The following is a 68998-nucleotide window of genomic DNA, read 5'->3' as shown; positions in this document are numbered from 1 at the left end:
TGTGAAGTGTCTGCCCATTTCCCGTGCCCATTTCTTGAGTGGGTTGTTTGTTTTGACATTTTGGTTGTTTTGTAGCTCTTTGTATATTCTGGATATTAGCCCTCTATCACCTATGTCGTGTGCGAAGATCTTCTCCCATTCTGTGGGTTGCCTTTTTACTTTGTTGATTGTTTCTCTAGCTGTACAGAAGCTTCTTAGTTTGATGAGGTCCCAATTGTTTATTTTGGTCTTGATTTCTACTGCATCTGGAGTCTTTTTTAGGAAGTGAGGGCGTACCCCTAAGTGTTCCAGTGTGTTTCCAACATTTTCTTCCAAAAGTTTGAAGGTTTCTGGATGTAGGTTTAGATCTGTTATCCATTTAGATCTGATCTTAGTGTATGTTGAGAGATGTGGATCTATTTTTTTGTTTCTGCAGGCTATCAACCAGTTGTCCCAGCAGCATTTATTGAACAGACCTTCCCATTTGCCTGGGTTGTTGTTTGTCTTTTTGTCAAAGATTATTTGGCTGTATCTGTGTGGGTTTCCTTCTGGCGTTTCTATTCTGCTCCATTGATCTTCCTCTCTATCTTTGTGCCAGTACCACGCTGTTTTGATAACCACTGCCCTATAGTATGTCCAGAGGTCCGGAACTGTGATTCCCCCTGCTAACTTCCTGTTCTTCAGGATAGTTCTAGCTATCCGTGGTTTTTTGTGCTTCCAGATGAACCTTTGGATCATTGTTTCCAGTTCCATGAAGAATATTTTGGGCAATTTGATTGGGATTGCGTTGAATGTATATATTGCTTTTGGCAGTATAGACATTTTAATGATATTGATTTTACCTATCCAGGAGCATGGGATATTACTCCATCTTTTGAGGTCTTGTTCAATTTCTTTTTTAAGCAGATTGTAGTTTTCTTCAAATAAGTCTTCTACATTTTTGGTTAGATTTATTCCCAGATATTTCATACTTTTCTCTGTTATTTTGAATGGTATCTTGCTGGTTAAGTCTTTTTCCATCTTGGGGCTGTTCGCATACACTATGGCTGTTGATTTTTGTTCATTAATTTTGTACCCTGCCACTCTACCAAACTCTCGTACAAGTTCTAGCAGTCTCTGTATTGAGTCTCTTGGCTCTTCTACATAAAGAATCATATCATCTGCGTATAGTGAGAGCTTGACTTCTTCGTTTCCCATTTGGATTCCTCTGATTTCTTTTTCTTGTCTTATGGCCTCAGCGAGTACCTCTAGGACTATGTTGAATAGTAGTGGAGAAAGTGGACATCCCTGTCTTGTTCCAGATCTCAGTGGGAAGGGTTCCAGCTTTTCTCCATTCAGTATGATGCTGGCGTTGGGTTTTTCATATATTGCTTTAATTATGTTGTGGATTTTTCCATCTATGCCTACCTTGGTTAGGGTTTTTAGTAGGAAGTGATGTTGGATTTTGTCGAAAGCTTTTTCCGCATCTATTGATACTATCATGTGATTCTTGTTTTTCAGTTTTTGGATGTGGTGTATCACATTTATAGATTTTCGAATGTTGAACCATCCCTGCATTCCAGGGATGAATCCTACTTGATCTGGATGAATGATCTGTCTGATGTGTTTTTGAATTCTGTTGGCTAGGATTTTGTTGAGAATCTTAGCATCAATGTTCATCAAAGAGATAGGTCTGTAGTTTTCCTTCTCTGTTAGTTCTCTGTCTGGTTTTGGGATTAAGGTAATGTTGGCTTCATAGAATGAGTTTGGAAGGGTTGCCTCTTTTTCTATTGTTTTGAAGAGTTTGTAGAGGATTGGGGTCAGCTCTGTTCGGAATGTTTTGTAGAATTCTGGAGTGAAGCCGTCTGGGCCTGGGCTTTTCCTTGTTGGGAGGTCTTTAATCACTGATTCAATCTCTACTTCAGTTATGGGTTTGTTCAGGTCGTTTGTTGCCTCTGGGCTAAGTTTTGGCAAGTGGTAGAAGTCTAAGAACTTTTCCATTTCTTGGTGATCTTCTGATTTGTTGGAGTACAGTGCTTTGTAGTAATTTCTGATTATGGCCTTAATGGATGCGGTGTCTGTTGTTATGTTGCCTTTTTCATCTTTGATGCTGTTAATTCTTGCCTTCTCTTGTTTTTTCTTTGTCAGTCGGGCCAGTGGAGTGTCTATCTTGTTTATCTTCTCAAAAAACCAGCTTTTTGATTCATTGATTTTGTGTATGGTTTTTTTTATTTCTATCTGGTTGATTTCCTCCCTTGTTTTGATGATTTCTTGTTTCCTATTGTGTGTGGGGCTCTTCTGCTGTTGTTTTTCCAGTTCCTGGAGGTGTGTGTTTAGTTCCTGTATTTGGCGCCTCTCTTGGGCCTTGACCTGAGCTCCAATTGCGATGAGTTTACCCCGTAGCACTGCTTTGGCAGTGTCCCACAAATTTTGGAATGTTGTGTCAGAGTTTTCATTGGTTTCCATAAATTTTTTGATCTCATCTTTAATTTCTTCTCTGATCCATTGTTCGTTTAGTAGCATATTGTTCAGCCTCCAAGAGTTTCTGTATTTCCTGGGGCATTTTGAATTGCTGATTTCCAGCTTCATTCCGTGGTGGTCTGAGAGGGTACATGGTATGATTCCTATCTTTTTGAAGTTATTTAGGTTTGCTTTGTGTCCTATCATGTGGTCGATCCTGGAGAAGGTGCCATGCACTGCTGAAAAAAATGTATAATCTGTGGCCTTAGGGTAAAAAATTCTATAAATGTCAACCAAGTCCAGTTGTTCTATTGTTTGTATGAGTTCTGTTGTTTCTTTGTTGAGTTTTTGTTTTGTTGATCTGTCTATAGTTGTTAGTGGGGTGTTAAGATCACCCACTATTATTGTGTGCATATCTATGTCTCCCCTTAAGTCCGTGAGTAATTGCTTCACGTAGCTAGGTGCGTTTGAATTTGGTGCATATATGTTCACAATGGTAATTACTTTCTGATGGATCAGTCCCTTCACCAATATATAATGTCCTTCCCTGTCTTTTTTGATGTGTGTCAGATTGAAGTCCACATCATCTGAAATTAAGACAGCTACCCCAGCCTTTTTTTCTCGTCCATTGGCATGAAATATCTGTTTCCAACCTTTCACTTTCAGCTTCTTTGAATCTCTTCTGGTTAGATGTGTCTCTTGTAGGCAACAGATAGTTGGGTGCTGTTTGATAATCCATTCTGTTAATCTATGTCTTTTGATTGGTGAGTTCAGGCCATTTGTGTTGAGAGTTAAAATTGAGAGGTTGTGATTTTGCCCTGCCATACTTGTTTTTGTGGGTGTTGATATCTGTGTTATTGCCCTTCCTTGTGTGGACTTTAGTGGGGAGACCTTCCTGTTTGCCATCTTTGCTTATGTTTCACCTCCTTTTTTTCTGGAATTAGTGCATTTCTAAGGAGATTTTGTAGAGCTGGTTTTGTGCTGGCATATTCTTCTAATTTCTCTTTGCTGTGGAAGTATTTGATTTCGTTCTCAAATACGAATGAGATCTTTGCTGGGTACAATAGTCTTGGTTGACAGTTGTTCTGATTCAGGATTTGGAAAATCTTTGTCCATTCTCTTCTTGCTTGTAAGGTCTCTTCAGAAAAGTCAGCCGTGATCCTGATTGGTTTTCCCCGGTATGTGATCTTTTCTCTGCTTCGTACTTGTCTCAGGATTCTTTCTTTGTCTTCGTTGGAGTGGAACTTGAGCACCATATGTCTGGGTGAAGATCGCTTTGGGTCATATCTGCTGGGAGTCCTCTGACCGTCCTGGATTTGAGCTGGATTCATGTTCCAAGTGTTTTGAAAGTTTTCCTGTATAATTTCGTCGAGCACCATTTGCATTCCTGATTCTTTTTCCGCTCCTTCAGGAAGGCCAATAATCCTAATATTTGATTTTCTGAGGTTGTCTTTCATTTCTTGTATGGTCTTATTGGCTTTGTTCAGACTTGTCTCCAGCTGTTTCATGAACTGGGCGTGTTCGTTTTGTGTGTCTTCCGTTTCAGAGATCCTCTCTTCTGCTGTATTTGTTCTGTTGGTTAGGCTCTCAATTTTGTGCTCTAAGTCAAGGATTTTACTTTTCATTTGTTGTATTTCTGAGGCTATGTGGTTCTTGAATTCCTTGAAGTCCTCCCAATTCTTCTCATTGTCTCTGACATATTTTAACATTATTTTTTTGAATTCCTTGTCTGGTAGATCTTCTATGTCTTCATCTCGCATCTCCGAAATAGACATTGGCTTTCGATCCTTTATTGGTAGGGTGTTGGCACTCTCATCTGGATCATTACCTTTTCTGGTATTTCTTCCCATTGTGTTAGTGTTTCTTTTTTGAGAGACCTAGGCACCAGTGTGCTGAGGGGTCTCCAAGCACTATCCTGTAGAGATCGGAGTCTGCAGGCGTGGAGTAGCCGGGTGTGGGAATTTTTAAGGCACTTTTGGTGCGTCTCCAGAACACTGGACCTCAGGGCGCCTCTTCCAGGGCCCAGAGGATTCAAAGCGCACTCTCAGCTCGTCCCCTACAGGTATGCTACCACAGGGCGTGGGGGAGTGAAGGCACTCTCTGTGCGCGCACCCTGTTTACTGGATCATAGGGCTCGGAGCAAGGGACTATAGGGCGTGGGGTGTTCCAGGTGCTCTCTGGAAACGCCTCCTGCGCAGGTCCGCCCACCCCAGCACTTGCAGGGGACTGACCGCCCCGGCGCTAGCAGGGAACTGCCCAGCCCAGAGGCGTGCTTGAGTTCCTGTGGGATAGCACCGCCCAGCTGAGTGCCACACCGCAAAGGCACAGGGGAGTATCCAGTGTGCCTTTTGCCTTTCTCCCAGACACAGTTTTGGCAGTCTCAAGGCACTCGCCCTGTGTCTCTAGAGGCTGGAGCCTGGGGGGGGGGAGGGGCGGGGAGACCAATTGTGTTCAGGCTCTGTCCGTGCCCCTGGGGGGCCAACTCCCGAAGCCTCCAACCCACCACTGTCCCCACCCAACTCACTCAAACCTCAGGTTCTTGCAGTCTGCCTCTTCCTCTGGTGGGAATCCTGGCCGCCAGTGCGTCTCCCGACTGCTGCGTCCTTGGCTGGTCTCGGCGCGGGTCGCGATGGAGCCTGGAGGCTGCGGCTGGTGCATGTCCCGGGGGTTGGCGAGCAGGGTGGGCAGATGCCGGCGGGTCCCGGTGATTCAGGGTCCTGGTGTCCGCAGCAGGGCAGGTCCTGGCGAGTCCTGGTGACCAGGGTGAGCAGATGCCAGCGGGTCCCAATCACCGCCGGTCCTCACGGCCACAGCGTCTGCAGGTCGGTCTTTGGGTGGGTTCGGCGGCTTTCAGCGTCTGCACTCAGAGGTAACTCAGCAGGTCAGGAGCAGAAAGTCGTCTTCCCTGTCCTTTGCTTTGTTTTTCCCTGGTTGCTCTTCCGAGTTGTGTGGATTTTTTTGGCTCCACACTGTCCAGGGAACTTCACGTTCTTCTCCCTGTAGTTCTATGCTGCTCCACTTACGCTTTTGTCGCGTTCTAGCCCTCTCTGTCTGTGAGCTCTCTCACAGTCTTCCTCCTATGTCGGCCATCTTGCGAGTCTCGATATTATTCTTTTTCTAAGGCAAATTAGTTTGGGTTGCTTAGCTTCGTTCTCATATATTCCCAAAGAGAATAATTCTTATTTCTTGATTAGTAAATATTTGAATTTTTTCCCAATAATCAACCGTTCATACTTCACTTCCTCTCCCTTCTTCAATTTCATCCTGTTAACAAGTATCTTTCTTTTAATTTTTCCCCCTGGGTATTTATGCTATTCTGGCTTTTAAAATTTTTCTTGCTATAGCACTGATTATCCATGAGATGTACGTTCTGTAGTGTTAATGACCAAAACCATTACTGTACCTCATTCATTCCAAGAGATCTTGCAAAAAGATCTAGTAAGCATTTTACACTCACAATGATAAAAGTCCCATGAGATAGTTTATAAGCTCCACTTAACTTGTCAACCTCAAATTTTTACTAGGAAACACCTTTATGATGGAAAATATTCTTGATACAAATTTAAAATATTCAAATAGCTTCTAAATCTATATTTACTCCTCATGCACAATTTTGAAATCTTATTTTTTAAGAAAAACATTCCGGTATTCATCTCTTGTCAAATATTATATAGGCTGAAGTATGAGGAAAAAGTTTTTAGATATCTTGTGAATCTTTTGAAAACCTCCTGGATATGAAAAATAGTAGCTACAGACTGAAAAATTGAAAATCAAAGTCTGAATCAAAGTGCCTTATTTATCAATAAAATAAAATGCTTTTTCTGTTGTCCTTTTGGTGCAAAATGTGAATGGGAGAAAGGAAAATATGCTATTTTTGAGATTGAATTACTTAAAGTAGCAAAGATATACTTTTACAGTTTCAGGGGTTTAAGAATAGAGGCCAGTTATTTTGGGATAGGGAGTTAAAGTTTCTCCTACAACACCAGTATCCTACAACAGAACTCTGCAACATTACTTCCAGTTCAGCTCCCTGCTAATAACTCAGGCTGAAGGCCTGAGTACTTGAACCCATGCCATCTACATGGAAGACCTGTATGGAGTCCTAGCCCTTCTTTGTAGCCATTTGTAAAGTGTCCAGCAAATGGAAGCTATGTTCCAAAGTTTCTCTGTCATTCTGCCTTATGAATCAATAAACCAATCTTCCGTAACATGTATATAAGTAAATTGGGCATCCATTCTGAATATTTCAATGAGAATACTTCTCTATGCATATTCTTGCAAGAAATTCACACACATAAACCACTTGGCTAGCAGTCTTACTTCTTGAAATAAGCCCACAGAGAAATGAAGAAATCTTACTATACATGTAATGGATAGCAAAGTCCTCTGCATGTTAATTGTCAGGTGGCTTGAGTCTGGATGCTAGCACTAGCACCACATCTACAAAATTGGTCCAACTAGTACAATTTTCTGAGTCTTTCTTTGCCCTACTATGTTTGTTAGGATGCTCTGAGGTGTGACTGCATATGCCAAGGCATGCTTTAGCAGAGAGCTGTGACTCAAACCAAATATTCTGATCTGAGGCATGGATTCCCAAGCAGAAACTCTTGTGCTGTTTCACATGCTCAGCCTACATCCTGCTTTCTGCTCTTCTCTGAAACACTGACAAAGATCCCCAGATTTTGGCTCTGTCACTTCTCTGCTGTATACCTTTAATCAGCTTGTTTACCTGCCCATCATTTGCCTGAGTTCACATTACATGGGATACCACAAATGCAACTATTAATATCCATTTACTAACCTGTAAACTGGAAAACACAATATTGCCTTCCTCACAATAGCACTGCAGTATCCAAGGTTTTAAAATTCTTAGAAGAGTTTCTGAAATATGAACCTGTAGAAATGTGACCTGTTATTAAAGAAATGAAGGTGATGTACAGATGAAAATAGCACTATTCTTATGTCATTTTGACGAGAACCATTGAACACAGAAGGATAGGTTCGTTTTTTAAGACAATATCCACTTTTAAATACCACGCATGTCCTAAATCTAACAGCTTTCATAACTTTTTAAAAGATGAAGTTTGGCCTGGGTGTGACAAGCTAAACAATAGTGAAAACAAGACAAAAGTAATTGAACAAGAAAAAATTTAAAAGACATATAACCATATTATAAATGCTACAACAGAAGATGACTCTGGAAGAAATTGTCCCTTCCCGCCAGCTCCCAACTGTACCAACCTAATCTGGGCAGCCTTAGTACAATGTGGACAGAATAATCATAGCTCAACTCCATTAATGTGATGATGAATGTCTCAGTATTGATTTTGACTGCATGAATTTTCCCCTGGATAGTCATTATAGTCTAACCTCCCAGCAACAGAACCTCCCAGTCTATGTGGGACTCAGAAGGCCACAAATTAGTGTAGGAAATCTGTGATGCTTAACCATGCAGCCAAGTTTGTATTTTGGGGGATTCTAAGTAAAGTGGTCTGGATTGGAGATCCCTTCTCCTTATACAAGATGTACTCATCAGTACATACTCTCTCCTAAGGATATCTAAAGTTGTCACAGGCATGAAGATGACTCTGGAAGAAATTGTCCCTTCCTGCCAGCTCCCAACTGTACCACCCTAACCTGGGCAGCCTCAGTACAATGTGAGCTGTAGTGGAGGGGTGATGACATTTGAATTCTCCAGAGGACTGAATAGCAGCCACATGCATTCTGAGTTTGCCTCTTATTTGCTCTTGTATGTTTGGAGTTGTGCTGAAAAGGGTGGCTGATGTCTTATGATGATTCATGATGCTTCTAAGTAGCATTAATGCACTCACAATCAAAACAAGCTGTGCGGAGATATACAAGGACTTATTGACACTGGGCTGACCTTCCAGGCTAAGTCTTTTATTATACTGAAATCCAACTCTGTGGCTGAGCTCATTAGATGGTTCCTGAGGATTCATTTACATTCACAAAATATACACACAAATCAACTGTGATCAAATACGTACACAGATTCTGGAAACTAGGGGAAAAAAAGACCAATGCTAGCTGATAGTAAATCTTACTGCCATTAGTGTTTTCTGTAAAATGTCCATTAACTTTGCTTTTTCATTATGCTCTCTAAATTTTTACAAAAGCATAGATACAGAAATACAACACAAACTCCAAGAGGAAAGTGTTTAAATTTTGAAATTAAATGGAATGAAATGAAATGTGACAAATGAAATGGAAGCTCATGTTATTATCCCTTATAAATTCCAAAATGAGCTATTGGTTATTATGGTTATTGTATTTGAGAGTAACTTTGAACTGCGAGTCTTCTTAAAGTTCTTTGAAATAGGAAATTGTTCTCCTCAAAAAGTAATTATTCATTTTTGTTACTTCTTAGCAGTTTGAGGAAGACAAGCGAACTTATGACTTATTTAGAAGCACAAGAGAAAACTTTCTTATTGATGTTTTAGTTGAAATCAGTTCCGTGTTACTATGTTATTCTCCTGCATCCAGCAAAAATATGATATTCTATGTTGGAAGGTAAATGAGGATAGGGTGATATAGAGGATCACTAGCTATGCAATCATGCTGACTTTTGTCCTCCCAATCATTCAGGAAAGAAAGCATGCATCCTAGGAGAAGCTGAATTTTTTTTGACTTTTAAATTGAGGAGAACCTGGGCCCGGCAGCGTGACCTAGCAGCTAAAGTCCTCGCCTTGAATGCCCCGGGATCCCATATGGGCACTGGTTCTAATCCCGGCAGCTCCACTTCCCACCCAGCTCCCTGCTTGTGGCCTGGGAAAGCAGTTGAGGATGGCCCAAAGCTTTGGGACCCTGCACCCACATGGGAGACCCGGAAGAGGTGCCTGGTTCCTGGCATTGGATCAGCGTGCACCGGCCATTGCGGCTCACTTGGGGAGTGAATCATAGGATGGAAGATCTTCCTCTCTGTCTCTCCTCCTCTCTGTATATCCGGCTTTCCAATAATAATAAATCTTTTAAAAAATAAAATAAATTGAGGAGAAACTATGGAATCTTCCCTAATACTGCCGTCTTGGTGACCAACTGATTCTCTCATGAAAAATAACAGATGCATTTTGATTGCAATTAGAAGAATATACTGTTCAAGGTCAGAAGGCACTCTGACACTCATAGAAATGTTCAGGGGAAGCACAACTAATTTTCATCCTGAAAAAAAATCCAAACTGCAAAAATTGGTAACAATCTAGAGAGACAGGATAGAATGACTGCATTTGGACTACTTAGGTTCTTCTGTCTTAAGATGAGTGATGACTCGATGGCCACAGTTGCTTGACAACTGATCCTAAAGATGCTTACTTTTGACAGGAAGGAAGGTGAAACATCTGACTTAATAGATGTTGATGCACAGGCAGGGATGCCAGTCATCTTCAGATTGGATTGTTTGGATTTGATGCTAAGTGAAAATTTGCAGATCTGATTATTAAAATGGCAAAGCAATTCCTCGAAATGGCCACAGGGATAAATATCATTTGGGAACTGGGGCTGAAGTCCAAATTTTCGTAATATATAGCTGATCAGAAACTCAATCCTCTGAAGTCAGAAATCAGTACATAGTCTGCCTTTTTTCACCCCAAATGATTCCCAGCATGAGGAATATAATTCTGTAAATACTGTGTGCACTGGGGGCCTCACGTGTAGTGTTGGAGTCTGTAGGGATTCGGTTGTAGATCATTCTGAATGGTAAAAGCTCATATTCATATAGTGTCAAGTTAAAATTCATGGATTCAAGAAGTATAATTAGAAAGGGTATAAAACAATCAGAATGTAAACATTTAGTAATAAAGTAGAAAACAGTGGTGTGGTGTGGCATAGTGAAAACTTAAATATAATTTTTCTATCTAGCCACACTTAATGGTTATGTACATACAAATATATAAAGAGAATATCTCAGGGGCTGGTGTTGTGACAAATGCAGGTTAAGCCTCCATCTTCAATGCCTTCATTCTGCACAGGCATTTATTAGAGTCCTGGCTAATCTACTTCCAATATAGCTCACTACTAATGCACATGAAAAAAAAAAAAAAAAAAACAATGGAAGAATGCTGAAAGGTTTGGACCTTGCAACCATGTGGGACACCCAGAAGATCCTGACATCATTTTGGCTGAGACATGACTGCCACAGCCACTGGAGGAATGAATACACACGCACACACACACTCACACAAACATACACACACACCCCTACATAGCTCCAGAGAGACCTCCTACCCACTGGTTCACTTCCAAAATACTTAGGGGCTGGAAACTCCCTTGGTCGCAGGGACCCAAATACTTGAGCTGCTTCCTGGAATATAAGAGGAAGCTACAAACTGGAATCTCGAGTAGAGGTGGGACTTGAACTCAGGCACTTTGATGCAGGATGCACGTCAAATGCCCATTTCAACAACTTTTGCGTGAAAGGACAAATTATATTTTCAGCTTTGCAGTGTTTATGAACTTTGTGACATGCCTACAAATTTGCCACTGTACTGTGGACACAGAAACAAGAAAGGAAATCATTTTTCCCCAGGCCATTTGGCCACACAAAACTATGAAATTAAAAATTAAAGTCTACCATGGATTTGTGAACTTGAAATCTTGCCAAAGGGAATAAAGAGCATTCTGCAAAGCACATTTGCTGTAAAATATGTACTAACAATTAGTGCTGATTTTGAATTGTTTCAGATATCCCTCTTTTCCTACAATTAAAATATTTTTAAAATTTTATTCCAGGGCCCAGCGGCGTGGCCTAGCAGCTAAAGTCCTTACCTTGAATGCGCTGAGATCCCATATGGGCGCTGGTTCTAATCCCGGCAGCTCCACTTCCCATCCAGCTCCCTGCTTGTGGCCTGGGAAAGCAGTCGAGGACGACCCAAAGCTTTGGGACCCTGCACCCGTGTGGGAGACCCGGAAGAGGTGCCTGGTTCCCGGCATCGGATCAGTGCAGCACCGGCCTGTTGTGGCTCACTTGGGGAGTGAATCATAGGATGGAAGATCTTCCTCTCTGTCTCTCCTCCTCTTAGTATATCCGGCTTTCCAATAATAACAAAATCTTTAAAAAAATTTTATTCCACAAAAGTATGCATATTTATGGGGTACTATGTAATCTTTTCTTATCCACATTGTATGACACTCCTCTGTAGAGCTGTCATGAATACTCTGATCACAGTAGAGATTTACATTTACTTAACATTGTTTCCCAAGAGAATCACTTATGTCTTCTCATTTTGACTTCTGTTATAATATGCTTAATTTTGTGATACACTTTTCAGCTACTGTATTTATGGGGATACTTTCTGTGATATTATGAGATAGATTTTCATTTGTGCTGTATGTTGATTAACCATTTTTCAAATGGGAATCCACAAAGTTTTTGTTACAGCTTTAGTGTTCAGCCACTACCTCTTGGTACTCTTGAATCTGAGCCAGGATGGTTAGAAGATTGTTCTTCAGTCATGAAAATATAACCCAAGATTTTGAGGTGCCCAACCACAGTCACCCATTGTGCAAGTTCATGCTTTCTTTAATAGGGTCATGAATTTCCATATTTTCTTGTCACTCAATATTTTTTTTTAAATGTTTTTCAAGCACTATTTCTAGAAGTCTACCCTGTCTGTATTGAAATGGAACTGAATGTATGACATAAAATGAATACACACACACTCTGGCCTATGTCTCAACCTTGATAATTGCCCTACTCTGAATAAATACCTAACCCATATCGTACCAACACAGAGCTTAGAAACAAACATCTGTAAGTAACTGCTTATCATCCTCCTCTGACACCTAGCCTCTGCTGTTTTACTATGTTTCCTCCACACACACTGGGATCCCACTACTGGCCCACTTCAAGGGTGACTATTTCTCAGGTCAACTATGCCAGCATTTCAATCATCTCAAATGGGAGCTAGATGACAAAATAAAACCAGCTTAAGGCTAAAAGTAGACTTTTTCTTCTCTTACAGATAGCTCTCCCTCTATGTATGAAGGCTTCATGCGTTTTGTTTCTCATTTGGCAGAATTCAGCACTGCTCATATTTTGGCATCAGTAGAGGAGTCTCCATGACAGTGATGGTAACAGAAAGTTTCTAAGAGGCTAGAATGACTTGGAAACATAGGGAACAGAAGTTGTCTGGCTTCATGGTTAAGAGCCCTGGACACCATGTCAGAGGATCCCAGTTTGATTCTGGCTGCTTCCTGTGAATGTGCTCACTGGGACACAGCACTAACAGTTCAGACCAGCAGCTGGGTTCCTGCCATCCTTGCTTATTTTGGCTGAGACCAGGGTTGAGGCCTTGACTCCAGAGATGCACTTAGACCACAGTGCAATAAGCGCTTGGGAGTATAAACTATCAGATTGCACCTGCCTATTATTCTCACACCTCCTTCCCCTTCTCTACCTCCAATAAATACAGAAACAGATTTTTAAAAATAAGCAACACAATCAATATGGCTAGATGTATTTATCTTGATTTGTCCAAACAATTAGTCTTTGCACTTAAGGTTATAATAAACCAGAACATATTCCTTAGCAAAAATAGTTTATGATGGCAATAACATGATGTACCTGACTAGATTCTTGGTTCAAACTTTGCTATTATCTGTAAATAAAACACCACTTATTAAGTTGCATTTTGTATAAAACTGAGGGGCTAAGATCTACTGATAGGCTGTTCTTAATGGCTAAAAACTTGATTCTGTAATTTGAAGATGATGCAAATATTGGATAAATGCATAACATTTGTTTCCAATTTGTAATACTCTGAAAATCTACAGCCTCAAACTCATCACAGGGTCCTGTGTGTTTTTAGAAAAACTGAAGGCTGGTTATTCTCTCCCTGCCTTATATTGGGAGATTTTTGTTTAAAAATTACCATCTAAAGTGGGACTATGTTAAATTTAAAAACTAAAAAACATTTAAGTTGAAATGTTAACTTTTGTTTGGAAATCCAATCCACATATGAATATGGGTTTAGAATTTAGAAGCTGTATGGCCTCAGGAAGATAATCAAATGTATGTAAAATTTGTTACTTCCTGAAATTAATAGTTTCTTGATTAAAATAAAGACACACTATATTCAATGCTATAGGATAACCCCCATAACCCTCTACAGTTTTAGGCTCTTTTCAATCTAAATTTCTTGTTAGCTTCTTTTCCCAAAGTGAATCTTCATTTCTGAAGCACCAGGTCCCAACTTTGCCCCAACGTTGGGAAAATCCTATAGGTAAGTCAATTTTTAAAGTAGCATGCGCAAACAGACATATCGTTGGTCCTCAGGCACTGAAGCCAGGGGCAAGACAGAAGAGATTTTGTTTTGTTTTTCCTTCTTCCACCTACTTTGTCCTTCAAAAGAAAACAGCTAAATATAAGAGTCTACTGTCCTCCACAGCATACAACCCCAAACTCCCTCTGCTTTAAATGTTGTACCTATGCAATTCTTTACAACTTCAATATTACCTGATGCAGAATCCATTTTTTATGTTGTGGAAGCTGAAGTGACACAGAAAGATGAAGTACTTGACCAGACTCACAGAGCTAGTAGAAGGCAGAGATTCCCAGCACACATAGGTCTTACATTTGAAACAAGGGGTAAATGTGCTTGCCCTAACTGTGGGAGGATGTGTTATCAGCAATCCACATATCTCTGATCAACACTGTCCCATTAAATTGTGTCTGCAATTATTTCAAGAAAAGGTAAACCAATCAAAAAATGGTCATGTTTTTCCGACTTCAGGATTATGCCTGTTAATGAGAGGATCACCTATTCCAAAGCACATGAACGAATAGAAAAGCATATAAATCCGATTGTTCCATGGGTTTTAAATTTCACAAAGCATGTTCCCTTGTCCACTAAAATGTTTTTCTCAATCCGATACTGTATCAGTCAGATAGCTGGAAAAAAATGCTTAATGCTTAATGAGAGTCCATTTGTGATGAACTGGGATATTTTTTTTCATCCACCAGGCTCAACAGGAAACTTCTAAGATTTTACATTTCCTTCCTTCCATATCTTAATAAATTTCTCTATTATTTAATGGCTATCATGTAAAACTACAGTTCCAGAGATATTCTGATTGGAAAAAATGTCCTAAAGTTTGACATTATTATAGAATATTATTTGTATCACTGATATTAAGTATATTGGTTTAAAGTATTTATTTTTGCAGTCACGCTTCAAGCTTTTCAAAATTCAAATTATTCAACAATCTCCTTACATTCATACATCTCTGAATTACTTTCCTTCATTGAAGGGTGCTACCGTGCTCAAACATTTCTCCTTCAGTGCACTGAGAGCTTCACCCAGACAGTTGATTTGCCTGCTTTAGTTATCATGTATTGCTCTATTTGAATTACTCTAAGAATGGTAAAATCTGACTTTAGATCCAGCTGTTTTTCTTCCATTACCAGTCTTGGAAAACTAATTTATTATTGTTTCAATCTCTCCTCATTCATAACCCTCTCACGGGCGATTCTGCCCTGTGAGGTTGGTGTAAGGGCCGAGTATGTGCTGGGCAGAACCAGGCTGGACTGCAACATCCATTGGTTCCAGTGCAAGTCAGGACTGAAAACAGAACCAACCCAGCAATTGAAACCACCAGCTGATTGTGGTGATGGACTGTGCTGGGCCCTGTGCTTGCTAGAACATACAAGAATCTGGTCTGGGAATACCTCAGAGTTTCTTTGGAGCTCTCCCCAATTGAACTGCTGGACTCAGAACCCTAGCCAAGAAAAGACAGAGGACAGAGCAAGTCAATCAACCACTTCAGCTATATGTCGACAGTGAAATACTGGGCAAATGAAGACTCTATGGTGGACTGTGTCAATCAGTGGACGACCTCATCGAGTGAAACTGGCAGTGATTCATAACTGGAGAACTATTAAAACCATTTGAGCAAGGATCTCAGAGCATGCCCCACATCTGGGACTTGGGGTGGGTGGGAAACTGGGTGGGGCTTCTCCCTCAATACCCCCTTTACCTCAGATACGTGATGGAAACAATATGGACATAATACTATTACCCACTTCCTTATACCCCCTGAACCTTTTTTTTTTTTACCGTAATTAACTATGAAAAGATTGTCAACAACAATACAATAAAAAAGGCTGATATATCAGAAATTAAGAACACAGTAGAGCAAATTAAAAATACAGTGGAGAGTCTCAACAACAGAATGAATGAAGCAGAAGAAAGAATATCAGAATTAGGAGATTTTACCTGTCACCATGAAGAAACAAGCAAAAAACTGGAAGCAAAGCTAGGTCAAACTAAAAAAAAAGTATCCAAGAATTAAAAGATATGATTAAAAGGTTCAACATAAGAGTTATGGGAGTTTCAGAAGGTGCAGAAAGAGAAGTTGGGATTAGAGATGTATTCAGTGAAATAATAAAGGAAAACTTCCCTAATATGAGCAAAGAATTGGAAAATAATATACAGGAGGGCTACAAAATCCCAACAGAGTTGACCAAAACCAAACTTCACCACGACACATGGTAATCAAGCTCTCTTCAGTTGAAGAACAACAACAACAACAACAAAAAATCCTTAAATGTGCATGTGAAAAAAAAAACAGTGGCATATAGGAGAACCCCAATCAAACTCACCAGCTTACCTTTCAGAGGAAACACTACAGGCCATAAGAGACTGGAGTGACATATTCCAGATCCTAAAAGAGAAAACATTTCAGCCCAGAATAACTTACCCTGCAAAGCTCTCCTTTGTCTTTGAAAATGATTTCAAGATTTTGTCTCATCTAAACCTGCCCTACAAATGATACACAAGGAAGTTCCCATGAAAGAAAAAAGAAATAGCAGCCACCAGAAACAAAGGCAAATGTGGAGAACATCCCACTAAGAGGCTAACAGAAGACTCAATCATACAACAACACATCGCCAAAATGACAGGACCAAACTGCCCCTTATCCATAATGATGCTGAATGTAAATGGCTTAAGCTTATCGGTCAAATGCCATAGATTGGAGGACTGGATCAAAAAACAAAACCCAACTATCTGCTGCTTACAGGAGACACATCTCACCAACAAAGATCAGAAAAAATTGGAAGTGAAAGGATGGAAAAAGGTATTCCAAGCAAATAGTAAGGAAAGACGAGCAGGTGTAGCCATTCTTATATCAGATGACATAGACTTTGACATAAAGAGCATCAAAAGAGTTGAAGAAGGATACCACATAATGATCAAGGGATGCTTTCAGCAAGAAGAGATCAGCACAATAAATGTTTATGCTCCAAACGCCAAAGCACGTAGCTGTGTGAAACAAATATTAACGGACTTAAAGGGAGAAATAGACTCCAATACGATCATAGTGGGAGACCTTAATACCCTGTTAACACAAGTGGACAGATCAAAAAGCCAGAAACTCAGCGAAGAAACAATAGAACTCACCCAAACTCTAGAGCAAATGGACTTAGTTGGCATCTATCGAACCTTTCATCCTACAGATAGAAAATACGCCTTTTTTTCATCAGTACATGGAACTTTCTCCAAAATTGATCATGCTATAGGCCATAAAACAAGCCTCAGCAAATATAAAAAAGTGGAAATCATACCATGCATCTTCTCAGACCACCAAGGAATGAACCTTGAGACCAAGAAGTCAAAACACCAAGGAAGACTTACAAACATATGGAGACTGAATATTATGTTACTAAATGAGCAATGGGTTAGAAAGGAAATCAAAGGGGAAATTAAAAAATTGCTTGAAACGAATGAAGGCATCAACACAACTTATCAAAACTTATGGGACACAATCAAGGCGGTGCTGAGAGGAAAGTTCATTTCAATCAATGCTTATGTCAAGAAACTAGAAAAGCCCAAGTAAATCAGCCAAGCTTACAGCTGAAAGAACTAGAAACACAACAACAAAGCAATCCCAAGATTAATAGGAAAAAAATCATCAAAATAAGAGGGAAATTAACCAGATAGAGACCAAGAAAACTATACACATGATTAATCAATCAAAGCTCTGGTTCTTTGAGAAAATCAACAAAATAGACTCACCACTAGCTCAACTAATCAAAAAAAGGAGGGAGAAAATACACATCAATCGTATCAGAGATGAGAAAGGAGATATAACAACAGATACCTCAGAAATACAAAGAGTCATCAGGAAGTGTTACAAGCAACTATATGCGAACAACTCAGAGAACCTACAGGAGATGGATAGATTTTTTGAACACATACAACTCACCAAAATTGAATCTAGAAGCAATTAACAATCTAAGCAGCCCAATAACATGCACTGAGATTTTATCAGTAATTAAAGCCCTCCCAAACAAGGAAAGTCCTAAACCAGATGGCTTCACTGCTGAATTCTACCAAACGTTCCAAGAGGAACTTACCCCAAACTTACACAAGCTTTTTCAAACAATAGAAAAAGAGGCAATCCTTCCAAGCTCTTTCTATGAAGCTAATATCACCTTAATACCAAAACCAGGGAGAGAAACAACAGAAAAAGAGTACTACAGACTGATATCCTTGATGAACATAGATGCAAAGCTCCTCAATAAAATACTGGCCAACAGGATCCAACAACACATCAGGCAACTCATTCACCCGGACCAGGTGGGATTCATCCCAGGCATGCAGGGATGGTTCAACATTCGCAAAACAATAAATGTGATACATCACATCAACAAATTGACAAATAAAAACCATATGATCCTCTCAATAGATGCAGAGAAGGCATTTGATAAAATCCAACACCACTTCATGTTAAAAACCCTAAACAAGACAGGCATAGAAGGAACATTCTACAACACAATCAAAGCAATTTATGATAAACCCAATGCCAGCATCATACTAAATGGGGAAAGATTGGAAGCCTTCCTGCTAAAATCTGGAACTAGACAAGGATGTCCACTCTCACCGCTACTCTTCAATATAGTTTTGGAAGTCCTTGCCAGAGCTATTAGGCAAGAAAAAGCAATTAAAGGAATACAAATCAGAAATGAGGAATTGAAATTATCGCTATTCGCAGATGACATGATTCTCTACATAGGAGAACCAAAAGACTCAGTCAAGAGACTATTGAAACTCATAAGAGACTTTGGCAGAGTAACAGGATACAAAATCAATGAACACAAATCAATGGCTCTAGTGTGCGCAAATAATTCCACGGCTGAGAAAGAAATTGTAAGTACAGTTCCCTTTAAAATAGAGGAAAGGAGTCTTAAATACCTAGGAATTAAGCTACCTAAATATGTGAAAGACCTCTACTCTATAAATTATTTAAAAAGGAAATAGAAGAAGACCTTGAAAAATGGAAAACCTTACCATGTTTTTGGATTGGCAGGATCAACATTATCAAAATGAACATATTACCAAAAGCAATATACAGATTCAACGCAATCCCAATCAAAATACCAACAACATTCTTCTCAGAAATAGAAAAGATGATACAAAAGTTCAGCTGGAATCACAGAAGACCACGAATAGCTAAAGCTATCCTGAAAAATAGAAATCAAACTGGAGGAATCACAATTCCAGACCTCAAGACATACTACAGAGCAGTGGTTGTCAAAACAATCTGGTACTGGTACAGAAACAGAGAAGAAGATCAGTGGAACAAAATAGAAACACCAGAAGGGAATCCACACAAGTATAATCAACTAATCTTTAATAAGAAAACTGAAAACAATCCAGGTAAAAAACCTGGTCTTTTCAACAAATGCTGTTGGGACAACTGGATAGCAGCTTGCAGAATAAAGAAGCAAGATCCACACCTGTTGCATTATACAAAAATCAGCTCTAACTGGCTCAAGGACCTAAATCTACACCCAGAAATCATCAAACTATTAAAGGAACACATAGGAAACACACTCCAGGATATAGGAACAGGGAAAGACTTCATAGAAAAGACGCCAAAAGCAAAGGCAATCAAATCCAAAATGAACAAATGGGACTGTATCAAACTGACAAGCTTGTGTACAGCAAAGGAAACAATTAACAAAGTGAAGAAGCAACCAACAGAATGGGAGAAAATTTTTTGCATAATACACAAGTGATAGGGAACTAATATCCAATATCTACAAAGAGCTTCAGAAACCCAGAAACAGCCAAAACAAAACAAAACAAAACAAAACAAAACAAAACAAAACAAAAAACCCTATAACAAAATGGGCAAAAGAAATGAACAGACATTTCTCAAAAGAACAGGTTCAAATGGCTAACAGAAATATGAAAAGATGCTCAGGCTCCCTAGCGATCAGAGAGATACAAATGAAAACCACCTTGAGGTACCACCTAGCTCCAGTGAGATTAGCCTACATTCAGAACTCGAATAACAACACCTTCTGGTGTGGATGTGGGGAGAAAGGCACCCTCCTTCACTGCTGGTGGGAGTGTAGGCTAGTACAACCACTGTGGAAATCAGGATGGAGAGTACTTGGAAAATTGCAAATAAACCTGCCATATGACCCAGCTATCCTGCTCCTAGGAATATACCCAAAAGTAGTGAAGTCTGCATGTGAGAGGGGTATCTTTAATCCTATATTTACAGCAGCACAATCTACAATAGCAAAGACATAGAAACAAACCACATGTGCGTCCAAAGAAGAGTGGTTGAAGAAACTGTGGTACATCTACTCCATGGAATATTATTCAGCTATTAAGAAGAATGAAATTATTCTATTTAAAACCAGGTGGGATCCCTCCCCTTCCCGGTGCCTCAAGCAGAAGAACATTCATCAAGGATTTGGCATCCAAGGTCCAAACGTTTGTTATCCAAGATGATGAATGCTGACATGGATGCAGTTGATGCTGAAAATCAGGTGGAGCTGGAGGAAAAAACACGACTTATTAATCAAGTGTTGGAACTCCAACACACTCTTGAAGATCTCTCTGTAAGAGTAGATGCAGTTAAGGAAGAAAATCTGAAGCTAAAATCAGAAAACCAAGTTCTTGGACAATATATAGAAAACCTCATGTCAGCTTCTAGTGTTTTTCAAACAACTGATACAAAAAGCAAAAGAAAGTAAGGGATTTATCCCTTCTGTTTCATGGAATTGCTGCTGATTTTTTCTTTAAAACTCTGATAGATTCCAAAAGTTACAGTACTTTTATTCATGGATTCACTATTTATGAAGATAATGTCAGCTATAGGCAAAATTAACTATTTAACTCAAGACTTCCACAAGTTTGTGTATTATGTTAGTCTATGAAAATGTGCACATGTATTGTAGAGACTTTATAATTAGAATTACATATATTTATGACACTTAAGGATGAATGTTTTATCAAATTTATCTTGATTTATAGGCTTAGTGCTGTCTTGTATTATAGGCTTAGTGAGATATACAAGAAAGACCTGCCATGTTGTGAAGAAGTGACCAAAACCATGTCTTGAATGCACAGCTTTATGTCCCTGTCCACCACTCCCTTCTCCAAAGGAAAGTTTCACATGTGTAGAAAGTAATTTTGTTAATCATCTATGACAGTAACCTGAATCCTAACTGTTGAAACTTAACCAAAACACAGTACTTTCTCAGCTAGGGCTTGTCATTTGTGACATTTAGTGAATAAGATAGGATTGCTGGTTTCTCTTAATTCAAAACAGATGGAGGCTTTAAAAAAAAAAGCATTTTTCTTTGAAAGTGAATTGTCAAAATTACTAAAACTTCCTTTTGTACAAGATAGTCCAGTTGGTATCTGTAAAGGTAGGAATTCTAGTCAGATGTGGTTAAAAATAGAAAATCTTGAGGAAAAATAAAATAAAAACACTACGTAAACAGCAGTGAAACAACTCCAAATGTTTTTACTCCCGATCTGTGCTATGTCTGTTACGGAGTAGATATTTTTGGGACTGTATACGAAGTTGGATTGTTTAACCTTACATAAGCTACCACTGGAAGAGAACAATTACACAGAGTTTGGTCTGAAGGTTTATTGGTAGTACCCAGCAGATCAACCACAACATTCTTTGAGCCAAATCTTGTTCTCCCAGAGTTTTTTGTAAGCTTAACTTGGATACATTTATAATCGACAGATGATGCTAGATTTGGCTCAAGGCTTTAAATGTTCCCCAAATGTTTGATACTAAAGTGTTGTATATCACATGAAATTTATGCGGTTATATGCTGAAAGTGACTAACAGTAGGATTTTATGGGTACACTTTCACAACATGCTAAAATTTAAAAATATTTGATCAGGCCAAAAGTCCAACTGCTTGCATTATGAATTATTAGAGTACAATTTTGTTACAATTTTCCTATGTGCCTAATATGCTTTGTTAGTCTTTTTAAAAAGATTTATTTATTTTAATTGGAAAGGCAGATATACAGAGGGAGAAGAGACAGAGAGGAAGATCTTCCGTCTGATGATTCACTCCCCAAACGGCCACCATGGTTGGAGCTGAGCCAATCCGAAGCCAAGAGCCTGGAGCTTCTTCTGGGTCTCCCACATGGGTGCAGGGTCCCAAAGCCTAATCTTAAAGCTGCGATGTCCGTGGGTCTGCAGATTGACACTGCTGGACCTACTCAGCGCGGTTCTCCATATGCGGCACTCACAACACTTCCTCCAGCAAGTTTCAGTCTCAGGCTCCTGTGTGGAATTACAGGACTGTCACCTGTGCTTTCCTCCCTGTTGGCCCTCTGCTCTTGCCTGCCTCTGTGCAGCACATGGATTGGATTATTCTTTTCTTGTTGTTGGAACCTGCTAGCTACCAGGTCACGGGGCAACCTGGACCTGTTTTGGGTGGAACCAACAAGATGCCAAGTCGGTATTATTTTTCTGGTGGGCTCAGCAAAATGGTATCAGCTTGCGTGGAAGACTCTTGGAGAATGGTTGTGGATTCGCCATCAGTTTTAGCACATATGCAGTTTGCTGTTTTCTCCCAGGGGCTTGCCACTGTATTCAATATGATGCCCCATGTGTCTCCTGTGGCAGTGGCAGGGGGGCGGGTTGAAAATCCATCCCCAGCTCTCACACCCAGCCACAAGGGCTTCACTGCTGTGTTGCGGCTTGCGATTGGAAATAAAAGTCAGCGGACTCGTGGATCTGTGGCTCAGTTCATTTCCTGCAGCCCCAGTGGCCTCCGCTTCCCACCTGTGGGTGATGGGGCTCTGATAACAGTCGAGATACCTGCTGGAACGCATCTCTGCAGCTTCCCTACACCTACGGTTCCCAGGCGTCTCTGCCACCGGCCTGCCTGTGTGCTTCCTGGGATTGCACCCTCTCTGCTTCGCTTCCACTAATCCTTCTCCATCCGTTTTAACATGCCCTCGCCCTGTCTTAGTCCACCATCTTGCCTCTTCTGGGTCAAAGTTCTTTAAGAAGTCGAGAGTATCATCTTTTCCCAGTAAGTACAGTTCAATCAGCTACAGATCATCATCATATGTTAGGAAATAAAAATACTTTGTCACTTTCAGTAGAGTACAGCTAACATGGAGAAAATAATTTGGTTATCAAAATTAGTATTTGCAGGCAGTGGAACAGAAGGTAAAGTTCATTAGTCTATATTTAAATTAGAACTTGCTTTCATCCCAGATAATGGGGAGAACAAAAGCTATTATTTTTAAATTCAATGGCAATATGATAATAAATGCTATTCATATTATATCTGCCTAAGGCTTTCATAAAAACACAGTTAATTTCCATAATAATGTATCTATTATATTTTATGTTTGTGAGGATAATTTGAAACATATATTTCTACTCAGGGACTTTTGAACTAAGCAGTGGAACAAACTGCAATAATTAGCTGAACTACAAACCAAACTTGAATTCTAATGTGCTTTTGCATAAACAGATTCTAGTTACCAAAGATTGTCTGATAAACATAAATATATATGTGTGTGTGCGCGTGTGTGTGTGTCCTTCCAGTTTGTACCTAAATCAGCCAGAATTGTTGTGTGGACCCAGAAGAGGCGGAAGGAAAACAGAAGGCTGATTCTGTCACAGGTCCGGGACTGGCAGGAAAGATGATGCCATTTTTTCCTCCACAATGTAAGGTGGCACTGGAAAGGAGGAACAAGCATTTGACGAAGAAGCCTGCACGGATCCCTACCCAGCGTCCCTTTCCCTGCTGCCTTGCTGTCAGCACTGTTGTTGATCACAATTATCCAGGATGCTTGGACACATGTGCCCACGTAGGCTCTGTCCCTAGAGGTGCTGAAACTCGCTGTGCCGTCAGATCCAGGGCATCTTCAAAACACAGGATGACAAACATTAGGAATGTGACGTTGTCAACACACTTTTACACTGGCAGATCTTCTCGACCATTATTTAAGGATGCAGTTAAATTACTTGAAAAAAATCTTGCTCCTTCCAAATCGTTGCTGGGCAGGACCCGAGCGGTGGGAGATCTATGGCTGACCTTTCCCTGCTGCTGAGGCAATACCCATTTGATTTGTCACCCACTGGGTAATGAGGTTGACCACTGAGTCAGCTAGGAGCAGGATCTGCTTGTCTTGGCTCCTTCTGCATTCATTCCCACTTGCAGCCTCAGGAGGGCTTCCTTCTATGCCACACTGTCTGCAGGGTGCACCCTCTTCCTTTCTGAGCAAATATCCCCTCCCCTCCCCCTCCTCTCCTCCCTCCTCCCTCCACTCCTCCCCTTCCATCTCCTCCTCTCCCTTCCCATATCTCCCTTCCCCATTCCTTCCCTCCCTTTCCTCACCTCTTCTCCTTTCCCTCCTCTCTGTTTCCTTCCCCTCCCCTCCCCTCCCCTCTCCTCCCCTCTCCTCTCTCCTCCCTCCCCTCTCCTCTCCTCTCCTCTCTCCTCTCCTCTCCTCTCTCCTCCCCTCTCCTCCCCTCTCCTCTCTCCTCCCCTCTCCTCTCCTCTCCTCTCTCCTCCCTCCCCTCTCTCCTCCCTCCTCTCTCCTCTCCTCTCTTCTCTCCTTCCTCTCCTCCCTCCTCCCTCCACTCCTCCGCTTCCATCTCCTCCTTTCTCCTCCCATATCTCCCCTCCCCATTCCTTCCCTCCCTTTCCTCACCTCTTCTCCTTTCCCTCCTCTCTGTTTCCCTCCCCTCTCCTCTCCTCTCCCCTCTCCTCCTCTCCTCTCCTCTCCTCGCCTTGTCTCGCCTCTGTCCTGTGAACTCCAGTCACCTTGGTCTTCCAGCTCACCCCTTTCCATATTTTCAACTCAGCCAACCTAGTCCAAGTGCCCCTACTTCATACCTGTCAGAGACCACTCCCCTGTAATCCCAGGGCTCAATGTCTGGCAGCCATTCTTCCCTGTGTGTCATCGGCTTCTCCGTGTTTTCAAGAGAAACAATAAGTGTGGCCCACATTACTCCATCTTGGCTGAATCGCTGTGAAAGTAATGGGGCAGTTAAGGACATACAAAAATATTCTCAGTATTGCCAGTTTTTTATTATTTTATTTTTAATAACACAGGGGAAGGAAAACATAGCTCAGCATCATTGTAAATGGACCAAAGGCCTAACAGAGGAGCTGGGTTATGTTGTCTGTTATTGCCTACCATGAAAACACCTTAGAGATTACTGGAACCGCGAACGTTGTACCAAATTCCTTGACAAATGTAATGGTGGCCAGGAAAAAAGTAGTTTTCATGTTTGACTTAAAGTGTGTTACTGTGTTGTCATGAACTCATAAATGTCTAAACTTGTGCTTGCGACATGGTCAAGAGAATAGTACAATACATTGCTTATTATCTCAGAGAAATTATAAACATTTAAGCACTATCGTTTCAGAAAAGAACAGCAATGTCAGAATGAAATCATTGGAGATTTCTTCAAAGGTCAAGAAAAATTCTGAAAAAGCGATTGTAGAAAAGTAGAGGACTGAAGGAAGAAAGTGGCTGTTGCATACTGGATGACAGATTATCACGTTTAAACCTAAAATGTAGGGACTGCTGAGAGCACCATGAAAGATAGTTCACATCAGTTAGTTTTTTTCCAAAAGAATGGGGCACCACCAACCATCACAGACATAGCGGCATTCCACAGACTTGCTCTAAGCAGGACCTCAGAGTTCAGTTTTACCTAGGAATATAGTCGTTTAAATAATCTTTCCTCTATGCTCAGCATGATTGTAATGCTTGGTGTGTGTGAAAACTATTCATACAGAATTGCCTTGACTTAGCTCATTTTGTGGGATAAGCATCTAAAATTCGGAGTCTACACTCAGACTCTGTTGTAAGGGGCCTGCTGGCACTGGAACATCTGGCCCGTGAAGCCCTTTGGTCTGACACACCCAAAGGCAGGAAGAGCAGTGCAGTCCCACAGAAACAGAATATAAACTGCAGCATGGATTCAGTTCTTTCTAGCAGCCACATTTTACAAAGTAAGCTGACACTGGAGAAATTATTGTTAATGCTATTAGCTGAGTATATTAAAAACATCACCTCAGTGTGGGCCGCTTGACACCTTGCCAGCATTCACTGCCACAGTAGCCACCAGCCGCTGTATCTGGCCATACAGAGTGAGAAAGGAAGGATAGCAACCCAACACTCGGGAAACCCAACGGCTAAACAATGTGAAATGCCAAGGACTTGCACCTGAAGGTTGGATCTCAGCCTGTCTGTGAGAGGAAAGTTGCTTTCTCAGCAAATGACACCCGCTCAGTTCTGTCACTGACCTGGGCCTCCCTCTCCAGCCAGTGTCCATTTTGTAAGAGGACACCTTCTCACTGCTGGTGACAAGAGAACTAGAGACCTTGTAACATGAGACTTGCAGGCCTCTTTTCCAGACACATCTTAACCAACGTAGCGCACCGTAGACACAGCCCTGTGAATATTGCTGTACATCTAGGGACAGAACCTGTTGTAACCAGACCAAGACATCGTACCTAGGAAGTGACTGTAGGAAGTAATCCCACACTCTGATTTAGAGCTTGGTGTTCATTTGCACCCATCCCTCCAGATTATCATTTTTCAGACAGATTCAAGAGGTGGGCGGAAGAGAGGAACCAAGAACCAGGTTGTCTTTCTATTACTGTTTTCTTCATTCTGAATTCCATTTGCTCTCCACACTTTAGGTGCTGTCTTTATCTTAGCTCTCTTTTTCTTTTCTCTAATTTTTTTCTCCTCTCCTGTTCTTTCTGTCTCATTTATTTTACGTTTCTGTGTTGGATTTTCTCCTGTGTGTCTGGCTCTATTCTATGAACCCATCTAGCAATCCTGGAGGGACAGATCCCGTTAGTAAGTGTGTGATAACAAGGCATATTTGGGGGGTAGGCAGGTGTTTTTACTGGAAAGGCATATAACCTCAGCAGTTATGTTATCAAACATTGTGTTTTAGATGGGCTTTATTTCTGCTTAAACAGAGTTTTAAATCCATAAATACATTTAAGTCATTGACTTGCAAAATTTATTTAGTGCCTGTTGTCAGTCTTTTTCTTAAATTAAGAACCATGCAATAAATTAGCTCATTCTGGTAATTATATTTTCCAAAATTATTGAAGCAAATCAAAACTAGAATGTCAAAGTATTTTCTCAAATGAAGTTGAACCAAACCCATAATTTAAGTTTTTTTGGTAATTCTAATTGCATATAAACACTCCTTATAATAGGCTTCTATACATCCTCTGGATTATGAAGCTGAAGCTATAGAATAATACAGTTGAAAAAAATCCACAGAGGATCTTGCCAAACATTGCCTGCCTCACTAATATTTACAAGAAAGCTCAGGAAGGTGCCATAGTCCATCCAACATCAGATAACGTAGCAGGCCTACAGGCAGGTTAAGAAAATAATTACAAGATTCAAACTCAACAGCACCTGCTTTGTGGCTGGCAAGGCAGGAATTCAACACATCCCAGCTCGTTGGTTCTCAGGATTTTCTCCAGCACCCAGTCCTGTCTCTGTCTCCGTCTCTTCTTCTCCCCCGCTACCCCACAACCCGTATGAATGAAACAAGAGTGAGATGATGTATCTCTGTGAGTCAACACCAGGAAGGGATTTATTTCTCAGCATGCATGAATATGCCCTCTGTCACTATGTTCTCATCCATACCTCCTGGTCACCAGGCTCCCAGCCATCTCTGTCTCCACAACTGACAGTTTCTCTCTGGCTCAGAGTTTGCTTTTGTGGATTTTTTTTTTAGGGATCCCACACTTTGCTTGAGTCCTGAGGCCTAAGGCAAGCGTACTGAAGCTCTCTGCCTCCAGGGACCTTGAGGATCTGTAGGGGGATTTGTTTCCTGCAGGCTCCTCTCCTGTGACTTTCTTCTCTGTAGAAACCCCAGTCTTTCTTTGCATTCAGCATCCTGTACTCAGTGTCCCCTTTGCCTGGTGGACTTTCCTTCCCAGAGCACCCAGCGCAGGCTTCAGTTTGTCACACACTTTCATGGAGGCTTTGGGGAAAGGCTTGCATGGTATTGCCCATCACAGGACAAGTAAATCAAAGCCAAGAAGAAGTAAGTATTAGATGCCACTACCCTCAACATTGAGCTACGTTTGCCTGAGGGTTTTTGTTTTGTTTAGTTTTTTGAGCAGTGGTGGGGATTTTTGTTCCCTTTCAGCCTCGCTGTCTCCAGCTATCTCCACACACTTTTAATCTCCCGCCATTTTTTTATTCTTTCTCTGCCTACAAGATCTGAATCCCAGAATATCACTCTTTACAATGTAAAACACATGATCTCTCCTGCCTCCCCTCACGTGAGAACAGAGGTGTCCTTTGCAGGAACAAAATGGAAACTTTGCCAAACGAATTCTCCAATGCTGCTTGTCAAGGCCTCAATATAATCTCTCACCTTATGGAACTTGGAAATCATTATGTCATTCCATAATTCTGAAATTTGTATCTTGAGTCAGGATAGAGTTCCCAAAGAAGACCCAGCAAAGGGAGAATTTTTTGCATTTGGAGGAAGTTCCCCACTGGTGGCTTTCAAGCTGACTCCATCTTTGTTCTCCAGGAACTCAAGGACTTGTGCTGGACCTCCGTGCGTTTCCGCCGCATGTCCTGCCCTCTCTCTCCTGTTGCACCCTGGTTTCCCTTCTGTGCTTCACCTGCCACCTCTTCAGCATGGCTCGTCGGCCCCACTGAACCCCCAGTTTCCCAGTCACAGAGAGGGCTCAGCTGGAGATTATCCTGCGCTTCCTTCTGGATATTCCCATTCTCTAACGGAGCTCTTCCTCCCTTGGTGAACATTAGTAATTATAATTAAAGTCCATATCTTTCATATCTTATCATCATGTCTAATTTACTTCTCAGTTGCTTTTCATCATCTGCTTGGTTTTCTTTATTCCCCCATAGCATTCACCATTTGGTCTCACTTTCTGGCATGACTAAGAATGCTTGATTGAGAGTCGCTGCTGTACATGATGAACTTCAGTGATGTGTTGCTGCTGAGGTATGATGTTTGCAGCACCGTGATCGGCTTCTGAGACAAAGTCAAAGCTTTATGGGATCTGTGACTTGGCTGCTCTCTAGTGTCTCCGCTCAGGTCTTGAGCCTCTTAACAGATGCCTTCAATGTCAGCGTGGCATGCATGCCCCTCCCTGGCATGTGGAGCTGTGCGCGTGGCAGGTGTCTGGTGGGGAATGATATCTGATGCTGAGCTCGCACCTTTGTTGAGCCCCTCTTCTCCAGGACCTTAAAGCCACATAATTACAAATCCCTGGATTCTTCCCCAACCCAGCGACAGTGGTGAAGCAGCCTGGAGTGCCTGTGTCTCAAGAAGAACACTTGCAGGTTCAGGCAGGCCTTTGCTCCACCCTGGACTGGACCTCACAAGTCCTAGAGGCTTTGGTTACTGTCTGATGGCTTCAGACGAGCTAGCTTGGCATTATAGTGAGCACTGGGGAGTAGGATTAGTTTAATACACCCAGAAGTAAAAATCCTTACATGTTAACTATTTTAAGGGTCCTCTCCAGTCGCTCCCCTCTATTCCTGCTCCTTAAACAGAACATTATATTTCCAATTTTTTTTTAAAAAAAAGATTTATGTATTTTTATTGGAACGTCAAGTACACAGAGAGGAGGAGAGAGAGAGGAAGATCTTCTGTCTGATGGTTCTGTCCCCAAGTGACTGCAACGGCTAGAACGGAGTCAATCCAAAGCCAAGACCCGGGGGAATAGTGCAGATCTGACCTTCACATGTGGCAGCGTCACCATCGGTCTTTCTAAATCTTGAGTCTCTCTTACCATTCACAGCTATTTATCATTTTGCCATGAATTGTTATTATATTATTATTAGATCTTAGGTTAAATAACTTTCTAAAAATGAGAGTATTGTAGTTTGGTGATAAACAGTTTATTTTGTCTCAACCATTCACGTTTTACTCATAATTGTGTGTGTGTGTGTGAGAGAGTGCTTGGGATCTCAATAGGAGTAGCAAGGAGAACCCAAACCCACTTGAACAGTGATGCATTGTGCTGAGCAGTGATGCTGTGTGCCGAGCAGTGATGCTGTGTGCCGAGCAGTGATGCCATGTGCCAAGCGGTGACGCCGTGTGCCGAGCGGTGATGCCGTGTGCCAAGGGGTGATGCTGTGTGCCGAGCTGTGTGCTTTCATTGAAGAAAGGTGAAGACGCTCAAGAGTCACACGTGGATGCCTGTGCCCTTTTCCTCTTCACCTCATTCACTGAGAAAAAAACTATAAAAACTCTTGCTAACCTTGTTTTTGAAAGAAGCTTTGGCTTTTGCTCTAGCAAGTACTATATAACTGCATTAAACTGTTTAGTGAGTACTTAAAAATATTCATGGGACCGTGTGGTGTTTCAGCGCAGGTGTGTATTGTACAATTCGGCCCACAGTAGATATGTTTATCTCCTCAAATATTGAAAATCTTTAGGCAAAACATGCAAAGTCCTATCATTTAAATCCTTTTAGAGAGAGAACTGTGTAGTACATTATCTGTAGTGAGTCTGTTTTGTAATAGAACCCAGAACTTCTTAGTCCTGTGTGGCTATGATGAAATACTTATTTATCCACCTTTTCCTACCAGTCCCTCTTGTCTTCCCTCCCTAATCTCTGATAATCACCATTCTATTAATTTATCTTATTCTGAGACCACTTTTTAAAAATTGATCTCACATGTGAGTTGAGATCATATGATACCTATGTTTCTAGGCTTGGCTTGTTTCATTAAAGATAAGATCTCATCTGTTTTAATGGCCCCACAGTATTCCAGTGTATACGTGTACCACGTTTCTTAGTCCACTGATGAGTGGATGGCCATGTGGGCTACTTCCATCTCTTGGCTCTTGCGGTGAGTCCTGCAGTAAACATGAGACGGCAGATCTCTGTGACGGCTTGACGGATCCTTGGCTATGGGTCGAGAGGTGAGACTGTAGGCTGGCCTGTAGATTCATTGTAGTTTACATTGCTATGTCTATATTGCTTTTCAAAATGGCTGTACTGGTTTACATTCCCACAAACTGTCTGCAAGGGTTTCCTTTTCTCTGCATCCTAATTATCAACGTTGTTATGTTTTGGGGTTTTGTTAGTGGCAAATCCAACTGCAGTGTATCTGTTCTTGAATATTGTCCTACTTACTTTTATGAAAATGAAGAGATTGCATTATTGACACTTGTGAACATAGCCATACTTTATAAAGTTAAAATTTTGTATTAATTTTAACTGAAATGAGAGGCAGTGTGGGAAAATAATAAATACTAGTGAATATTTCAGATTTTTGAGCAGCAAATTTCATGTTTTGCTTCCCCAAATTAAACTAACCTTGGAAATATATTTACTCTTCACGCTTTGTTATTTAAAAACACATGAATCCTTTCAAGTCTGTTTGTTCTTGTTGTGAATGAATTAAAGGGAAAATGCCGCAAATAACTCATTATTCCCAGATCCAATCCAAACTGATTTTTTTAACCTTTAAAATATATATGGGAAAGAATTTAATATGAGTACCTTATTTTCTTTTCAGTGTGAAAAAGCCTGATAATTAAAAATAATCGCTAGATGAAATGATTAATATAAATAACTTGGATAAAAACAAACTTGTTCTAAAATTTCTGGAAACAAGCAAACGGGAGTATCATATGGGGGAGTTTTTGATTGATATGAGAAAAAAATTGAAATGGGATCAGAACACTTCATTTTAGTCTGAATATATGAAATGAAGGATTTTGTCCACTTTAGATGAAATTTAATCCTATGTGTAACACTGAGTGTTCATGCTGTATGTGTGCTTTTTTAAAAAAAATCTTATAATTGATTTCTTTTTGTTGGAATCACAGACTTACAGAGAGAAGAAGATATAAAGATTTTCCAGCCACTTGTTCACTCCCCAAGTGGCCTCAATGGCCAGAGCTGAGCCTAACTGAAGCCAGAAACCAGGAGGCCCATTGGGTTTCCCATGCGGTTGCAGGGACCCTAGGACTTGAGCCATCCTCTGCTGCTTTCCTGGGGCATAGGCAGGCAGCTGGACAGGAAGTGGAGTGCTAGGACATGAAGCAGAGCGTGTATGGGATGCCAGCAGTCAGGATAGCTTGCTGTGTCGCTGAACCAGTCCATGATGTTGCGTATTTGTTATCTATTTGTACTTTAATTTCTTCACTCATGTTGAAGTCAGTTTCTCAGTAACAGTGTTTCTTTCGGAGGATGGCTTTTTTTTTATAAGGTTTTTTTTTTTTTTTTTTTTTTTTTTTTTTTTTTTTTTTTAAGATTTTATTATCATTGGAAAGCCGGATATACAGAGAGGAGGAAAGACAGAGAGGAAGATCTTCCATCCGATGTTTCACTCCCCAAGTGAGCCACAACCAGCCGGTACGCGCCGATCCAATGCCGGGAAGCAGGAACCTCTTCCAGGTCTCCCACGTGGGTGCAGTGTCCCAATGCATTGGGCCGTCCTCAACTGCTTTCCCAGGCCACAAGCAGGGAGCTGGATGGGAAGTGGAGCTGCCGGGATTAGAACTGGCGCCCATATGGGATCCCGGCGCATTCAAGGCGAGGACTTTAGCCACTAGGCCATGCCGCCGGGCCAGGAGGATGGCTTTTAAAAAGTGAACGTGTTTAGTTTTTTTCTGTTGCTTTAGTTTCCCTGCGAGTGGGGAGCTAGGTGAGAGCCAGGGAGACTTGCAACCAACATAGCTTACTTGGCTTTACCTCATCTGCTTTGCTTTCTGACTCCAACAAGAATTCTATTTTTCTTTCTAGGCTTCTGCTAATGAATCAGAGAGAAATGCTCTATGTGTTTATAAGCCCAGAAATGAAACGTATCGTTGAACCAAAGGCTCGGTAGCTCCCACGCAGCTGAATCTGCTGGGGCAGGGGTGAGAATCCGTTTTCCCTACACTTGGGAGAGTCATTAAAGTTGGATTCTCATTTTCTATAAATTCGTTTTCCCCTCTATATAGTGTAAGATATTATTTATTTAGTTGTTAACCAAGTCTCATGAAACAGGACTAAAGGAAAAAATATGTAATTTAAAAAAAAATCACACAGCATGCTTTTGTTGTTGTAGGTCATGAAATGGCTGAAGCTCTTGGTACCTAATTTTCTGCATTTTCTCAACTCAGTATTCAAACTTGGGAATCCCCTGTTAGTCCCTGGCTTAGTGGATTTTCATAATATAGCCCTTTTTCTCTTTAGTGCAAAATGTTCTGAAAGAATCTTCCATCAGAAACCACTTTAACAAAACCTGAGAAACTGGGCGGTTCAACAGATAAATAGCACTGCTCCTCGGGGAGGGGAGTTCAGGTCCAGCCTCCAGTCTGAATGAAATGAACTCGATCGTATCTCAGCCTCTCGTGCACAGCAGTCCGCAGCACTGAGCCGCGTGAAGAATTCCACCGCTGCACGTGATTGATAGCCTGGGCTCAGGAGAGTCTCAGAATTGAACTAACAACTGCCCTAAATTGTCTGGTATCTTCCGAGGAGATAGCCCCGTTCAGTGAGGGCTCAGTTACACGAAGGGGCCACGCCGAGCCACATGCGTCATCCCCAGCCAGTGACAAGATGGGGCATGCCTCCCAGCTCTGCTCTCTGCTGCTGGGCCCAGCTCTGGTCAGGTTCTGTTAGCCTTCTCGGGGGTCATCTCCAACCTCATTTTTTTTTTAACTTGTGATATTATGTATAGTAAGAAATGTATGAATGTTTTTGTACTCAATAGTTTGTTCCTAGAGATGGCAAGATATACCTGTATTTCAAATGTGCAAAAATACTACTGCAGCTTGTAGTCTGTGCGTTCTTTGGCATTCAAAACTTTGTAGCATTCACCTACCCATTATTTAGCTATATTTAAAATCATTTCAAAGTCTGAAACCTGGCCTTTCAATGGAGATTATTGCTTCAATTTCAAGACCCAGGAGTGGCATGAGTGCAGGAGAAATTGGCTTTTTTCTTAACCTATGTGTGATCGGCCTGGCCTTTGCTTTGGAGGCTCCGTAGGAACCGCTGGGGAGCAGCGCCTCACCGTCGGCAGTGCTCTCACTGAACAGCGTCCTTAGTTTTTGGTTTTTTTGCTTTTTGCTGTTTTTTTTTTCCCCTAATTTTTGCTGATGCTTACATAGTTGATTAGGGTGGGAAGGGTCAAGGATCAGCGGAAAAGTGGGTGAGACCTTTTTTGTCAAATTTTCTTTTTCTTCCTTCGGTGGAGGTGGGGGCAAAGGGAGATTAGGGGAGAAGCTGCTCCCTGCATCCCAGCCACCTCAGTATCCACAGATGGGCAACAGCCATGTTAACATCTCATAGTTTTCAGGCTTAATTCACTTATCTAAAAGGGGAAGTAGTTTCTTGTTTATTTGCTTTTTCAAGGTATATTAGAGGAAAAATAAGCTTAAAATAATATTTTAAAGTAAGGATTCTTAAATAAAATGAACTTTTCCTGAGAACATAAACAAAATAATATCTATTATGCAATAAAAATAGGACATTTACAAAAAGTATTTTGGTTTTGTTTTATATTTTAAAGACTTATTTTATTTTTATTGGGAAGTCAGATGTACAGAAAGGAGAAGAGACAGAGAGGAAGATCCTCCAGCCAAGGTTTCACTTCCCAAGCGGCCGCAACAGCTGGAGCTGCACCGATCCAAAGCCAGGAGCCAGGAGCTCTTCCTCCAGGTCTCCTACACAGGTGCAGGGTCCCAAGGCTTTGGGCCGTCCCTCCACTGCTTTCCCAGGCCACAAGCAGGGAGCTGGATGGGAAGTGGGGCTGCCGGGATTAGGACCTGTGCCCATATGGGATCCTAGTGAGTGTAAGGCAAGGACTTTAGCTGCTAGGCTACTGCACCAGACCCCAAGTATTTGGGTTTAAATGGGCCCCTTGCCATGGCCCAGAGGCTGAAGTCCTTCCCTTGAATGTGTCGGGATCCCATATGGACACTGGTTCTAATCGCGGCAGCCCCACTTCCCATCCAGCTCCTTACGTGTGGCCTGGGAAAGCAGTAGAGGACGGCCCAAAGCCTTGGGATCATGCACCTGCATAGGAGACCTGGAGGAAGAGCTCCTGGCTCCTGGCTTCGGACCGGCGCAGCATCGACTGCTATAGTCACTTGGGGAGTGAATCATCGGACGGAAGATCTTTCTCTCTGTCTCTTCTCCTCTCTGTATATATGACTTTGCAATAAAAATAAATAAGTCTTTAAAACAAAGATGGCCTTGCGATGATTCTCTGAGTGGCGGTCACGCTGTAGCAGGTGGTGCTGCCTCCCCCTTGCGGCCGTCCGGAACTGCATCGTGTTCGGCCAATGGGACTCACTTGCTCTCTCTCCCTTTCTCAATCTCTCTCTTTTCTCTCTCATCTTCCATTTCCTTTTCCCTCCTTCACTCGTTTCTCCTCCAGCAAATGTCAATCATTCATGATTAAACAGGAAAAAGGATGGCATATTCTGTGCTCAAATTCAAATTCAGCTTCTCACTAAATCTGTGGACTTTGGAATTCACATGTAGGCTGTCATTCGGTCTTACCGCTGCACACAAACAAACAAACAAACAAAAAGGAAATTAAAAATTGTCTCTGAACTTACAGATACCTTCCTTATGCCCATACAGCTGTGTTGTTGAAAAGAATCTTTAAAAAAGAATTATCCATAAATTATAAAAAATTCTATTAACGATAAAAACGAAGTATTACTATAGAACAGCAATTATAATTTTAAAAACATTCTGACATAGGAAACAAGTGAAACCCTAATTTTTCAGTCTTTAGTATGAATTCAATAGCAAGAAAATTGCTATCATGCTTACATTTCCGGTGCATAGGCATATTGAGAAGCGAATCTTTACAATATGTGTATCCTTCTTGTATATAACTTTGTATGTAACCTCACAAGTTGCAGACTGATTCGTGGTCTCATTTTACATGTGTTCCTAGTAAACAGCTCCAAGCAATAGTTTATTTTGACACATGATAAATTTATTTCTCAGCAACATTGGAAAAGAGAACGATGGGTCAGTTGTTCAGCTGACAAATTAATGAAGCAGGTGTGTTGAAATCTCTGACCTTCCTGGTCAACCTGGACACTATGTGTAAATGAGAGTGTAGACATTTACTTTAAATTTCCTTTCCTGAAGCTTCCATACTGAACAGAACAGCTATAGAATTTGCTGGGCTTCAGAATAACTCTAAATTTCTCCATTGATTATCGTGCTGAATGTTGACATACCGTTTCCTTTACTTGCGTGAACCTTCTGCCTCAAACGCAAGATGACCACACACCAGTGTTTCTAGCACCCAGGACTGCGTAACACTTCCACTAGTTAATCTGGAGTAATATCCTTCCTCACCTTACTAACTTTTGTTGTATTATTATTATTAGCTGACCGGATGTTGAGAACTACCATGGAATAGGCATTGTGCTGGTTGGTGAAATTGTGTTAATGAATGCAAATCTCATGCCAAGTATCTGATAGTATGAAGAGATAGGAGTTATCAAGTAAGCACAGCACTTTAGCACAAGTGTTTCTTTCATTCCTGTGAACTGACTCTTAGAGATAGTTGTTGACTATGCACGTCAGACGCATTGTACCTTTTCATACAGTAAGGATTAAGCTGATGTCGGTAGTTAGCAGTGATTAACGGAGCCTGACGAATTGGTCGGGGGCCAATCGTGTCTGCTAATGCTGGGTGGCTGGAAACATATCAGCTGTTGTGCAGACGTAACCAATAATCCTTGTTCCTCCTTCATGTGCACGGATTGAAGAATTCAATTGTTCTGACCTTGCCTGTTGTCACTCCCACTTGCAGAAGTGAACACACAAGCAAATGAGAGCAAGGGGAGAAGGAAAGGCCAAAGAAGCAGAAATGGGGTGACAGGGTTCAGCAACAGTGGTCTAGCATGCCGTCCTAATGCTCCACTTATGCCTTCTGAGACAGTTGATCTGGACTCTAATCTGTTTATAATTACTGAGTTTGTCAAGGAGTTCCAAGACTTGGCAGGAAGGAGGGAGAAGGCAGCCATGCCTGCTGACCCTGGGTGTGCTGGTGGGTTATGGGGCAGGGTCTGCTGTGATGCTGGAGAGAGTGTGTGTGCACGTGTATCTGTGTGTGGTTGTATATGTGTGCATGTGCGTTCGCGGCTCAGTGCAGCTCTGTGCCTGTTGATGTGTGAGACAGCCTGGAGGTCAGTGCTGAAGTGATCCAGAGAAACAGCAGCTTCCACTGTGGAGAAAGACACAAACCCCAGCGGCCAGAGTCGCATTCCGCCATTTCTGGTTGCTGTGAGTGTGTGTGTTGTCATCATTTCTTCTGCAAGTTACTCTTGCTTGGCTTCATGACCAATGGCACCACCCTCTTTCCCTGGGTGGCTTGTAGGAAAGGTTGGTGTGTGTTCTTTTCCAGGACAGCTAAAGCAAAGCTCCACAACTGGGAGACTTAAAACAACAGAAACCAAAGTGGCCAGGACCTGTGACGAGGGCATCAGCAGGGCACACCTCTGGACCCACAGGGGAGAAGGCTCTGCCACCTGGCGGTCCAGCAGCTGCTTAGCCCCTGCCAGCGCTGCTCAGAGCCCATGTGGCTGTGCCCTGTGACTTCAGGCTTCCCTCTTCCAACTTCCTCTCTGTTTAAGGGTATCACTCATGCTTCGCTGCGCCTGCCTCCCACACCTCAATCATATTGCCTTAACTTAACCACACCTGCATATATGGTGACCTTCAGAGTGGAGAGTTAGAAGTTCAACGGATTTTTCTTTTGTTGCTGTGGCTGTGTGGAGCGCAGGGAGTGTATGGCCCATAACATAAGTCGTAACAGAGATCTAAGCCAGAGTTGATTTCTTCATGTCATTCATGGAGTGTTGGCACATATCTAATGTGGGAAGTGCATACATGTCAGGTGATACTTTGTGGAAACACTGACACTTTTGTAGCAAAAGATGTAATTACAAAAGCACATAGGAAATAACTGTGGTGTTAGTGGTAATCTAGGGCCAGACAGACTTGGGTCCAAATATTGCTTCTACCTCTTACTATGAGTGCAGCTTGGGCTCTGCCTCTCCCAGTCACACGGGCCTCCCCTCATCGAAGTGATGGGGGCAAATTTGTCTTAGTAACAGACTTTGCACAGGACTGGATGCATCTCACACATGGACAGAGTAATACTTTCCCTTTACCAAATGTGTTATTTGATTTTCATGAGCCTCCCAACAAACACAACTGTACAGGTGAGTAAACTGAAGTTCAGAATGGTTCAGTCATTTTCCTAGGTCTCACTGGCTTTGAAAGGGTGAACTGACATCCCATTTAAGATTTGCTGATTCTAAAGCTCTGGGCAGAGACTTCTCAATCTGTTTCTGTTGGCCAGAGGAATGATAAAGAGAAATGTGCTTTTCTTCTCTCACATGCTTTGGTCCTAGGGGTGATTTTCTACAGAGGAATCTGCTGTGGATCAGTCTTTGGCATTTATACGCTGTTCACTGAACGTTTGCATTAACCAAACCCCAGATCACACCTGCACACCCTTCACTTCCTGTAAACCCCAGATCACACCTGCACACCCTTCACTTCCTGTAAACCCCAGGTCACACCTGCACACCCTTCACTTCCTGTAAACCCCAGATCACACCTGCACACCCTTCACTTCCTGTAAACCCCAGATCACACCTGTACACCCTTCACTTCCTGTAAACCCCAGGTCACACCTGCACACCCTTCACTTCCTGTAAACCCCAGGTCACACCTGTACACCCTTCACTTCCTGTAAACCCCAGGTCACACCTGCACACCCTTCACTTCCTGTAAACCCCAGGTCACACCTGCACACCCTTCACTTCCTGTAAACCCCAGGTCACACCTGCACACCCTTCACTTCCTGTAAACCCCAGGTCACACCTGCACATCCTTCACGTCCTCTGAGTTACATTTGGGTGACCAGGCTGCAGACTAGGACCGGCAGGCTGGGCTGACCTGACCGTTGATTCATGCGTGGTCTGCCTAAACAGAGGCAGAGGCCTAAACGGATGTAGGAATCCAGTGATGGAAATGGCATGGGAATCTCAGCTTTTAGTGAGGCAGAACATGAGCAGTGCAAGGAGCCAGGAGCAACCTCCCACCGTACCTGACTGGAAGCCAGTGAACCTGCTCCCCCGCGGATGGAGGCTTCAGGCTCAGAGGGGGCATGCAAGAAACAATGGTAAAAATGGAAGCAATGATCAGACTTTCTCTAGAAGTTTTATTAATGATGCGATTAGAATTATGAATGCTGACCACCTCTGTGCCTAAAGCCCAGGAATGTTCTAGAGGGTCTGGTGAACTGACTGCTCCTTCCTACCTGGTCAGTTGTCTCCTCAACAGCAGTCCGTGCTGCCGGAGATCCTGATACTATGTTGCAGTATGGGAAAGCCCTATAGGCAGCTATGATTCACTGTGTCCGCTCTGAGTTTCTAGGAAGGGGAAACCTGGGTAGTGCCTCGGGCCCTGAGGCAAGCAGGGCTGGGGATCAGGAGCGTGCCTTTGGGGGCTGAGTGGGGAAGGCCCAGGAGCACTCAGCTGGGGCAGGGCTCAGCAAGCTCCCCACAGCCCAGTAGCAGTAAGCCGCTGACAACACGTGTGTGGTCAAAACACAGAGCTTGGACAGTCACAAGCAGGGTGAACTGAAGGTGTGAAATGTGAAGGACTCAGTCACTTCTCATCCCTGCCTTTTCCATGCTCTTGGCATATCTCCATGGAAACCTTTTTGGTTGCTGATTGCATAGCACAGAGTTCCAAAGTTTTGCACTCATGGAATCTGTTTAGTATCATGTGTTACTAACTGCAAATTAGAAGTATTAAAGCTATGAATGTTTCCCCCTGGGTTTTATTTTTATTTCATTGTTTATCCTTTTAAAAATGTGTAAAATAAAGTGAGAAAATTCTCTTTAGAAATTAGGAAGCTTAGAACTTTCTTGGGTTGAGACAATCTAGAGTTTAGCTGTGAGGGACAGAGATCAGGCAAACCTCAGTTGCAATAGATAGAGGTAGCAGCAGAGATAAGCTGGAAACGCAGGGCCGGGTGGCTTCTGGAGACGCGTGTTGTATATATTACTTTGGGTTTAAGGAAAGGAACGATGAAGCCAGATTGAGACTTATATTGATGGTACTTTGATTTCAGGATAAAAGGTATTGGGTATTTTTCACTAATGCTTTAGTAAGAAGTGAAAAACAGTAAAACTCTGAGAATAATCAGACCTTTAACTAAAGTGATTGCATCGTCACACTGCAGAACACCAAGTAGAGGAACATAAACTAATAAGAATAAATAGATGTTAATTAGGCCCATGTGGTTCAAGAAATGTTTGCAAGTCTAGCTAGAACAAGATTTTGAAAACTATGCTATATTTAAGATTAACTCTGTTTTACAAAAAAAATGAATTTCAAAAATTCATTATCTATATTAATATTTAAATATTCATTAAAACCTTATTTTTATAATAGCTTAGACACAGTCTTTCACAATATGTCTCATTTGTAGAGCTTTCTTTTCGTATGTGTGTGTTTATTTACTTATTTATTTGAAAGGGACAGTGGCAAAGAGGATACACAGAGATCTTCCTTCCAGTGGCTCACTCTCCAAATAGCCACATTAACTGGGGCTGAGCTAGGCTGAAGCCAGGAACCAGGAATTCCATCCTAGTCTCCCTCCTGGGTTGCCAGGGCCCACACACTTAGGCCATCTTCATTTGCATTCCCAGGTGCATTAGTGGAGAGCTGGATGAGAGGTGAAGCAGCTGGGATTCCAATTAGGGTATGCTGGCATCAAAGGTATCAACTTAACCCACTACAGAAGAACACCATTCCCAACAATTCTTGAGACAGCTACAGAAATTCCCAAGCACACTAGATTCTTTCTAAATCACGTTTGGTAGGTTCTCTGGAATACCTGACCAATGAAGGTCATCTGTATTATGGCATCAGTCCAACTGATCCATTCCTAAAAGTATTGCTTTAGTTTTTAACATTAATTTATCTGTTTGACAGATGCTTATCAAGAACATATTTGCAATGTGTTGGGCATTGTCTTGATGCCAGAATTACAGGTGCCAATTAAACAGTCAAACCCTTTTTTATGGACCTTAGACCCGGGTGTGTGAAAGTGGACAAAAAGCAAAATCAGCACTCACACATCTAGTAAGGGGTGTATTGAACAGCTGTAATCACCCAGGGGAAGAGGAAGTGGGACTGTACAGAGGAGATTACACAACTGTGGTGATTGAAGGAGAGCTCAGTGAGGTGACCTTTGAACAAAGATCTGAAGGTGACAGGGGCCATCAGTCTTCCAAAGGGGACAGTCGAAGGGTTGCATGGAAGTGAGTCTGGTGCCCCCAGAGATACCAGGGCATCACTGCAGGAGAGAGTGGACCGCAGGGTTGTGGCACCAGAGCCTGGGGGCCTTGTAGGCCATGGCAAGGACTCAGTGAGTGATGGGGATGGGAGAATGGTACCTGTCCCTGTGGTCGCCCACCTTGCCCTGAGCACACCCCTTATCTCATTGGTTCATTCACTCCCTTTCCCAGCCTGTGGCCTTGCCGAAGTCAGAGGCTGTGTCTCACCCACCCCAATCACTGACAGGAGTTAGCACTCGCCAACAGTTCTCCGGTGAACACATGAGAGTATCTGTTTTGTTAAGGAAGTTGTCAGTGCAGTGTTTCCTCTGAAGGTGGCCAGGTCTGAACTGAATTGCAAGCTCCTCAAATTCGTATAGTAAAGTTCTACTTAAACCCCCACTGTGATGGAATTTGGAGGTGGGATCTTTGAGAGGTCATTAGGTTCATCGAAGGTCGTGAAGACACAACCTCATGGAAGGATGAGTGTAAGTTTGAGCAGAAGAGTGGCCTGAGCTCCCTGTCTACCATGTGTGGACACGGGAGAGGTAGCTACTGACAGCACACCAAGAAGATAGATTTCAGCAGGAACCCAGCTGACCTGGCATCTTGATCTCAGACACCTGCTATTCTAGAATTCTTAATGCTTGATGTCTGTCTCAGCCTCCATGCTATGGCATTGTGTTTGGTTGCTTAAGCAATGGTGGGCCTTTTGCTTAATATGAATATTAAGAGTTTGTTGGAAGACTGAAGGTAAGCCACCAAGGCTGAGGTAGACAGCAGTCACCCCAAACTGATGTGTTGGCCTTGACCATGCCCATGTTTGGATCGTTATGGGAGCAAACTGAGTTACGTGTGTCCTGTTTTCCTTGTCTTGTAATTAGGGAACTTTGATTACAAAATGCCCTAGGGTCAATTTGAGAGAAAATATTCCATGTTTATGGGCTTCTTTTAGCTTTAGTGATATTGGTTTGCCACAATAGGATGGAAATGTCTAGGGATGTAAAGGATGAAAACAGAATGAGGAGAAATAGTTTTAGAAAAGGAAGTTACAATTTCTCAAACAAACGCTTCCATGGACTCTTGTTTGGGCAGGTGAAGACAGGAGGGGAAGTGGTTAAAGTGTGAAAGATTTCCTTTGTTTAGGGACTGTGCGTTCTAATGAGTAATTGTGTATAATGGAAGATTCTCTAAGAGGTGATTACATTAGCTATTAAAAGATGTTCATGACTCAGGTATGCAAATATCAAAGCAAGGAATTTCTAATCTCTCATCTTGTGCTGGGAGTAATAAAGCTATGGGAGACCACGTGACCTGCCAGCTAAGAATCATACAAGGAGATGACATAGCAGCAGGCCATCATGCTTATGCATGAGAATATTGTTTATCCACACAGAAGTTCAATGCATAAATAAAAACATGTAGATGGGTATACATACACTTCATTTTTACTGACCTTGCAATCCACACCCATCTCAGGAGGACGATCAATATCACAGATCAACATCCAAACTTGCATACTTTCAGCATTTTTATTTTGCTACTGTATTTCACTGCCAATGTAGCACATCGATTATAGCATGAGTTCAAGCCACATAAACACTCATGTTATCAGTACTGCTTCAATTTAGTGATTCCCCTTAAAAGAGGAAGCTACCTTACCCATCTTTGTCAATACATGCAGACTAGTGAGATTTCTTTCTAGCAGAAGCTAGAATTTTTAAAAATATAGAGACTTAATTAATTGATTTGAAAATGGATAAATACAGCCAAAATGTTCTAGTGTACTAGTGATTTCTGAATACAAAGCAGCGAAAGCAGAAGTAGGGTGTTACAGTGGTTATAATCCTGTGTAGTAAAGTTAGAACTGATCTCATATCCTGTGTCTGCCATTTACAAACTAAATAAAGGAGCAAATTATTCTGACTCATTCAAGCTAATCTTTCATATCTAGAAAGCACATTATTTTCTCTGAAGGTAAAATGAGACAATGCTTATCAAAACCTGATTCTTTATCTTTGTTCTTTTTATAAAAATTAGTAATCACAAAAAGATAAAGTTAACGAAATAATGTCTTCTTTTTTGTTAGTCACTGACATTTTCACTAAAGGATCTGTTTTGGTGAGGAAGAAACACACACACACAAGCAAATCCCAGAAGAGGAATTCCATTAACAGTGTCTGGTCCAGAAAGAGGGAACCACCAACAGATTTTCTAAACATTGGGGTTTCCCACGACCGTGTAGACTGTACAGAGAAAGGTAGAAAAGAGCTTCCCATCTGGACCTGGATGCATTAGAAATTTACACTGTACTCTTGAAAGAGGGATGCCATGATCTGTGTGATACAGAAAGTAGCTTGGTCAAGCACGTGAAGGAATTAGCTGAGAGAAACCAGTTGGTGATGCACAGTCTTGAGCCAAGATTAGGAACTACCTGGAATTGCCTATCAGAGGACCACCAGGGAGGGGTCAGGGATTGACAACTGCTGCAGCTGCTGTAATTAACGGAGGGGAGGAGGGGAGGGAGCATCTTCACAACAGGGAGGGTTTTGTCTGGGAAATTCTCTGATGGCCTTGGACATACTTGAATTGAAACACATCATTGTGTGCTGGAAATGTTCCCCATTGTCCTCTCCCAAAGAGTGTGTGGTAGGACAGAGAACTCATGGAGCTGTCCATAGAGTGTTCTGTAGGACAGAGGACTCACGGAGCTGTCTGTAGAGTGTGTGGTAGGACAGAGGACTCATGGAGCTGTCCATACAGTGTGCAGTAGGACATAGGGACTCACGGAGCTGTCCATAGAGTGTGCGGTAGGACAGAGGACTCATGGAGCTGACTGTAGAGCGTGCAGTAGAACAGAGGACTCACAGAGCTGTCTTAGAAGGAGCCCATCCCACCAGCTGGGACTCTGAAAGTGCAAGTGCTACAAGAGCTCATGGCTGGCTGGGTTGGGATGGGAGGGTGGTAGACATAGCCACAAAAGGTTGTATCAGAGGTTAAATTTAATCCCCACAGGAAGCCACACTTTGAAGATGGGACCATGGCAGAGACATGACTGCACTTAGAAATAGCTCTCTGTGCTGATAGGTGCTGTGGCCCAGTCTGGCATGGCCTGCCTTGACTGGCATTCACCAGTGGGTGCTGCAGGCTAGTTCTACCTAGCCTGCCCTCAGTCCTGACTCTCATATGAACTAGAAAGGGTTGCAGCCCAACCTAGCATGACCTGCACTCCCTCCTGACTCTTAGACCTGCCAGCAGGTGCTGCTAACTAGCCCAGCCCAACTCACCCCCAGATCTAGCCTGCATGTATGCCAATGGGTACTATAACCCAGCCTTGTCTGGGCTGCCCCAGCCTTGGCTTTCTCTCTCAGCAGCAGAAGCTGCAGCCTGACAGAAGAGTCCCCCTAGCAGACCAGCTCCTACCCTAGATCTTTCACACATAGGTGGGTGATCAACCAGTCTGACATGGCCCATCTCTAGTCCCAGCATTCACTGGCAGGTATTTTAGTCTTGCCCCAGCAGCCTGCACCCATCCATGCTCTTACTGGCAGATGCTACAGCCCAGCCCAGCCCAGCCCAACCTGGCCCACCCCCAGACCTGACTCATGTGGACCGGTGGGTGCCATGACCTAGCCCAGTCCCTCTTATACCGACTCTGGCTCTTGTAAGCACCAGCAGGTGCTGTGGCCTAGCTTGGTCCAACCTGCTCCTGGACATAGCCCACATGCATTCAGTGAATACTGCAGTCCAGTCCATCTTCAGCCCAGGCTTCCATGCTCACCAGTGAGAACTGCAGCCTAGCAGTGGAGTGCCCTTAGTTCCCCTACCAGGTCCACTACCAACACAGATTTTATGCATGCTAGTGGTGTTCCAACCTAGACTGGCATGGCCTACTCCCGGTCACAACTCTTTGGTGAGTACTGCAGCCCAGCCCTGCCTAGCTTGCTGTCATCCTTGGCTCTTATGTGAACCGGCAGGTGAAGTAACATAGCCTAGCAAGGCCCACACCCAGTCCTGGCTCCTGTGCATGCTTGGCCCACATCCTGAGCCAGCCCACACACATGCTTACGAGTGGCATTACCTTGCCTGGTCTGGCCTACATCCACCTCCAGCTCTCATGCTCACTAGCAGGAGCTGTGGCATGGTAGGGGAGTTCCCTAAGTTCCCCCATCAGGCTGCTCCCAGACCTATATCTCACATATGTTGACATGTGCTAGGCCCCTGCCTGGTATAACCTGCTCCCAGTCTCATCCTTTGCATGTACTGGCAGGTAGTGTGGCCCAGCCTGCCTCCTGACTTGATTCTTGGGTGCACCCTCAGGTGCTGCACCCTGGGCCATCCCCCACCCCCCTCGTTCCCAACCCCAGTTCTTATGTCAGCAAGTTCTATGATCATGCCTGCTTGGTTAGTCACCACTCCCAGCTCCTATGCAACCCAGTAGGTATTGCAGACCCACAGGGTGAATCCACCTATTCCCTACAGAATCTGCCCCCAGGCCTGGTTCTCTATGTGATAGTTGGTACCATGGCCCAGTTTTACATGGCCCCTCCGCTGAACCAGCAACACTGGCAGATACTGTGGGCTAGTCCTGCCAGGCCAGCCCCCAAGCCATTACTTTTGTGTGTGCTGGCAGGAGGCTGGCAATGTCACTTAACCCTGCCCAGGTTTCCCATGGGTGGGTACATTGGTCTGATCCAGACATGCGCTCTGCCTTCCCCTCTCTAAAACACACAGTCTCAAGTTTACGTGAAAGTGCAGTGGTCCAGTCCATAGAAGCACCAGAAATCATGCTACGCCTGTGACATACCTCCTCAGCAGCCCCCATTCCCACACATCCCCAAACCCTCTTCCCTGGGCAATCCACAGCACCCTCCCACCCCCACAAACATCCTAGGGTCTTTGTCCAGTGGGGCCCGCTGGCCCCCTCCCACATATCTTTAAAAATGGTTGATTTTCTCCCAGACATGTAGTATTTATTTAGGTACAATGCAACCTCGGCAGTTGCCTGCAACTGGGGTAAATCACTGTTGCAAAGGAGTTCATTAGGGATATTGTACAAGAAAATAGAAATCTAGAAACAGATACTATTGCCTCCTCAGATGTTCCTTACTCAAAGAAGCCGTATGTGCTGTAGAACATTCCCATGGCACCCTAAAGTCTCAAGGGCCCCGGGTGCCTTCTCTTCTCATTTTGTTGATTCAGTGTGTGGGCCATGCATGCCTGTTAGTGTGCAGTCCACCAACACAGGAGCTGCTCCTTCAGGCCACAGCACCCAATGTATATTTTATCCAAGGGAATTAAATGTTTTTAAATGTTTCATTGTTTGGTGGTGCCTGTTAAGACTCTGAATTGCTTTAGTGAGGAAGAAGACCAGATGATTAAATAACAAATAGTGTTTTATCACAAGGAATAAAATTTTTAGTAATTACCTCAAAATTACAGAGTGAGTAGACAGATATATAATGGTATCTAGAACTAGCATTTGGACAGCTTAAGCCTGGCCTCTGGGATGATTACATGTAAGCATCACACCATTTGGCCCAAATGCTTGGTCCCTACCAACTCACATGGGAGATCTTGACTGAGTTCTAACATTCTGAGTTTCAGCCCGGCCCAGCTGTTGCGGGCATTTGGAGAGCAAAACACACATTATTGTTATAATATAGAAGAAACCAGTGGGGGGAAGGGCGATGGGGAGGGTGTAAGGGGAAATCCCTGAGCCTAAGGAACTGTACATGAAAAGTAAAAGTTTATAATACTACATCAAGGTGGAGGAATCCACCAGGGGGGAGGGGCGTGGGGAGGGATGGGGGGATTCCCAGAGCCTATGAAACTGTCACATAACGCATAATAATTAATAAAAAAATAATAAACCTTTAAAAAATAAAAAAATAAAATAAAATAAGCAAAAAAAAAAAAAAAAGAAAAGAAAAGTAAAAGTTTAAAATAAAAAAGAAGCCATGGGTGGAAGATCTCTCTCTCTTTGGCTCTCCTCTCTCAGTATCATTAATCTGTGGATGACTTATGTCACACAGCAGCTATGACATTCTCTGTCAAGGTGGACCCCAGACTGTCATCAGTGAGCACTTGAACCGGTGTCTGATGGCTTGTATGTCTGTTTCTAAACTCCTCAGTTGCATTCGCTCTATTATATAGAGTACTCTGCTCTTCCACTGTGCCAAACACCAAATAAATTTTGGACACATCTGTGAAGTTATCTAAATATGTGGTTCACCCCCGTAAGGTAGCATACATTGCCTTTAATTCAACTTATGTGTATTTAGGTTAACCTAAATTTTATTATATAAATTTTGAAGAGGCTTCTGTGTAACCTACCTCACCAAAAATTCTCTCAAAACAAAAGAAATATGTACCTGCCATCCTCGCTGAAACATGTGAAGATTAATGAGACATTTGTCGTTTGATTGTATTACTCTTCCAGGAATCTTAAAGCCAGAACAAGATAGCACTTTCTTTTGAAGAATATGTTTTACTGTCAAACTAGACTTAGAGCAGTCAAAATGATACACATTTCTGAGTTAAATTTCTGCTTTCTTGGACAATTGAAATTATTGATGTTCCAGGGCGATGGAAGCCTAGCAGTGCAGGCCCAGAGAAATGGAAGAGATCATTTCCCACTTTCAATCAAAGGATAGAGCTGGGATATGCAACAGTCCATGCCAAGAAAGGTGCAAGTTCAGGGCCTGTACATCAAAAACTGAGAGACACAGAAAGGGACCAGGCCTAACCTGCGTGGTAATAATTCTAGAAGTTACGCTAGTGAAGCATGGACTAATTTTATTTATTTGAGTAATGTTTGGTGATTCCTTCACAGAGCTTTGAAAAAAGCTATCCATGGCAGGATCACTTGTTCTCACCAGAACTCAAGACAAAAATCCACAGTTATCCAGGGCCCCCCTCCACTCACCACTTCCCTCCTCCCTTTCCTAGCCTCTAGTGAGAGCTATGGGTTTTGTCTATGTCCAGACTTCTGAAGTCCAGCCTCTTCTCATATGCACTGCTACCAGCGTCATCACTCACCGTGGAGGTTCTCACTGGCCCCAGCCTGTTACTCCAGTTTCTTTCTTGCCTCCCACTCCTCCCCTCATCTGATACCCATAAGACACAAAAGTGAACTAAAAATGTCTGTCAAATCACAGGGACTTTTCACTGCTCTACTTTAAAATTCCAACTCACTTCCTGACCCCTACCTCTCCCTTTGACTTTTTTTTCTCTTCTTAAAGGTCTCCTTCCAGAGAGCTTCTGCATGGGACAGACGGCTCATTCCCATTGCTGAGGTCTTAGCTCAAATATCACCACCTCCATGATGTCTTTCCTGTCCACCCCATGTCCAGTCGGTTATTACGATCGCCTGCCCTACTCCATTGGCTCAAGTGTCGTTTATTATTGTCAATAATCAGAAGCAGCAGCGTGTGTCTCCTTGAATGTACCTTCCAGAAGCGGTCACTGCTGGTCTGCCTGTCTTTGTTGTCTCTCCTGGAAGATGTAAGCTCTTTCTGTGGCAGCAGGAGGCATGCTTGCGTGGCCAAACCCTGACTCACAGTGCCCAGAACCAGGCTGGCATAAAAGTGTTTTGTGAATGAACAGTCAAGTGAAAAATCCCTGGGAATTAGCTGCACTCAAATTGTATGTGCCCAGCAACTTGTTTCTGTGGAATCCATGAGGTGTGAGTCCCACTGACCATCTAACTGCAGGCTGCCGGGTATTCGCTTCCTTTGGGAATTAAGTTTTAGGCAAAATGGGCCTCCGTTTCCTCATCTGGAATTAAAGAATTGAGAGTAACTGGCCAGCAAGTACCACTCCAGCCCTGAAACCCTCTGCCGTCTAGGAACAACCTCTATGGCTGCATAGGCACTGCCTTGCCTAGACATGGCTGCAAATGTCCTGTGTAGCTGAGGAGTCCCCACCTAAAGGAAAGAACTGCGGGTGGGAGTGGGGGTCAGGTGCAAGCTGCCGTCTCCCAGCTGTGAGTTGGGCACCCACCTTAGCTCCGTGCAGCAACTTTCCTGCCATACTCTGACTGCATGCCCCAACTATGAGCCAACTGGGCCCCTCTCCTCATTGGCTCGCAGTCTTGGATACTAGGAAGAAATAATCTGCTTTTCCTTGTTAGCAAATAAGACAACAGTGTTGATGAGGTTTCATGTGCCCCTCATTCTCCCACCTGCTGGCATCTCACCCGACTTCCTCACTGGGTGAGAATCACGCCGAAAAGCATCCTTGCCTGTTCAGTGCAACTTGGAAAGCAATCCTGTAGAAGCTCCAGCAGTATCTTTTCACTGTCCTTTAGCTCCAGAAAGTTGTTGAGAGAGCTAAATTAAAGTTGCTTGCCATTTATCTTTGTTCTCCATGCTATAAATCAAAGGAATGAAATACCTCTCATCACAATTCAGATCCCAAACAGGTAAAAATCACAACATAAAACAAAATTTAATACTAGCATTGCCCCGTCGCCTGAGCCGTATATTCTTGGCTGAAGTAATCCACAAGAGGTGTGTTTGTACTGTAGCTCAACACTTGTCTCAGAGGCTGTGGGTTTTGTAAAGGCTTCCATTTTTAACATCCCCATTCTTTAAAAACACATTTGGATAAAGATGTTAACAGGTCTTACTTGATTCTTAGAGCTACGATAATTTTCTTCTAATTTCCATGAATGGTTTGCAGTCTCAGTTTGTATCTGCAGTTTCCCTAACACAAATTCAACTTGTAAAGACTGAACTTTCTTCAATGTCATAGAACACTTTTGGCAGAGTGTTTGTAAGTTGCAGTTGACAAGTATTCTGGAGGTGGTATGGTTGGGAAGTAAGGAATCAAAAGTCTAAAGAGCCTGGCCAGGTTTGAGGTCCCACATTAATCTGTAGAGCTGCCTGCTCTTTTCTCACTCTGGGCTTTGTTTCTGCCATTTATAAGATCTGGATTATCAACCCGATAATCCACAAAGTCACTCACTGTAGGAAAGACCCAGTGCTGATCCAAAGTGTCTTCTGACCTCAGCAGGGTTATGGAACTAAGTATTTATATAGTTCCCCACCCCTGCCCCCAACTCACCAAATGCCTTGGGTGGAAACCACTGTGCCTGGGCATAGCAAATTTATATACCACAAAAGCCAGAAACCACTGGAGTGCCACAGCCTCAAGTTTCCTTGTGGTTACCATGCGTGGGTTTATACATTCATGGTGGCTATGCATCCCCTCCAGGACTGCATCCCAGCTTTCATGACACAGGGAACATTTTACTAAGAAATTTGGGTCAAAAAGAAAATAACCTGTCAATAGAGTCCCTCTTTCTGAATAATACTTTTAATGTTTCCCTCAACACAAATGATCGTCTGTTTCCATGCCAGCAGTACGGGGGGTGGAGGCAGGTATGAACTCCTCTGTTTCCATGCCAGCAGTACGGGGGTGGAGGGAGGTATGAACTCCTCTGTTTCCATGCCAGCAGTACGGGGGGGGGGGGCAGGTATGAACTCCTCTGTTTCCATGCCAACAGTACGGGGGGGTGGAGGCAGGTATGAACTCCTCTGTTTCCATGCCAGCAGTACGGGGGATGGAGGGAGGTATGAACTCCTCTGTTTCCATGCCAGCAGTACGGGGGGTGGAGGCAGGTATGAACTGCCCCCTTATTCAGTTGCCTTTGTCCCGGCTTTGTGCAGCTGAGGAAGATTCCTGCGTCTTTGAGGCTGTCCTGCGTATGGCGCTGCCTTTCCTCTTCCCCTTTCTCATGTCTCTTCTTAGGCTTCGTCACCAAGGAGCCCAAGCTTTTCAGCAGACACACTTGTATCGCAGGTGCTACACCCCTCACACTCTGGGACAGCTGAGGATGTTAGAAGGAAGAATGCTGTGCCAGAACCCGGAGTCTGGCAGCCTTAGTCTGTCACAGTCATGTCCTCCTCTGTGGGACACAGGGATTGAAATGGGTGAACTCTGGAGGCATCTCGTCCTCCACAGTGATTCATTGTACCGTCCATACTCGGCCTCCTCTAGATTGCACGTGATATGAAACTTCGTATACTACTAATTCCTTTGCTACCTGATTGGTGTGGGAGGAAAGTCTTTAAAGACTGCTGCTTGAGTCTTCTGTAGAGGTTCCCCTGTACTTTGACATCCTTTAGCTGATGACTTTTCAGCCCTCGGCTGTCCACTAGAACAGAAATAAGCACTACCTTCTCTGTTAATACTAGGAATGATTTATACACTCATCATTTCAGCTTCAGCTCTGTTAGAAATCGTAAACTAAGCATATCGTCTTCTGTGGATGGTCCGCACTTGCAGAGGACATTCTAGTCAAAGTCGCTTCACCTCTTGGTTGTATGAGCACAGCATCCATTGAGAGGAAAATGTGATAGTGTCTGGTCCAAGGATGACGGAATCCCATAACACATCCGACAGACCTTGTTGTACACAGTGGTTCTGTAGATTCTATATTCTAGATCATGAAGAAGTGTCTACCCTACACTTGTCAAGTTGAAGGTTCTTCTCCACCTAGTAGTCTATAGTGGGAGGCAAATTGTTCTAATGTATAAGGACCCTAAAGTCGTAATACCTGCTCTCATGACTTTTTAACATCAATTTCATTATTGACTGTGCAATTCCCAGATTGAAGTGTTTTACAAATCAGATTCTTTCATTTCTTTTCTTCTCCCCAACCCCACACCCCATTCTCTTTTTATGTTTTGTTCTCCATATAGCACTTATAAAGAGTCCAGGACATCAGCACCAGGAAGTAGTTCGGCGAGGGCCTCTAACATGCAAAAGCATGTATTTAAAGCCTCTAATGCTAGTTTAAAAGGTCAGAGCATGGACAGGTTAGCACTGTGTTGAGTAACATAGAGTGATGTGAGTGATGGCAGTTGCTACAGGTTTTGAACCAGACTGAAATGAAACACCAGATAAGTCCAAGTCTGGTCCCCAACTGGGAGCCAGGATAAACCACTGTGAAACAGCACTGCCCAGGCACTTGGCTGCATATTCAAAACAAAGGCTCTGCCTTGGCTAGTTCACCATGCTGACTTAACAACAGAAAAGAGAATGGGTACAAGCTCTTCACTAATTCCTCTTCTTCCTGGACAGGTCCTGCCCTGTGTACTGTCAACCTGCCTTTAGTTTTGACTACAGCCGCTGACTGACCCTTCCCAGATTGTCTCATCAGCAGCTCCTACTCTCACTTTATAGTGAGCCAGAGAGTTCTTTCTCTTGGAATGTTACACTATTTTGTCTTTAAATTGTCAGTCCTCCTTAACTTTCCCCTCTACCAGAATTCCCCCCAAATTAGACATTCCACCATGACCTACATTTCCCAGACATTGATTCCATCAAGATGAGCAATCAATTACAGGACTAGATACTTATCAATGGCCTTGGCGTTACAGAGATGGCAATAACAGAGAGGGATCTTCTGAAGCTCAAGAAATGTAACTAGGAGTTCCACTGCTTAGGTGGAGGCCACTAATAGACACCAGGTCCTTAAAATTATAAGAAGCACAGATTTCAGAAAGGAGAGCAAACCGGCCCGAGGTGCCCAGATTTATCCAAAGCATGCCAATGATTTCCTGGTGATTGTTTGCTAGATTTCCTCCGTTGAACATCCTTCTCATCGGAAAGTCAGTAGAAGGTTAGTGGGGAGCTCTGTGAGTGACCCTACCACATAGAGCAAAGTGTAGCTGTGGCCTAAGCTTAGTGATGATGAAAACACAGTGTTATAAATATAGATATACGTTTTGTGTGTCCCATGAATAGTATGTAGTACAGTTTGCCAAAGTCAAGATGTGGAGAATTCATTGCTACCTGCCATGGAATTCATGTGACCGTTTAAACTCCAACATAGCCACCATTTCTCATTGCAAATTTGGGCAAGCTGATGCTACATGCCCCTCCTATAATCAATGCAAATGGGACACCAGTTTAATTTAATAGCAAGAGGCTTTTTAAAGATTAATTTATTTGAAAGGCAAAATTGGAGAGAGAGCAGGAGGAAGGTGTAAAGAGATCTACCCACTGTTTTTAAAGATTTATTTATTATTTTTATTGGAGAGGCAGATATACAGAGAGAAGGAGAGACAGAGAGAAAGATCTTCTGTCCACTGGTTCACTCCCCAAATGGCCACAATGACTGCAAGCTGAACCGATCTGAAGCCAGCAGCCAGGGGCTTCGTCCAGATTTCCCATGTGGGTACAGGGTCCCAAAGCGTTGGACCATCCTCGACTGCTGTCCCAAGCCACTGGGAGGTAGCTAGATGGGAAATGGAGCAGCCGGGACTAGAACTGGCACCCGTATGGGCTCCCGGTATATGCAAGGCTAGAACTTTAGCCACTAGGCTACTGCGCTAGGCCCCACCCACTGGTTTATTCCCAAATCTTGTGATAGCAGGAGCTGGACCAAGTCAGAGCCAGGAGCCTCATCCAGGTCTCCCACTAGGTTTAAGGGCACAAAGACTTGGACCATCTTCTGCTGCTTTCCCAGGCTTATTAACAGGGAGCTGGGTTGGAAGCGGAGCAGCCAGGACTAAAATGGCACCCATATGGGATGCTGGCCATGATGTTTGTTTTTAATATCACAACAACAAAAAAGACTGTAAATGTTGCAAATATAATGCCAAAGTAAATTCTGAAAAATATAATGATATATCAGTGTGATTCCACTTTCAGAAAGCTAATATACCAAATTCAGGACTTGAAAATAATGCGTCATTGCAGATTCTTTGCTACTGTTTCCTTACTGCATTTTAAAAACTACCTCACTTCATAAGACGATTCCCATTGTATCAGTTTTGCTCTGGAATGTGGTGAACCTCTAGACAGTAGACAAGGTGATCCACAACATAGAAATATTAGTTATTCCACAGAAATTCAGCACTTTCCCTGTTTACTACCGACATGGATCTTCCCGAAATAATAATGGCGATGATGATATCCATATTTGCTAGCTCTTATATAATTCTTCACATATTTCCAGCAGCGTTTTTTAAATTCAATCATGAGCAACATTATTTGAAAGCTCTTATTATCTCCTTGTTACTGCTGATAGCGCTGAGTCACAGAGAGATTAGTCATTCGCCCTGCATGCTGAGTGGGACTTGAACCTGGCAGTGTGGCTGCCAGATCCATGTTCTAAGTCACCGTGGTATGTCACTTGGATCTCTGCCATGGGCTTTAGCCAGTTAAGTCTCATATAAAGCAATCCTGTATTAGCCAAGATGGAACATCTCACTTTTGAAAATATGGGTGGATGTGGTAGAGTTTCAAGGTTATCATTGAACCAGTCTGAGCTAGATTCTTAAACTCATCCCTGTATTCCTGTCGGGGCCACACCGCCCATAGTGTCCTAAACAGCCAGGCCAGGTTGGTTGAGTCTGAGGCGAACATTATACAGCAGATGGTAACTCAAGGTGTGGGAAGGACCCAGCCACGTCTTGGAAATTGATGCTGTGAAAATACAATATTAGAGATGTCAAGATGCCTTATAGCTGGCCAATAAGCAGTGTGTATTACAACTTGCGAAATTTCAAGCATGTCTTAAAGTACAAGCTGGTCCTGCAGTAAGGACTGGAGAACTATGCATGAAAATTAGTCATCTGCTTCCTTGCCAGAAGTGCCTTGTCTGGGGTATCTGTTCTGTGTGTTCTGTTTTTTGTTTGTACTTTAAATGCCACAAAGTGTTTACAAAGCATAAAGCACTGTGCTCATTTTTCACGTTATACTTGAGGTTTTTCATTTACTTTTTGCTTTCTACATCACTTTTCTCTGAAGATCAGTTTGCTGACATTTAATCTTTTTTTTCCTCTTAACTGCACAATTCTCTACGATTTTTGTATATTAAAAATTAGTTATGTATAGTTTGTCCTTCTTAATCACCTCAACAGTTGAAAATATACTGTTTTTAGGAGTATATGCTTCTAAAAACCTTCTGTTCAAATAAAATCTTCCATAAAGTTTTTTCTGCCTTTCTGCCCTGGCCCCCCAGTCTTCCCCATCCTCCCATCTTCTTTTGCTTCTCTCGATACACAGACACTGTTAAAGTAAAGTAATTCCAAACCAAGGACTGTGATGTGCATGTGAAGAAGAAAACTCACTAACATGCCCCTTAGGAATTCACCCACCAGTGAGGAAAGTGTGTTGGGAGCATGGAGTAGGCAGGTGGCGAGGCAGGGCTGGCTTTAGGAGAGGGCAATGGAAGACTGAACAGGGAACCATGCAGGCCTGCTGAGCAGGGAAGGCTGAGTGAGAAACAGGTGCAAAAGACGAGAAGAATAAGCGTGTGTGTGAGAAGTCCTGCAATCCAGTGGCGATGAGCAGTCCCCAGCAGTGAGCAGTGGTGGCCAGAGAGATGAGGCTTGGACAGCTGTTTGGTCCCCAGAGAAGAGAGGCATACTGTATTCTAGTTACATTTTTACTTTGTTTCTAGATGTTTCGAAGGTCCTTTAGAGAGGTAAGGCTTCGGTGAGATGCTTAGGACACTGCTTGGGATGCCTGTAGCTGGTTTCAGAGTGCCTGAGTTTGTCCCGGTTCTCCTCTAGATGTCAGTTTTGGGCTGTCGTGCACCCTGGGAGGCCACAGATTCAAGCCTGCCCTGGACCTCTGGAAGCATTTAAGGACAGAAGCAATGGGTGGAAGATCCCTGTCTTTCTTTTCTATCTCTGCCTTTCAAAACAATGAAAATATTTGAAATATAAAAAATTGAGGAAGAAGAAAAATTGTCACTATATAATTACATCACATAACAATAAAATCAAAAGCAAAATAGTCAGCTAAATACTGCAAGAAACATAAGAATTTGATACAGTGAACAGATATGAAATAGATAAGAAAAATGAAAATGCTTTTCTTTATAGAGTCAATAATGAGTTTGAAATGAAAATGGGGGCATATAAAAAATAGTAAAGCTATACAATTCCTAACAAAAATATATGGCACTAAATTTTCTGGACTAAGAAACATAAATTCAATGATATTTTAGTCTAATAGGTTACTATATAAATATTCCAATTTTGTAACTATGAAAGATGACTATAGATAGTATGCAAAATATAGACTTAGAGAAATTATTTGTAAACTTTTAACAGGAAAATAATGTCACTTACTTACAAATACTTCCTTCAAACAGAATTTAAAAAAAAAAAAGAGCACAAAAAGTAAACAAGTATAAGTTCTCTTAAACTCCAAATCAAGGAAGTAGACTTAAAAAATACTAAAGAGATGCCATTAAAAACCTAGTGATGTCAGTTCCTAACAATGGCTGAGCTGATGTGTATGGCCCAATTTCATGATTGCAGGTCTAAAATTCCACTTCAGAAGTGTTTAGAGAGGTCCAGAGTGAATGAATTAATGCCAGGAAGGCACTGAATGTTGCATCTGTGCTTATTGCTAAAGATTTAAATCATCCCTGAGTGTGGTCTCAGCAAACATGGGTACTCCTCTCCACTTTTATAAGTGGGATTGTGATGATGAATCTTCTTTGAAAGGTTACATCACCATTACCATTCAGAGTCATTATGCGCTTTTTCTTTTTACACACTTACCTTCACTTTACTTTTTAAACCTGTAAAAATAAAAATACTGGCCTAAATTTATATAATATATATTATGTAAATATATTATATAAATATATAAATATAGAATATTTATAAATTTATAGTGTAAATTTATAGTGTATGTATTATAGATGTATGTATATATATAAGCAAGAGATATAGTTAACAATTAGAAAATAGCTGTAGGAATTATAGCACTGTCTATTTCTATAATGGAAGATGTATGACTATTTAAAGTAATGAATTTGGGATCAGCACTACAGCATGGTAGGCTAAGCCTCCATGTCAAGCACCAGCATCTCATAGGTGTCACTTTGTGTCCTGGCTCCTCCACTTCCTATCGAGTTTCTTGCTCATGGCCTGGGAAAGCAGCGGAGGATGGCTTAAGTCTGTGGGTCGCTGTGTTCATCTGGGAGACCTGGCTGCTGGCTCAGGGTCAGTTCAGCTCACACCAGCCATCGTGGCCAACTGGGGAATGAAGTAGTGAGTAGAAGACTGCTGTCTCTCTGTCTCTTCTTTGTTCTGTAACTCTGCCTTTCAAATAAAAACAAAATAAATCTTTTGTTAAAAGAAAATTTGACTGTAGAAAGATACCCATGTATCATTGTTTAAAAATCAAAAGGAAAACACCATGTATAGAGTAATAGGCATTTTAAAAATGCAAGTGTCCTTTGAGAAAAACAAGACAACACGTGTCTTACACATCTCTGCCTCTCCGCTTACACACTTGCACATTCAACGTGCAGGCACAGAAGGAGCGATGACAGCTAAGGGTTTCTGTTTGTTTGTTTTTGCCTTACATTGAGTTTCAGCCAAATGCTGCAGGATGCTCTCTGTCAGTACGACATACAGTGGGTTAGGTACTGGACCAGAATTGTGCCTGAAGTAGGAAATTGTAATAGTCTGGTGATCTGTTTGTTGGCTTAGAATCTCCAAACATATTCATATATTAATATTTTTAATTCTGGAAATAACCTATAGAATGATAATCGAAATTATTTTCTTAGTGTGCTAAATGTACAGATCTACAGATTGAAACTGTCTGTAGAAGGATGCTTAGCTCAGAGTCTGACATAATTGTACTTGTATCAGTTATGGAGTGGGTGTTCAATAGCTTCCTAAACAAATATTTTCAGTAGATGGCCCAAATAGTGGTAATATTTATTAATATAGGAACTTTTAAAAACCTATTGTATTTATAGATAATAAACTTGACTACAAGAAACCATGGCAACTGCTAAACTAGAAGTGTCAGGTGTGGTTAGAAGAGAAAGTAGGATGGGGAGAGGTTATTTGTAAGTCAAGGAACGATAGCAGAGTAAATTTCTCCCAAGAAGTGAATTGGGATTGGAACAGAGCATTAACTGAGTGGAAGAGAACAGGCAGAGCAAGCCAGAGCAGCCAGGTCACAGAGCTGGCTGTGGTTAGAAGCCAGGATCCACAAACCCGGCAAAACCAGGGAGCTGAGAGGCACAGGGTGCACCAGGCCTCGGCCTGTGGCCAGGGAGCTGAGACGCTCAGAGTGCACCAGGCCTCGGCCCATAGCCAGGGAGCTGAGACGCACTCACAGGCTGAAAGGAAAGCTCTCTTCAGAAGGTCAACCATGTAGGTATTCTGTGAAGAATAGTTAAGACTAGATCATCTGAGAAATACAGGTCTTAGTGAAGTAACCCCACTCTTAGGAGTTTCTCCTAAGGAAACAATTGAACACCAAGAGCTTTGTATTTAATGCTGTTCATTGAAAAACCAAGCGGAAGTAAGAGGAATGTGCAAGTACAGACTAGGGTACAGTCACTTATAAAATACTAGAAAGCATTGTACATTTGGAAGTTTAGAAAGATTTCTGAATAATTTGAGAAAATATGAAGCTATAATAAACTAAAATGTAAACAGAAAAGTGTGAATGTGGTTAGATCCAAGTATTTCACTAAATTATATGTAGGAAAAATTCTAGGCAAAAAAGTACCAAAATAGTGAAGTGGGAGCTCTGAATGGTGAGACCTTCGATGAATTTTTTTGTTTTTTTTTTTTTGCCTGTGTTAGTGTTTAATATGATTCTTTCAGTATGTTTCAGCTATGTAATGGAAAAGAATTCTGGCTCCTTTAGAAATAGCACAATCAACAGCCATCGTGTATGCAAACAGCCCGAAGATGGAAAAAGATCTAACCAGCAAGCTGTCATTCAAAATAACAGAAAAAAGTATGAAGTATCTAGGAATAAATCTAACCAAAAATACAGGAGATCTTTTTGAAGAAAACTACAAAATACTTTCAAAAGAAATTGAACAAGACCTCAAAAGATGGAGCAACATCCCATGTTCTTGGATAGGCAAAATCAAAATCATTAAAATGTCTATACTGCCAAAAGCAATATATACATTCAATGCAATCCCAATCAAATTGCCCAAAACATTCTTCATGGAACTGGAAACAATGATGCAAAGGTTCATTTGGAAACACAAAAAACCACAAATAGCTAGAACCATCCTAAAGAATATGAAGTTGACATGGGGAATCATGGTTCCCGACCTCTGGACATGCTGTAGGGCCGTGGTTATCAAAACAGCCTGATACTGGCACAAAGATAGAGATGAAGATCAATGGAGCAGAATAGAAACACCAGAAGGGAACCCACACATATACAACCAAATAACCGTTGACAAAAAGACAGACAACAACCCAGGAAAATGGGAAGGTCTGTTCAATAAGTGCTGTTGAAACGACTGGTTAATAGCCCGCAGAAACCAGAAGATAGACCCACATCTCTCACCATACACTAAGATCAGATCTAAATGGATAAAAGACCTAAACCTACATACAGAAACCTTCAAACTTTTGGAAGAAAATGTTGGAAACACCCTGCAGGATTTAGGTGTAGGCCCTGACTTCCTAAAAAAGACTCCAAATGCAGTAGAAATCAAGACCAAAATAAACAATTGGGACCTCATCAAACTAAGAAGCTTCTGCACAGCAAGGGAAACAATCAACAAAGTAAAAAGGCAACCCAGAGAATGGGAGATCTTTGCACACTACATAGGTGATAGAGGGCTGATCTCCAGAATATACAAAGCGCTATAAAACAACCAAAATGTCAAAACAAACAAACCACTCAAGAAATGGGCACAGGCAATGGGCAGACATTTCACAAAGGAACAAACCCAAATGGCAAACAAACACATGAAATAGTGTTCAAGTTCCCTGGCAATAAGGGAAATCCAAATCAAAACATCAATGAGGTACCACCTAACGCCAGTAAGATTGGCCCACATGCAAAAAAACACCAACAACACTTGCTGGCGAGGTTGAGGGGAAAAGGGAACCCTACTCCACTGCTGGTGGGGCTGCGGGCTGGTACAGCCTCTTTGGAAAACAGTATGGAGAACACTCAAACAACTCAAAATCTGCATACCATATGATTCAGCAATAGCACTCCTAGGAATATATCCAGAACACCTGTTTCACGAGAAACCAACATGCACCCCTATGTTCATAGCAGCACAATCAGTAATTCCAAAAACATGGAAGCAACTGAAATGCCCATCAACAGAAGACTGGATAAGAAAGCTATGGTTCATCTACTCCATGGAATACTACTCAGCTATTAAAAAAAACAAAATGCAGTTCTTTGTGGCCAGATGGGCTCAACTGGAAACCATTATGCTAAGGGAAATGAACTAATCGCAAAAGGTTAAATACCACATGTTTGCCTTAATTTAAGATGACATGATGTCGGACAGAAAAAAAGATGGCCGACTGCAGAGAGCTGGTGTAGGGTGGAGTAGGGAAGGAGGGGAGCCGATCCAGCAGAGAAACAGGCCAGGAGGCACGAAACTGTATGGAGAAGAGCGAGAAGGTCACTGGAGTTCACTAAAGCAAGAAGATCTACACAGCGTGAAGGAACAGCCGCAAAAAGTAGGAAAGAAAATACAGCACACCACGAGAAACCTGGTGAGTCACGATCCCAGGCAGGGGGAAGGCGGCAGAGGCTCAACCGCCCCAGGGAAAACAGAGGCGGCTGGAAGGATAGGCGCCCACACCAACAGGGGCACCAGTCCCCTGGAAGGCAGGAGCCCCCAGAGGAGGCTACTGGACTGATCATTGGGTGCATTATCCCTGCAGAAGTGGAGGAAAAGCAGGGGAGATTTCCCAGAGGCTTGCCTACCCGCTGCTCAGCGGCTCTGGGAGAGTGCAGAGGGAACAGGAGTGGCGCTGTGGGACTGGGGCTCAGAGATCCCCCTATCGGCTCTGAGCTGTGGATTGGCTGCAGGAGAGTCCATGGATCTTGTTGCTGGACTCGCCCGGAGCCCCAGAGGCTGGGCAACGCTCAACAGGGCCTCACGTCCTGGGCAGAGGAGCAGACTAGTGGGGGCACGTCTCACCTCAAGGGCTCTGTGCCTCTCAGAGATCCGCTTCCACCCTTGAGAGAGTGCAGCTGAGAAAGTGGCTTCTTCAGGGCGGAGTCCCCAGCTGGGCTCAGCTAGAGAGGCCAGACCAGGGCTCAGCTGAACTGGCCGGACAGGTTTTCCCAGCAGGAGCCCGCTCGGAAAGACCTGCCTGTGGTGTTGCAGCCCTCAGCGGAGCAGCGCTTCCTAGTTTGGCACTGGGGCCACGGAGATCTCCAGCCCAGCACAGGCCGGGGTTGGGGATTTTAGACTCCGAGCAGCAGGAGCCCTTTCTGTGCTAACCTCAAGCCCTGAAGGAGAGTCTCGGCTCAGCACTGAGGCAGAGACCCCCGCTGTATTAGCCTTGTGACCCAAAGCCCAGGCGCGGCTCAGCAGAGTGAATCTGTAGGGCACTGCCTTTGAGAGGGAGCCACAGGGGAAGGGGCCTGGCACTAGGGCTGGCCCACAAAGCCTCCTGACCCAGCTCGGGGCTGTGATCTACAGACCCTGAAAGCAGCTGGTGACTCAGGCAGTAAGCCCTGCTGGGCTCAGCCGGAGACCCCAAACCAGAGCTGGCTCAGCTGAATCACCGCTAAAATCTCAAAACAACATGAAGCAAAAACACAATGAGGAGAAGTATCAGAAAAAGCAATGACCCAGAGGAAAGATCAAGCACTCCCTCCCAATACAACCAAAAACTAATCTCAATATCTGAGATGCAAGATGAAGACATAGAGGAACTATCAGATAAGGACTTTAAGAAGCTAATGATGAAATTCGTCAGAGAGAGTGAAAAGCGTTGGGAAGAGTCTAAGGCATTCGAAAACCATATCACTGCAGAAATAAATCAAGTCAAAAAGGGAATCCTCGATATAGAGCACAAATTTGAAAGCCTAACCAACAGAATGAACACAGCAGAGGACAGAATATCAGAATTGGAAGACAATCAGAATGAAAGGCAGCAGCTCATCAAACAGTTGGAGACAAATTTAGAGAAAGCCAATAGGTCCATACAGGAAATGAAAGACAACCTCAAAAAATCAAATATTAGAATAATAGGTCTTCTCGAAGGAGTGGAAAAGGAGACAGACTTGCAATGGGTGCTCAATGAGATAATACAGGAGAACTTCCAGAATATTGGAAATATAAACCCAGCACAAATCCAGGAAGGACAAAGAACCCCCAGTAGATACGACCCAAACAAATTGTCTCCCAGACATGTGGTCCTCAAGCTACCTTCAAGTGAATACAAGGAAACCATTCTAAGACAAGTAAGAAAAAAGGATAAGATTACTTTCAGGGGAAGGGAAATCAGGATCACAGCCGAACTATCAGAAGAAACGCTCCAAGCAAGGAGAGAATGGGGTAAAACCTATCAAATCCTGAAACAAAACAACTGCCAACCAAGAATAATGTACCCAGCAAAGCTCTCATTTATATTTGAGAATGAAATCAAATACTTCAACAGTAAAGAGAAACTCCAAGAATACATCAACACGAAACCAGCTCTGGAAAATCTCCTCAGGAAGGTGCTAAACCCAGAAAGAAAAAATACAAACCAAAATCAAAGATGGCAAATGGGAAGACCTCCCTACTAAAATCCATACAAGAAAAGTCAACCAATCAAGAACTCTAATAGTCGCAAATACACACTTGCACACTTACACTCATGGCAGCCCAAAACCAATTCCTCTCAATATTATCTCTAAACACAAATGGCTTAAACTCACCAATCAAAAGGCATAGATTAACGGAATGGATCATCAAACAGCATCCAAGTATATGGTGCCTACAAGAGACACATCTAACCAGAAAATCCTGTAAGAAATTTAAAGTGAAAGGATGGAAAAAGACATTTCATGCCAATGGACGAGAAAAAAAGGCTGGCATAGCTGTTCTAATCTCAGATGACCTAGACTTCAAGCTGACAGACATCAAAAAGGACAGAGAAGGACATTATATGTTGGTGAAGGGACTGATCCATCAAGAAGTAATTACAATCGTGAACATATATGCACCTAATTCCAATGCGCCTAGCTTCGTGAAGCAACTACTTACAGACTTAAGGGGAGACATAGATACACACACAATAATAGTGGGTGATCTTAACACCCCGCTAACAACTATAGACAGATCAACAAAACAAAAACTCAACAAAGAAACAACAGAGCTCGTACAAACATTAGAACAACTAGACTTGGTAGACATTTATAGAATTTTTTATCCTAAGACCACAGATTATACAATTTTTTCAGCAGTGCATGGCACCTTCTCCAGGATCGACCACATGATAGGACACAAAGCAAATCTAAATAACTTCAAAAAGATAGGAATCATACCATGTACCCTCTCAGACCACCACGGAATGAAACTGGAAATCAGCAATTCAAAATGCCCAAGGAAATACAGAAACTCTTGGAGGTTGAACAATATTTTATTAAACGAACAATGGGTCAGGGAAGAAATTAAAGATGAGATCAAAAAATTTATGGAAACCAATGAAAACTCTGATACAACATTCCAAAACTTGTGGGACACTGCCAAAGCAGTGCTACGGGGTAAATTCATTGCAATTGGAGCTCATGTCAAGGCCCAAGAGAGGCGCCAAATACAGGAACTAACCACACACCTCCAGGAATTGGAAAAGCAGCAGCAGAGGAGCCCCACACACAACAGGAAAGAAGAAATCATCAAAACAAGGGAGGAAATCAACCAGATAGAAATAAAAAAAACCATACACAAAATCAACGAATCAAAAAGCTGGTTTTTTGAAAAGATAAACAAAATAGACACCCCGCTGGCCCGTCTGACAAAGAAAAAACAAGAGAAAGCAAGAATTAACAGCATCAAAGATGAAAAAGGCAACATAACAACAGACATTACAACCATTAAGAACATAATCAGAAATTACTACAAAGCACTGTACTCCAACAAATCAGAAGACCACCAAGAAATGGAAAAGTTCTTAGACTCACACAACCTGCCAAAACTTAGCCCAGAGGCAACAATCAACCTGAACAAACACATAACTGAAGCAGAGATTGAATCAGTGATTAAAGACCTCCCAACAAAGAAAAGCCCAGGCCCAGACGGCTTCACTCCAGAATTCTACAAAACATTGTGAACAGAACTAACCCCAATCCTCTACAAACTCTTCAAAACAATAGAAAAGGAAGCAACCCTTCCAAACTCATTCTATGAAGCCAACATTACCTTAATCCCAAAACCGGGCAGAGATCCTACAGAGAAAGAAAACTACAGACCTATCTCTTTGATGAACATTGATGCTAAGATTCTCAACAAAATCCTAGCCAACAGAATTCAAAAACACATCAGACAGATCATTCATCCAGATCAAGTAGGATTCATCCCTGGAATGCAGGGATGGTTCAACATTCAAAAATCCATAAATGTGATACACCACATCCAAAAACTGAAAAACAAGAATCACATGATAGTATCAACAGATGCAGAAAAAGCTTTCAACAAAATTCAGCACAACTTCCTGCTAAAGACCCTAACCAAGGTAGGCATAGATGGAAAAATCCACAACATAATCAAAGCAATATATGCAAAACCCAATGCCAGCATCATACTGAATGGAGAAAAACTGGAACCCTTCCCACTGAGATCTGGAACAAGACAGGGATGTCCGCTTTCTCCGCTGCTATTCAACATAGTTCTAGAGGTACTCGCTGAGGCCATAAGACAAGAAAAAGAAATCAAAGGAATCCAAATGGGAAATGAAGAAGTCAAGCTTTCACTATATGCAGATGACATGATTCTTTATATGGAAGAGCCAAAAGGCTCAACACAGAGACTACTAGAACTTATACGAGAGTTCGGTAGAGTGGCAGGGTACAAAATTAATGAACAAAAATCAACAGCCATAGTGTATGCTAACAGCCCCAAGTTGGAAAAAGATCTAACCAGCAAGATACCATTCAAAGTAACAAAGGAAAGCATGAAGTATCTGGGAATTAACCTAACCAAAAATGTAGGAGACCTATTTGAAGAAAACTACAAACTACTTAAAAAAGAAATTGAACAAGATCTAGAAAGATGGAGTAACATCCCATGCTCCTGGATAGGTAAAATCAATATCATTAAAATGTCTATACTGCCAAAAGCAATATATACATTCAACGCAATCCCAATCAAATTGCCCAAAACATTCTTCACAGATCTGGAAACAATGATTCAAAGGTTCATCTGGAAACACAAAAAACCACGAATAGCTAGAACCATTCTCAAGAACAGAAAGTTAGCAGGGGGAATCACAGTTCCGGACCTCTGGACATACTATAGGGCAATGGTTATCAAAACAGCCTGGTACTGGCAAAAAAATAGAGAAGAAGATCAATGGAGCAGAATAGAAACACCAGATGGGAACCCACAGAAATACAGCCAAATAATCTTTGACAAAAAGACAAACGACAACCCAGGCAAATGGGAAGGTCTGTTCAATAAATGCTGTTGGGACAACTGGTTGATAGCCTGCAGAAACAAAAAGATAGACCCACATCTTTCACCATATACTAAGATCAAATCCAAATGGATAAAAGATTTAAACCTACATCCAGAAACCTTCAAACTTTTGGAAGAAAATGTTGGAAACACACTGGAACAGTTAGGGGTAGGCCCTCACTTCCTAAAAAAGACTCCAAATGCAGTAGAAATCAAGACCAAAATAAACAATTGGGACCTCATCAAACTAAGAAGCTTCTGTACAGCTAGAGAAACAATCAACAAAGTAAAAAGGCAACCCACAGAATGGGAGAAGATCTTCGCACACGACATAGGTGATAGAGGGCTGATCTCCAGAATATACAAAGAGCTACAAAACAACCAAAATGTCAAAACAAACAAGCCACTCAAGAAATGGGCATGGGAAATGGGCAAACACTTCACAAAGGAACAAACCCAAATGGCAAATAAACATATGAAAAAATGCTCAAGTTCCCTGGCAATAAGGGAAATCCAAATTAAAACATCAATGAGGTACCACCTAACGCCAGTAAGACTGGCCCACATGAATAAAAGCACCAACGACACTTGTTGGCGAGGTTGAGGGGAAAAGGGAACCCTACTCCACTGCTGGTGGGGCTGCAGGCTGGTACAGCCTCTATGGAAATCAGTATGGAGAACATTCAAACAACTCAAATACAACATACCGTATGACCCGGCAATAGCACTCCTAGGAATATATCCAGAACACTTGTTTTATGAGAAACCAACATGCACTCCTATGTTCATAGCAGCACAATCAGTAATTGCAAAAACATGGAAGCAACTGAAATGCCCATCAACAGAGGATTGGATAAGAAAGCTATGGTTCATCTACTCCATGGAATACTACTCAGCTATTAAAAAAAACAAAATGCAGTTCTTTGTGGCCAAATGGGCCAAACTGGAAACCATAATGCTAAGGGAAATGAGCCAATCCCAAAAGGTTAAATACCACATGTTTGCCTTAATTTAAGATGACATGATGTTATGTATAACATGTTATGTTTTGAATGTTGTATGTTGTGTATAAACCAAAATTGAAATGTCAATGAGGTGGTCACAGAAGGTGGATAAGAAATCGCATTTACTTTTACCATATTGCTTACTCATTACTATGTCAATTAATTCCATGGTGATGTAAATTTTTGCTGATGGTATGTTGGAGCTTTTAATTGATCGGGATGATAGTCTGCTGGCTCTGTCTTCAGACCAGAGAGTGTATACCTAAGAAGCCGTTGAACTTGACTGGACAATAAGATGCTAGACTCTATGTTTGGTATATGCTTGCGATGGGGGAATCTCAACTGAACTTGAACTGTGGTTATGCAACAAGGTGGAGGAATCCACCATGGTGGGAGGGTTTGGGGAGGGGTGGGGAGAATCCCAGTACCTATGAAACTGTGTCACATAATACAATGTAATTAATGAATTTAAAATTAAAAAAAAAGATGACATGATGTCAATATGAAAAACAATATATGTAAAATATAATATTATAATGAAAATAGACATGAAACAGCTGAGTGGTAGACTATGGCCATTTTAAGGTGTATAGAACCCGGTCATGTATAAACCAAAGTTGAAGTGTCAGTGAAGAAGTCACAGTATGTGGTAAATAACTTGCATTTTTTTTAACATGTTAGTTGCTCAACACTATGTCAATTAATTCCATGACGTTGTAAATTGTTGCTGATGTTATGTTGGGGCTTTTAATTGATAGGGATGGTGCTCTGCCGGCTCTACCTTCAGACCAGAGATGGTCTCCCCAACAAGCCATTGAATTTGGGCAATGAGATGCTGGACTCTATGCTTGGTATATACTTGCAAAGAAAGAATCTCAACTGATTTTGAACTGTGGCAATGCAGCAAGGTGGAGGAATCCACCATGGGGCGGGGGGAGGTTTTGGGGAGGGGTGGGGGGAATCCCAGTGCATATGGAACTGTGTCACATAATGCGATGTAATTAATAATAATAATAATAAATAGCCCACTCAAGAGTGGCTGAATCCTCGAAACAAGCAGAGATGATGTGAATGCAGAGAAGGGGTGAGACTCACATCTGAACACGGTTCTCAGGCAGAGGCGGAAGGCAGTCCTGCGACAGAGGTGACCCTACCGCCAGGACCTTGCTGAGTCCCAGCAGAAAATGCCAGGAGATGCAGGCTCAGCAGGTGAAGGAACAGCCAACTTTTATGCTAACCGTGTTTGTCCAGAGGATTTTCGGGATATCCAGCAGATGGAGAAAACAGTATTCAGTAGTTCCTTGCTTCTTAAGGCCAAAGTATAGTCCACTGTATTTATGTGACGCATATTCTCCTTCCATTCATTCATCAAAGGGCATTGAGACATCTCCGGTGTCACAGTTGACATGTTGATGATGCTTGTGTGAATTCCTTCGCTTCTGGTGTACACCCAGGTGTAGGACTGCTGGATCATATGACGTTTGGGAAAGCATACAAAGTTTCACTTTTACAAGAAGGATAAATTCTGGAGTTGTCATGTGAGCCTGGGAGTAATAGTAAAGACATTTAACATGGCTGTATTGATTTACTTACACTTTGCCAAGAGTGTAAAAGTTAGATCTTCTCACACATGTGTACACATACAATGGAAATATGATATAATGGACTTGTTAAGGCTGATTGGAGTAATCATCTTACAAATTGTATATACATGTGTAAACATATATACATATCCATCTAGAGAGAGCTTTCAAATATTTCTGTTAATAATATTGCAATAAAACTCTTAAAAGTGATAGTCTTGGGGCTTGGCGGCGTGGCCTAGTGGCTAAGGTCCTTGCCTTGTTCCCATATGGCTGCTGGTTCTGATCCCGGCAGCTCCACTTCCTCTCTCTCTCTCCTCCCCTCAGTATGTCTGACTTTGTACTAAAAATAAAATGAATCTTTAAAAAAAAAAAAGTAATAGTCTTGACCAACACACAACAAAATCACCACTTTCAGGTCCTGTCATGGAGGCCCTGATAAGTACTTTGGTAATATGTTCATTTCCTTCCAACTAAAATAAACATAGGTAAAAATAGAACCAAAAAGAAAATCCTACACAGAGGCGTGCATTGTAAGGTGTGGCTTGTAACAAAAATCAGGAAAAATATAGCAAAACATTCTGCCCTCCCAAACTAGGGGAATGTTTAAGTAATGATGAGATCTCTCTGTGGAATATCACACATCAATTCATTAAAATATAAAAGAAAATATGTCATGTTTTAAAAATAACTTGTTGCAACTATGTACACTGTAAAATTCTTGCCTTATAAAAGATCGTGTGAGAATAAACTAGTCCCAGCACAGTAATAACAGTGTGTAGCTCAACTATCAGTGGAAATATTCTGGATCCTAACAAGAGCCCATGGAATAACCCTTCCCTGCCAAGAGCACATGGAATTCCTGCTAATAGGGATTTTAAAAAAATAAATTTAAAATTCTCAGTGATACAGCTTAGTAGGTATAGGGATTCTCCCATTTCCTTCCCTTTTTCTGGTCCCATTTTCCCCCA

General features: G+C 42.3%; 1 protein-coding gene across 1 annotated transcript; it reads left to right on the top strand.

The window, feature by feature from the left end:
* The first annotated feature begins 20092 nt into the window (after positions 1-20092).
* LOC131482741 (short coiled-coil protein-like) lies at positions 20093-20452 on the top strand. Its single transcript, XM_058678083.1, has one exon. It carries the CDS (start codon positions 20177-20179, stop codon positions 20423-20425), a length of 249 nt encoding a protein of 82 aa, XP_058534066.1. The 5' UTR covers positions 20093-20176; the 3' UTR covers positions 20426-20452.
* Positions 20453-68998: the final 48546 nt, after the last annotated feature.

This window comes from Ochotona princeps, chromosome 20 (assembly GCF_030435755.1).
Source record: "Ochotona princeps isolate mOchPri1 chromosome 20, mOchPri1.hap1, whole genome shotgun sequence".
In the NCBI taxonomy this organism is placed as follows: domain Eukaryota; kingdom Metazoa; phylum Chordata; class Mammalia; order Lagomorpha; family Ochotonidae; genus Ochotona; species Ochotona princeps.
This window is presented reverse-complemented; position numbering and strand designations above follow the sequence as displayed.

Bases quoted from the DNA above. Each gene is read 5' to 3' on its own strand.
- LOC131482741 (XM_058678083.1), top strand. From the start codon at position 20,177: ATGATGAATGCTGACATGGATGCAGTTGATGCTGAAAATCAGGTGGAG.